Genomic DNA, 61,311 nt, shown 5'->3' on the forward strand with positions numbered 1-61,311 from the left:
TGGTGATGTGGCAGGACAGGTCAAGGTGAGACAGGTCAAGATAGGACGGATCGGGACAGTCCTGGTGGGCAGCTGTGCAGAGCAGGATGCTCAGCAGCCATCCCTGCCCAAGTATCTTGTGCCAGTCAAGACTGTAGGGCACATACGTTGAGCTGAAGCAGAATGCCAATTAGCAACTGGAGGGAACCTTTGTGTAGGCTTCGTTAATGTTTCAGACTGAAAGGTCACTGTGTGGTGTTCTGTGATAGTTGGCAGTAGGAGCTGTGGTCATCAATTTAACATGATGAAGGTTATTTACCTTCCTCATATGACTGCTGAGTTATCTACCCGGTGGTCTGCAAAAGGAGACCTGAGCCAAGCAGCAGCTCTGTGGCTTGTCGCCACCTGAGTTGTAAAGCAGCACAAGATGGATGGTGGAGGCGATGAGAAAGCTGTTGGGTTGGCGTGAGGGCATGATAGCTGTGCCCTGACAAATGGGGCTATGCTGTGACACAGAGCTGCTGTGACATCTGGTTCAGACTGTGCACTGCTGCCTATAGGGTAAAAATGTTGCTGTGATGTAGCAAACTCTTCTTTTTCAGCCCTAGGCTTCCTCAGTGAGGGAATTAGTTGGTTAGTCCAGGATGGAATATTGATGGCTGCAACTCTAGGAAAACCATAATGTCTTGAGGAAAACCAGAATAAAACAGCTTGACAGTGGGAATCCTTCTATGTTGATTAGGCAGTCCTTATCTACATCATCAGTGGCTCAAGAAAGCTCTTAACAGATTTTGGTCTGAGATCTCTATGGAATCCTCACCAGTTCTTACTCCATCGTCTCCTACACACTATATCCTGCAGTGCATCAGGCCCAGCACAGCCAGGCGAGCAAGGGAAGGGGGTGTCCCACTCTGCTCTGTGCTAATGCATTCTCACCTTGAGTTTGGGTGCCACAATGTAAGAAGGACATAGAACTATGAAAGAGTATACAACAGAGGGCCACAAAGATGGTGAAGGGTCTGAAAGTAAGACATATGAGGAGCAGTTGAGATCCGATGGTTTCCTCAGCTCAGAGCAGAGGAGCTGGGGGAAGGCCAAGTCAAACTGATCTGCTCTGGAATCTCCAACACTGTCCTTTTTATTTTTTGGAGCAGAACTAGTTGCTTCTCTAATGCAACAAAACATTGATTGACGTCTGGCAGATACGACACTTGCATATTTACCTGGAGTTGATTTCAAGCCCAGCCATTGTGCACTGATTAGTGAAACTAGGCAGCGTTCAAAGCTCACATCTAGCAGCAGCCTTCAGCCTCAGAGGGAGCACACTGGTGCTGCTGAAGGACATCTCAGGCTCTCTTAGGATGTTTACAAGAACAAAATGCACACTGTCTTAGGAGAATTAGAAGATCTGGTCTTATTTAGTATAGTCCGGAAAGGACTGAATGGGGGTGTGACACTGTGTAAATGTATTTGAGAAGTAAATGTCAGAGAGGGATATTGACTTCATCACATGATCAAATGGCTGCACCGTGACTAATCCTGAATACATTTGGACTGGAAATCTAAAGGCTTTCAGCTATCTGATGAATGAAGGACTAGAATACTCTCCCAAGTTTTGGAAGCAGTAGCCTTCACTCCTGTGGGATAGAGCCTGAGAAGCCTACAGACATCACTGTATAACAGAATAGAATAGGAGAATGCTCAGAGAGAGAAAACGAGGCTTATATTATGAGTCTCTTGGCGTCTGATGTGCCAGCATCTCCAAGTGGGTAAGAAAAGAGATTAGATCACTGTTGATTCACATTTCACTAACAATAAATTCCGTGCCTCAGGGTTTCCAATGGAGTTGGAAACTATATATATGGGTATATGTATATGTATATATATATCTATATATATATCCATTTTTTTGTCTTCTGCTGGTCTTTTCAAATTCTTCTGCAGATCTGCAGACAGATTGTTATAGGTGGCATTAAAATCCCAAGGCTTGCATACTCTGCTAATATCCTCAGGATTAAGTCAGCTTCTAGATCTGGAACTCTTTTAGAGTTATTTACCTAGATCAACTTGCAGGTGCCATTGATTTCCTTTACAGCATGGAACATGGTCTCCTTCTCAGAACCAACTGAAGTTTTATTTATCAAATTCTTTGCAAATCTGAAAACACTTTTTTTTTTTTCTTCCAGCAAGCAAACTGTTTATTCATCTTCTCTTCTATGATTCTGATTCTTTCTTTGCACAACTCAGCAATGTCAGCGAGCACCTTTGAGTATTTATCTGCCTTCTTTCATCCTCTAAAGTGACAATGTCTGATACTGATGATGCCTTTTCTTTGACTCCAGTCAATCCTCAGGATTTCTTTAAATCTAACCACTTTCACTTGTCTTCCTCTTTACAGCATACAGCTATAAGAAAGGTCAATAGAAAAGCATTTATGGGTAATGAACTATTCCTCTCATTTCCAAAGGGCTTAGAAAATGCTTCGATCAGCATTGTCATCATGCTTTAGCTTCATGTTTCACAAACTGCCAATTATAACTCCCAAACTACTCTGCAAAAAAGTTCATAGGGGGTGACAAAGGATTAGAAAGAAATAGTTACGTTGAAAGATTACTGGCAGTGACTCAATTCCTCAAAAGTGAGAAGCATGTATTTACATAGCCTGTCATTTACTGTCCTCAGGAACTGTGATCTTGCTGAACATGCTGATCCTGGAGAAGCTGCTGCTGCCACCAGCTGGTAGATCACCGGTCCTTGGTTGGAGAGATGTCCCAGGAAGACAGACAGGCCATGAAAAAACTAACATCTACAGAAAGGTAAAGAGATGTTGCTTTTGTCCCACTTAAGGTGTTGGTGCAGGTGAGTGGTTCTTTTCCTGCCCAGGCCATTTGCCTAAAGATGCACACAGAGATCTTGAATTATCAAAAGCATACTGGGATGTCATTAGCATGCCAACATGTGGAGACTTCTCTCTGTTAGATTTAGCAACAATACATATTTTGTCTCTCAACATCCTCTACAGGAGAACAGTAGAAGTAAATTTATGCTGGAGTCCTGGAAGCATTCTCATTTACTAGCTGGGAATAGGTCTGTCAAGAGCAGGATGTACTTCCCTTCTTGCCGTACAGCTGTAGCCACAGAGTTGGATGATGGGTTAAACTGAACCTTCATCTACACGCATCCATATTTCTACCAATCTTGACACAGGAATCATATTTTTTTGAATCTGAGCCAATGTGGCATTTGTATAGAAATCCAAAAGCATGAAAGCACGTGAAAACCAGATGCTTTATCCAGGTTTCTAGGTAAGAAATGTGGGTTTATTTAAGTCTTATTTAAGTCTTTATTTAAGTCTTGTGAGTTTGGGCCAAGGCCTTGTCCAAACCTGTGGCACCTGTCACAGGCAAGGAGACTGTTAAGTTTGCCACCGTGGTTCTGGTGACAGAGAGAAGACAGCAGAATGGCTGATGTCAAACCCATGGCAGCAGGGCCTTCAGCAGGCAGGGGACCAAACGGTTCCTTAATAACCTTATCTTATTTCCATTTGTATAACAGCTAGTCTCTTCCTCTTCTCTCCGCCCAATTCTGGTACCAGGGACCCTTTTCTCTGTACAGTCAGCCTTGCCTGTTATAGCCCTCAGGACTCTCTGTGTCTCCTGCATCTTCATGCTCCTGTAAACAGTATGTGCCTGCTAAGATGGGCTCAAGCAGAGCTCAGCTCCCTTTCAAAAGTATCCTTGGAGAGAAGAGGATTGAGGAAGACATGAATTCCACGGGGACCGTAGTGGACTATTACCCACACTGAACTTCCCAGCCAGCACCTCCATCTTTAGTCCATCTAAGAGCATGTGCTACTAAAGTTGCCATCCTAGAAAATGAAGGACTGAGTACTCCTAGTACTCCTGCAAATGATGTTTTTATAAGATGATACTGAAGATGCATGCAGTGTGGCCTGAGGCAGGGCTTGTGGAGACACGCAGGGACACGAAGCTTTTTGGAGTAAGGGTTGGACTAACAAGCTGAGCAAGGCAAGTCTGATACAACCTCATCCATACAGTTTGTAAGAAGAGGGCCCTGGGGCAATCCCTTATGCCAGACTTGACTTGGCTTTCATCTCACATAAAGTGAGCCAGATCACTCTGAAATCAATTCTGGGAGCAACACGGCAGAGTAGGTGATCTGCTCCCCGAGACACTCCCAAGAAGACTTTTATTTGGCAATAGTACTGGTAGGTTTCCCCAAAGAACCTGTTCTGGCATAACTTAATGGTTGTGTTGATGATCTGGAGGTAAATATAAATTGCATGTAAAGGAAAGAGCTCATAGGAAGGCTGGTGAAGTGACAAATAGTGTGAAGGTAGCCTAAATTGAATAGTCAGGTTTGTGAAATAAATGTGTTTTAACACACATAATTCAAAAGTCCTGTGAGCAAATTGTGCTAGTTTATTTAACTGAAGAATATATTTACTATAGTGGCAATCAGGAAAGGAAATTAGGATTCATAACATATCAGCAGATCAGCCCAAACTCCCAGTGGAATTTTACAGCAAAGGAGTTTTGCAGTCCTGCAGTATATTAACAGGAAAGGAGTGAGCAGCACAAGGCATGGGAGAACAGGGATCCATATCTCTGCAGAGACCCATACCAGATTTCAAGGTGCAGATCATTTTCCCTTTTCTGATGATATTGAAAAATTGGAAACGCTGCAGGAAAAGCTGAAAGTGATCCAAAAAAATTATGTAAAGAATTCCATTTGTTTAATTTATCATACAGAGAACAGAAAGATGATTAAATTATTTGATTAAAGCACAGAATACACAGAACAAAACTAACTGGATAATAAAGCATTTCTTCATTGGCTAGAAAAAGATGTGGAAAGAATAGATAGCTATAAATTACAGTCTCACTCAGACAACTTCTATGAGTAAAACCTATTTTAAGACTGAATGCTGGACATAACCTACCTAGAGATGTAGGCAGATTGTAGAAAGAGTGAAATAAGAACACACAAGAGTGTGGACAATGACTTTAAAATTGGAGAGTTATTGAATCCTCTGAAAAAAAAAAATAGCAAGAGTCTTTAGTTCAGTGCTTTTTGGGAAGGACCTTTGCAACTGCTGCGTGACCTTGCTGACAAAACATGGCAAGGTACACCAGAGAGTTGAGTGGCTATAACAGTGTCCAGGATATCCACACAACAGCATGGGGGGAAGAAGCTACATGTCAAACCTTTTGCCCCATTTTTTTGGAGTTCCCCGATGCCTACTGCTGCCCACTGCTCACAGCTAATATACTGTGATGAGTTTGAAGCTGAGTAGTTCTGAAAGAGCATGGGAGATCTGGCAGTCTGAGTCTGAACTGGAGGTAACTTCTGAGCTGTTCTGGTGTTCATGAGACCCTTCATTTTTATCCATCTGGATCCTGTCATGCTTGCTGATTCCAGCCTCCTGCAGGAAATACAGGCAGGCCCCATGATTACTTCCAGTGTGAACAGTGACTCTATACAATGTCGTGGACATATGATTTACACATTTTTCACCACAGGAAAAAATCTTAAATGCTAAATATTTTTTCTGATTTTATGATTTGTTTCATTTTGGACCCCATAGGAGCACTAGTTCATTTTTTTCTCCCTTTTTTCTCATGCATCATGAATTACAGTACTTAGAAAAACGAAGTGTTGGGGCACAAACACAGATACACATGCATTCCACTGTGTCTAACACTTATAATAGTCCCCACTTAAGTTTTTTTGGTCTGGACCAAGAAGTGCTTTCAGGCACATTTTAGGAGCTAGAATGTAGATAAGGTCATTGCATACCAGCTGGCCTCAGTGCTGGAGGATGGTCCCAGGTCCACTTCATTTGCTAGCATACATTTGGTCTGGAATCTTGGTATATCCTACTGCATGGAACACTCCTGTGCCTTCTTTCCTCCTTCTCAGGTAATGAAGGAGACAGTTTTAAATCACATTAGTTTGTGTTTCAGGGAAGAAAACAAGAAAGAAAGAAGAAAGAATGCAAAAAAGAAGAAAGAAAAAGCATAAAAAGGCAAATCAGTCCTACTTATTGCTATTATGTAATGAATATTCTTCTCGGAGGAGATAATATATGTATCTTTCTCAGACTTCTAGAAAAAAAGATCATGTAGAGGTACTTGATACATAATGAAAGTGACTCTGCATTTCAGAAGAATAGATCTTAACTTTGTTTTAAATGCCATGTGGTGGCAATCTGGATGCAATAGAAACCCAGTCTAATGAATAAGATTAATATTCCAGGGGAAGAATCAGATATGAAAATAAGTTTCCCGTTCTGAAGCATATAATTAAGTCTTTTGCTGTGTTTTGATGGCCTCCTTGGAGCTAGAGTTGTGAGGACACTCTCACCCAAAGTCCATTGGTATGTCCCACAGTGCTCAGTGATCTTTGGGTCAGGTCCACATTTACTAGATTTAGAAGAGCAAAATTACTGCATGATCAAACTCCTGATCCTGCCACTTCTTTAATAAATAAATATGGATTATTTCAGTAAGAATGGGATCAAGCCATGATGCATAACTGCACCATCCCACTAGTTCGTGGTAAGAAATGTATTATTACAAGCAATTAATGAGCACGTTGCTAAATACCTCATCTGCATGGAAACTATCATTACACCTCTTATTCAGCTGAATAACAAAAATATTCTGGGAAAATCACTTTATTCTTGGGAAAAATCACTTTATTTTTTACAATAAGATATGAAAATATTGCACACTTTGGAATGAGTCCAAAACCATCTTAGATATAAATAACATCAACAGGAAAACAGTATTCTTTATGTTGCACACATCCACCTTTACTGCTTCTCTTTTGTTTATCACCTGGTGCAGCCAAAACAAGGAAGGGTAGCTGGCTTATAAAAATGATTTTTAGGTAGGTGATGCCCCCGGTTAATTACATAAAATTTCAACATACATTTCTGGATCTGCAGAGACAGAATGAGAAAGGGATCCATGGATTAGATACATTCATGCAGAAGAAAACAGAAGCAAAGTGAGAAAGAAAGTGGAAAGACTGAAGGAGAAAAAAAAAGATCTATAATTGGAACAAGTATTCTGTATTTACTTTATTTACTAATTCCATTTTATTGGCCAGTGGCAGAAAATCAGAGCTAGGAGGAGAATCACTGCTCCAGAGATGGACAAAAAGATGAATAATTTGTGTCTTTTTATATTTCTGAGAAAAAAATGGTGACAATATCTCTAATTAAACACTCCATTGTGCCATATTACACTAGAAAGCTCATTTATATGGAGTATATCATCATACATGAAAATGGTGAATAGAGTGGTTTTTTTTTTCAGACCCTGCACCTGTAAGAACAGTTTCAAATCAACCTTGTTATGCTCTGCTTTGTAAAAAACCACCATGCAGTTTGCCTACATCCTACACAGCATGTCATTCTTGGAAAGTTCCAACATATGGGACAGCTAACAGTGACAACACAGATTCAGATAAAGGCTCAGCAGTAATCAGAAGCAAATGCTACAGAGTGAGGACATGACAAATATGGATGAGAACACTCCTGAATGCTGTCTTGGACTTGGAATGCCTTCAGTTTGGGGGATCTCCTAAGCCAGACATAATTTATCTACCACTCTTCCAACACACTACCAAGCATTTGTTCCATTTCCCTTTCAAATCAATTAAACTTTTGCTGTCTGTAGCATCAATTGGGAAGTTATTCTCCAAGGCTGCTAAACTTTTCACGACGAAAATCACCTGTTCCTTTGGTGTATGTGTGCTTTGAATTTGTGTTCTGTTGGCCTCACTGGGTCCTGGTTCTTGTGCTGGAAAAACAGTTTATCTTCCAGACACTCATGACAGTATAGATAGAGCAAAGCTTCTGTTAAAGACATCTTCATTGGGCTCTCACTCAAGTTGACAAGTCCCTGCCTATTCAGTTTTCTAGTACTGAAACCATGTCTTATTTACCATTCATACTGCCATTTCATCTTGGCAGCCCTTCTCTGGCTTTTTCCCAAGTCTACTCCTGGGAACCAGAACTGCACACAGTATTCAAGGTTGGGGTGAACTGTGAATTTATGCAGTGTCATAATGACATTTTCTACTTTGTCCTCAAATTCCTAACAATTCCTAACTCTCTGTACGACTTCTGATCACAGCTGAGCTGTAAGCTGATATTTTCACAGAACTTTCTTTTGCTGTCCCAGAGTGTTGATCTTGTGGAGCAAGAGGCCATCAGCCATGAGTCACCATCAGGTCATGAATTTACCTTTTTTTTTTGCTCTGTGTGTCATTTTACCTGAACTACTTGCATTTTTTTGGACATTTTTTTTGCTGTTACCAAGCCTCTCCAGGTTTTCTTCTACACTTTCCTACAACCTGTACTCAACTTTACTCCCCAGACTAACCTCATAAACCAATTCTCTCATTCCACTGTATGATTTATTTTCTGGGTCATGGACGAGCACGTCAAACGGCACACATTTCAGCACAGATCCCTCTAGAATTCTTTTGGGAATCACCCACCCATGAAAGAATTAAATATTTGTTCCTACTCCCTTTTTCCTATTTGGCAATTACTTCTTCATTCATGCCGGGATTTCTCCTCTTATGCCATTCTTTTAGTTCCTTAGAAGACTTTTGTTAAGGAATTTGCCAAAAGCCAATTGGGAAATTCAAATAGATTGTATCAATTAGAGCTCTCTTATCCACATGCTTGCCAACCCCTTGAAAAATTCATTAGAATTTTACAAAAACGAGATTTTCTGTTGCATAATTTGTGCTACTCATCCCAAATGGGTCACGCTGATCTTACATGGCCTCTCATTCTATGCTTTATTACAAATTCTACTTAACTGCCCAGTACAGATGTCTGGCTTACAAGCCAGTAATTTCCTGCTCTCTCCGTGGAGATAAAGGTAGGTGTGCAATATGATTACTTAAATGATGAACCATGCAATTTTCTTTCTAAATCTTTCTGTCTCTGTATACCTTCTGATTCATTGATTAAGTGTCAGACTATCTGTCCATCTATCTTCTGTCTCCTTGGAACACAAGATTCTGTTTTGCCTTTTTCCCCCTCAAATAGGAAAATACTCTCCAAGTTGTAGGGCAACAAGGAAGTTAGTAACTAGTTGTATATTTATAGCTCTTTTTAATCTTAAATCACTGTATGCACGTTTATCTAACAATATTCACTAATCTCAAATAACCAACCTAGTTAGTACTGCTTTAATATGAACTGGATATCCCTACATTTGATGGTTAAATTCTATTGTTTCTTCCATTCAGATATTTTAACTGAGTTATAGTGGGTAACGGTCACAGAGCAGACTTCCCTCATCACAAGAAACTAAGTCATGTTTCCTCAACTCCGCAAAGAGGGAGGAGAGGAAGCTTTAGCAGTATCTCAAAGACCATTCTTGTTACAGGATTTAAAGCAAGCTAGCCTGCTCCATACTTCTACTGAATGTGTTTAAAGCACCCTTTCCCTTAAGCAAAGATGGATATCATGTTTGAATTCCAGCTTCTTGTGCCTGCGGAGCCACATCTGACACAACTAAATATATTTAGATTTTACTTCCAAATTCTTTCTCCTTCTTCCTCATATTCAGATTTAATCTGAAATACACCATGTTGGAATTTCTTCCCTTCCAAATACTAGAAAAAAACTACTGTTTCTCAAGGCAAGATTTCTCATGCAATCATTGCAAAGTACTCATGTTATAATCTCATAATTCTGGAACTTTCATTCTCCGGAGAACATTCTGCCAGTTATTAGGCAGAACAGCCAGCAACTGGTGATCAATAGGCAATGGATTTATTTATATGGTGAAAATACTTGACAGGACAAGAACTGACTAATTGCTTCTTGCAGTCTTGGATTGCTTTTACAATTTAGCATTTGCACACTGCCATATTTCCCTTAATATTTAGTGCTGTTTGCAATCACTCACTTTTCAATTTTGCGTCAGCATACTTAAAATTATAAGCTCTGAAACAGTGCTTTGTATTCAGCAAGGACTCAGCTTTATGCTGCTTAACTGGCACAGTAACTGAGCAAAAACCTGACCATTTTTGTTGTTTTCACTGATAGGATATAAGGAAGAAAAATTTAGCTAATAATTAGTCAATAAATGAGGTACTGCTGATTTTGATGGTTCTCACTGTTGAACAGAAATGGCTGCAAGTTATAACTATGAATGTCTAAAATACATTCTATTTGTTGACTGAATATCATATCCGTATTAGTTTTTAATCCAAATATCCATTCAAATAACATGGTGAATCAAAGCATCAGGTTCTTATCTGCTGTAGCCTGACAGCAAACTCCACTTAACTCAGCGGTAGTGTCAGACACAAAGGGCTGACTTCTGATTCTAATTGACATTACTTCTCAGATTCAGGTGAAAACAGGCATACTGGAAATAAGCTATTGATAAAACACACTGTTATTGTGATGTGCCAGGGGAATTTAGACATGTCAAATAATCTTCCCACAAGGAAAATGATAGCTGGTACTTTTAACAGAGACCGATATTTTGCCATTCTCCAGTTAAACCCATCATGTTTTTTATTGACAGGTGGACTTCTCTGTTACTTCTATTTCTTACACAGTTTAAAGAAACACATAATTTGGAGATCTTATACAGATGGGGAAGATAACGAGCCCTTCTCAGATAATCAGTCAATGGCTCCTCCATTGCTTTTCATGTGTTACATCAAACCTTTTCTTTCCACTGCTCAAAGAATGCTTAATTTCCACACAGAGCAAGATAGCCAGAGGAACTGAAAGATCCCAGCACCAGGATGACTGAAAAACCACAGTGAGAGTGTATTTGAGATTTGGATTTTAGTTTTATAGCAATGGAGAGGGCTGTATTTTGGAAGCTGGGCAGAAAGACTCTTTGAGGTTCAGATGCAGCTGTCACTTCAAGAAGGCTGAACCAACAGTGACTGAGCAGGGAGCTTCCAGCCTGATCCCTTCTGAAGAGATGCTGGCAATTTTATCACATTGTTGCATCCCATCCCTCTGGGTCTACTGACAAATTCCTGGAAATGCTAAAAGAACAGTTCCAAAAGAACAGTTCTAAAAGAACAGCAAACAGAGCAGTGCTAAGGGCTGCGGAATGATCCATATTGCCAAACTCCAATTATCTGATGTTTATAAGAGGTGCTAAATATAATTTAGTATTGATTTACCTTTAGGGTAAAAAATACTCCTCATTATTTGCAGTTGTGTGTTTGATAAATCTGCAGAGCCCAAAGCAAACACTGACTCGTGCAAATTAGCGTTTATAGATCTTATTTTTGTTCAGAATTCATTTTCCATCGGTTTTGAAGCTGGGAAGCACAGCACTTTCAGCAAGGGGCAGCACCATTAAAGCGAGCCATCCGACAGGACACATCACCGTGCTGCAGGAGTGTCCCGTGGCTCTGATGAAATGATGGTAAATGCCATGGAGCTGTATTTGTGGAGCACACAAAATTTCATGCAGACCTGAGGAAGCACTTCTTTGCTGTGTGAGTGACAGAGCAGTGGAACAGGTTGCCTAGAGAGGGTGTGGAGTCTCCTTCCCTGCAGATAGTCAAAACCCGCCTGGATCTCTCGAGCAACCCAGTGTAGGGAACCTGCTTTCGCAAGGGGTGGCCTTGATGATCTCCAGAAGTCCCTATAAACCCCGACAAGTCTGTGATTCTGTGTATAGGGGCCAACGCAGCGTTGAAACAAGCACGGAGCTCCAGGGCAGGCAAGCACGGAGCTTAATTACATGGTTAATTAGAAATAGACCAGGAACCCCGTACCGATTTTGTATAATGTGAAAAACCAAGCGCGCATCGCACCCACCACAGCGAGATCAGGGCGGTGCGGGGGCTGCCGTACGGCGAGGGGGCGTGGCCTACGGGCTGGGGGGCGTGGCCTACACCAAAGGGCTCGGCATAGTCGCATTTCCTCCCGCTCCCCATCTGCGCATGCGCTGTGGCCCGGAAACGCTGTGACCCGCTATGGCGATGGCGGAGAAGTTCGACTCGCTTGAGGAGCACCTGGAGAAGTTCGTGGAGAACATCCGGCAGCTCGGCATCATCGTCAGCGACTTCCAGCCCAGCAGCCAGGCCGGCCTCAACCAGAAGCTGTGAGCCGCTCGCTGCTTTCGCGGCGTCTGTTGGCGGGGGTTGGGGCGGTGACGGGGAGCGAGGAGCGCCAGCTCTGTGCTAAGCGGCTCCGCTTTTCTCCCTGCAGGAATTTCATGGTGACGGGCCTACAGGACATCGACAAGTGCCGGCAACAGCTTCACGACATCAGCGTGCCTCTGGAAGTGTTCGAGTGAGTGGCTTCGCCCACACCGGAGCTCTGTGTCTCCCGAGTTACCGCCACGGTGCCAGCAGGCAGGGAGCGCTTCCTGCTTGCGGAGAGCTGGCAGGAAGGGGGAGGGAGGGCTCTGCACTGCAGCTTTCACGTGAAAGGCATGATCTAACTTAGCTGTTCCATTGCAAGTCCCGGCGTTGTTGTTTTGCTATGATCCAGCATTCATTTTTCTTGTCTCTTCCGTCTGTGATGAAGTTTCCCTTAACTGAATGCTTAATGCAGCAAAGGAAAAATAGGCTTATGCTGGCTGGTGCAAGTGCTGGTACTGCTTTTACTACCATATGTAAATTGCTCCAAAAGTAATGCTTCCTACTTATTTCTGTGGGAACTAGAATAGAGGAAAACAGTGCAGTAATGCTGATAAAGCAGATTCTCAGCTACAAAACACTACTTTACACCAGGGTCATTGCCGTTAGCTGTGTGTATTCACCAGTAGGCAGGAGCCTGTGTGCCACACTTGTAAACATCTGCACTGGTGGAGGTGACCCACTGTTGTCACTGCTGGAACACACCACCTCACTGTGCTTACATCCATTGTCTGGTGTCCATCAACGTTCAGCAAGTGTCAGTGGGTGCACTTATTCCTGCATGGAGGAGTTCCATGATACAACTTTTGTTTCATACATTCTTCTTTGTCAGGTTCAATGTTGTCAGACTGTGCCTCTGCTGCCATCTCTCACGTGTCAACAAAATGGTGGAGTATGTGGTGGGAAGATTCCACCTTTACTGTCACACCACAGGCATCCTCCTCTGAAGCCACTTGCCAACATGGTAAAATAAGAGACATTACTTTTGGAGCACCCCTCGCATGTGCACTCTCATCCTTGAATCACTGGGTGTCTTATTCCTATGTGCTGATTGCATGCTATGTATTAACAAAGCTGTTCTATGATTCATGCCCTTTTAGTTGCTTGAAGGGGAACCTTTCCCCTTGCTTTTACTTACTACTGTCTGTGAGGAGATGGATGGTTACTCTGTTTCAATACATTTTTCAGAACTCTAGGCTCTTTGTAAACAAACATTTACCTTTACTGTGACAGCTACTTCCTGGAGTTGTATTTTGGAAGTAACTCATTTAAACTTCAGAATAGCATCAAGAAAAAAAGCAGGATGAGTAATTTTGTTCCTTGGAGAACTTTCTAGTGCTAATATAATCGCTTAGGTGCTATCTTTTGTATTTTCAGATATATAGACCAAGGTCGCAACCCTCAGCTTTACACTAAGGAGTGCCTGGAGAGAGCTTTGGCTAAGAATGAACAAGTAAAAGGAAAAATTGACACAATGAAGGTAAAACCAAAAATAGAGAAAGTACTAATATAATAATGCATCTGGCCAGTTTTTTTCAGTAAACGTGCATGGTTTTGCTTGCACAGTTACCAAATTTCCCTATTAGGTGATTTGCGTTAGGGATTATTCTGCATCCCTGTATCTTAACAGGAATGCCTTTACAACCTGTTCTGAAAAGGAAACTTGTAGTTCACTCTATGGCTGGTGATACAGATGTTGCTATGTCTTATTCTAAAATTATGGAGGATGGGAGTTTGTGTTGCAGAATGTAGACACATCTGTGTATGTTTTAAGCATTTTTTTTCTTGATATAAAGCTCATTGCTCAAAGAAGTTGTAGGAAGAGTTATTCATTTCTAAACCAGGTGCCTGTACTTCTTGGAGGTGGAGCTATTTGTGTACCAAATCAAGTGGACATGTCCTTTATCAGCTTTGCATTTAAAAAAAAACATCTAAACAACTCTCCTTTACAATTAAGGATGTATGGACTGAAGCATCCAGTCCATAAACTTTTGAATGTTTATGGTTAGTTTTTAGGTGTCTTAGTTAAGCTGCATGGATTTAATTCTCATCTGTCGTCTTGTTCTTTTTGGGACATCTTGGATTGGTAATGGGGTGGAAAGAGGACGATATGCTTATCTTGAGTTTCAGTAATGTCACTTATTGTCTACTTCCTGCATCTCCTTGCATTGTAAAGGGAAATAAAGCACATTTTTTTTCGTGCTAGGAGATAAGAATGCAATAGGGAGGGTTTCTTGGTTTTAAATTGTCTCAGGAGTTTCATGGAAAGCATCAGAAAGGAAAGTGGTGGTAAAAGGAAGGAGGAAAAAAGTATTTTGAAACTTAAGTCTATGAGTCCAGAGTATTTTCATTTCAAATTGTGTTATTTTCTAAATTACAATATGTAGTAGAAGCTGCTTAGAGATGCAGAGGTCAGATCCTAGGCAGATATGAATATGCTAGAATTTATCAGAGGTATAATTATTCTAGTATTTTAGTTTGCCTGATACTTTGCTAGCAGACTTCATTTTAGTGTTTTCTTTTGAATTTTGTAAATGTCACTTGGTGGATTTTTTTAATACCATTGTCTTCGATCACTGAAATGTAGAACTGCTGTACAAAAGATTTCTATTAATTGGACAATATTACTTAAGAAAACCTAAGTCAGTGATGCAGTTGATGTGCATGCATACATATGTATATGTGTGTACATATATATATTTTTTTCTTTCCAGAAATTTAAAAGTCTATTAATTCAAGAACTAACCAAGGTGTTCCCAGAAGACATGGCAAAGTACAAAGCTATCCGAGGCGAGGATCCTCCTCCTTAGGTAGACCTCTGATAGCTCTAAAAATACGTCAATTCTATGAACTGGTGCCACTCTTAAGAAAAATGTCGACTGAAGTAACAGGGTGTCCAAAAACTTCATTAACAGCTCTACTAAAAATGGCAGTGATAGGATGTAAAGGAGCTTGATGATTGCTCATGGTTCTGGACTGAAGGTAATGCATCTTTCTGAAGACTTTCACTCATGGATTGCAGTTGAAACTTGTTGTGGTACTCTGTTCTTTCTTGAAAGATTTCAGAGATGTTTTGATAGTTTGCAGGCAATTATATGGCATTTCCTGCAGAGTGTGGTTTTGAAGCAGGAGATCATGGTGGTTGTTGCTGTTTTGTTTGGGATTTTTTTGCTTTCTAAAGAGCGTGCTCCAGGATTATGGGTTTCTGACAAATGCAGTTATTCTACTTGATTGTTTTTCATTTGTAAACTTTTTTTTTTAATTACAGTACAAACAATTGACTCTTATTATCTTGCCAAATTCTGTTGAACAGGAGCCTGTCATAGGCTCTAGTTTGCATGTGTCATAATGAATTGCAGCCAAGAAAACCTTGAGATATTTGTTTTGTTCTATAAGCTGCAGTGCAGATGGCTGATATCGAAAGGGAGCACATTCAGGATTAGCTCCTCAGCAATGTTGATATTTTGTATAATATTTCATGTAGACCTTTGTTAAATTCTAATTAGTTTCTGTAAGCAGGTTGAAGAATAAAAAAATTGTAAAAATGAAATTCTACTGTTTCTTTTGTGTGCTGCTCTTTAGAGAATGAATTGAAAGCTATAAAAAATGGCATTTTTGTTGGTATCAGTAATAGAAATGAAATCTGCATCAAAACTTGAAGATGATGTAAGCTTGGCATTTTGGCTTCCATGGTTGGTTGGTGGGGATCTTTGTTTTTTCCCTTGCATGCTCTTCCTGATTACCAGGGCTGGAGGAATTCTTGACGAAAAGCATATGGTTTGCACCTATCACCTCTGAAGATGGTAGACTGAATACAGGGCACAGGCAACGAAACTAAAACAAACAAAAAACAAAATAGGTAGGCTGTCCTTATGATTTGAATTCTGTGTCTACAAACTACAGGGTAAAGTGCAGGACCTGTTATTTGGTCTTGTCAAAGCTCATAGAGTTGGCTTTGTGAACCTGTGCTTGAGATGACAATGGATAGTCTAGATACAATGCTTGAGGAAACAACAACGAAGCATAATTTAGGAGGAAAACGTCTGCTTCTTTTTTCCTGCATAGCTGCATTTTTATGAGAAGATCCATAGGTCTTTGCTCTTTTCTGATGTTAGACACAAGAGGAGACCACAGTTTTGTAATTTGGTCAGCTAAATCACTTGCCAAACTTTACTTTATAGTCAAATGGTTATTTTTACACAGAAGATAGAAGCTCAACCAACCCCATCTGACCTCCCTGTCCTCTTGCCTCCCTAAAAAAAAAAAAAACCCAAACATGCACCTGGACAAAACCTCATCAACTTTCTAGAATCTCTTTCTTTTAGTAACAGGCATGACCTACCCTCCTGCTGTGCTCTGAACAGTGGTCCTGCTGGTGCACCATGCTCCTCTCTGAATGTTTTGCATATCTTGCCTCACACTGTAATCTGAATGGAGGCCTTGCTTTGACCCCTTGCAATTTTCTTGATGGTAGATGCAATTTGTTTCCAGGCTATTCTCTGAATGGTAGATATGACTTGATTTCTGGTTGTTCTCTGAATGTTGGCCCATGCTGCTGTCTCTTTGGTCGCCATCATGTGCCCCATGTCATTCTCTGAATGATGTTCACATCTGCGCTTCTCAGTGTTCTCTGAATGATAGCGGTGCCTGGGCCTCTTGTTCCCTAACCAATTGGCACACCTGGTCTCTACAGTTTCCTAGACACCTGGCATGCCTGGGCCTCTTGGCACTTTGTGGAGAATCCACCTCCGTGGTCTGAGATATCTTCATGTGGAAGACAAGGAGGTTTGAGGGGAACCTGGTGCCCCTTCCCTGGGGATGGCTACCCTATGTTATTTCACTATGTAGAAAGGCTGCTCTTGAGCGCAGGTACTGCCCCATGCCATTGCCTGACCAGTGGATACTAATGGGTGTCGTATGTGACCAGCCTCTCAGTGAAGAATCTGTTCTACCCTTACTCTTTCCCAATGTAGCTATATGCCATTCCCTCAGGCCCTGTCACTGTCATCAGGCAACAAATATCAGTGCTGCCCCTCCGCTCTCCTTGTGAAAAACTGCAGGCTGCCACGAGGCTGTGCCATGAGGCTGTCCCCTGATCTTCTCTCGCCCCACACAAAAATTCATTTGCTGCTCTATTTTGATCAAACAGAGAGAAAAGAACCAACATTATTACATGCTTGAACTCACTAAGGTTATGGTGAAAGGAGAAAAGAAGAAGTTAATAAAAATGCTTCTATTTCTCTCATTTATTTGGGCTCCGAATTTTGCAAACAAATGAGTTACAAAACTTACTAAAGAAATGCTGTTTCTGTTTGTCATTATGCTAGCAGCACAAATACTGCTGGATTTGCTTCATTGCCATGGCCTTGCCAGAGGATCTGGATGCCTGGCTGAAGTTGGGCCTGCCCTGCTTACCTTGTGGGGCCCTGTAGGACCCATCCCATGCTCTGCAGGCAGGTCACCACACATGGCTCCCTGTCCCTTACAGAGCAGTAGGTCCTTGTTCTCTGGCATTTATTCCCCCCCCACTGTAAATACATCCTACGTTACTGTCCAAATTATTTGGTAGAATGAAAAGGTATGGCTTCAAGTTGCAATTGAGGGAGGGTCAGGTTGGATGTTAGGATCACTTTTTCTCAGGAAGAGCAGTGAAGCGTTGGAACAGGCTGCTCAGGGAGGTGGTGGAGTCACCATCCCTGGAGGTGTGCAATAGAAGAGTAGATGTGGTATGCAGGGACATGGTTTAGTAGGCAACATTGGTGATAGGTGGATGGTTGGACTAGATGATCTTAGATGATCTTTCCAACCTTAACGTTCTATAGTTCTGTAATTATAGAGGTTTTGCATGGCGAATGCCGTTAGAGATTTGTTGGAGCTCTATTTCACACAGCGACATGTAGTAAAGAAAACGTCCCTTCATTTTCTGTGTAGACAGGAAAAAAGTGCTTAGAAAAACACTAATTTTCACGACAGTCCAGTGGTGTGTCTCAAGGTGCAGATTTATAAGGTGAATCAGAAACATAAACATAGGCCAAAGGAGGAGCAGCTGTAGGAGCGAAGCTGCACATCTCCACAGCCATTTCTCAGGGAGACTGGAGATGCTCCATGTGAGTGTTTGGAAAACATGCCAGCCTGAAACTGAAAGATCTCTGAACTGATTGAAATGACAAAATGTTTCAGAGCAGCATTAGCCTGCAAAGCTGCTCAAATCAATTTCATTCAGACTTCGTTAAAGTTAATTGTAATGCACTTTATCAGATGTGTTGAAGAGATTCTGAGGGTAGAAGCCCTCTGATCAAACCACTCATCAGAGAGGGTGTGAATGGCTTACAAGAAAACGACTTTTGTCTGCTAAGCAAGATGACCCAGCAACCAATTTTTCAGAGCCACTTCAATTGCTTACCATGAGAATTACAGGTTGCGATCAAGAAAGGGCAAACGCCAAAAAACCTCCGTGCATTTGTTCCACTTTCTGCCGAGCAGCGCTGGCTGCAGCTTTCTGAGCATCGTATCTCATTCACAAGGTGACCCCGCACACAAAACCTTTTAATTAGCCTGAACACTCAACCTGCTCCTCGTGCCCGGCTGTCAGGCCTCTGCCTTCTGCCGCCCCACGTTGCCATGGCAGCGGCCGGCCCACCAAGGTGCTGCGGGCAGCAGCAGGAGCTGCAGCCGGGGGTCGGGGCTGCTCCGTGGCAGCCGCGTGCTTCGGGGCTCCGTTCTGCTGCCGTTGCTCTCCCTCCACTAGCAGCCGCAATAAACCTTCCCCATTACTACATCAACAAATCCCCGGGTAGACGGCGCGTGTTTAATCACCTTCCTTTCTCACGGAGCGGTGCGCAGTGCCGCGTGAGGAGGCTGCCGCACAAAGGCAGGTGAATGGGGTGCGTGAGCGCTGTAAATCCATCTGCTGAGAGCTGCGGGAGAGCTGCAGGACCCCTCTGCTTTCCACCCGTCGACAGTCAGCATTTGGCCCCTTGTGCTGACGGTGCAACCGAAAGCAGAACCGTTTCATCTGATAAACTACATAATGGTCAGTTTATTACCGTGAAGCATATGGTGTGTATTCACAGTGTGCTAAAAACCGCAAAAGGTAAAAACAGACACTTAAACCTGAACGGGAATTCAGTTATTGGTGTATTCTTATATACTTCCCTCTCTTATCCTGTGTCTTTGGTTATGCTGCTCATTTTTTAACTTTATCTCCAGACTGTACAACAACCTTCACAATGCCCGAATACACTTTGTTGTATATTCCAGCACTACCAACTGGGAATGATTTTAATAAGTCACAATTCTGAATAAAATAATAATAACATTAATAGCATTCCAGGATGATTCCAGCAGCTTTTTTGGTGCTAGTTAACATCTATGTTGACCCACAATTCATTTTAGCTCATAAATCTCATAAGCATCAAACATGATGCTGTGCCTTCAGTAGAACATTGATTACTATAATAAATCTTTCTGTCATGTACTGACAACTACAGAGATACGGATCCAATAAAGAAAGGAGGATTGGAGTCATAGACATAAGCTTTAGGACTGGTGACATTAAGGCATCTCAAGACAAGGGGAAAAACTGAGGAAAGAAGGCACAAATTCGGTACATAAATTTGGATTAAAGAATTCTTATTTCTTAATTATGGTGTTGTCAGACTACTGTACAGCCAAAAAGAAGAAGCACTATATCAGTATAAAGTATATTTTGATTTCCTCTAAATAATACATAGTAGGCTGTAATTCATTCCTTAAATTACAAAATTTACTTAATCTTGAAAACAGTAACTATTATCTAGTTGCTTAGCAACTCAGACAATGCCAACATCCTTGGCCAGGTTGTATCTAGTTCCTTTTGTAAATTTCTGGAAGTATCTTTCATTTGTTTAAAGCTCCGTAACAGCTTCTCTTAAGCTTTAAATCCAAGACTGTTCCCTTGCTTTTCTCTGCACAAGAGATTAGCCTTGCTTCCTGGAACGTGGTTCCACAGAATTGAAAGCTGTAGTTTATTCAATATACTTCTTTGTCTCTTTAGTCTCAGAGAACCACTTATGGGAAGTGCAGTTGAATTCTGTTTTCAAGAATTTATCCACGAATGTTGATTTAAGGTTTACATTGTCTTTGTCCTGCATCAGACATTTTAGGAAATGCCAGACATGAGAAGAGAAATTGCTGAACATTGCCTGATCTAGCTGTGAATGTCCCTGTTAATTGCAAGCGAGTTGGACTAGATGACCTTTAAAGGTCCCTTCCAACTCTAAGAATTCTATGATTCTTTAACAAATAACAGAGTGAGCAGCTGACAAACTTTGCAGAATAACACCATGAGAAATGGCTGGATTTCAGATTGTTACGGGGAGCTACGTGAGAGGAGGGCAGGGTCCACAGGTACATGGAAGGGAATAGTAGGGAGCTGCTGGGGAGAACAGTCTTGAATGGAAAACAGTGCCTAAGTTACCATTTTCAGTAACACCATGTAAAGCCTAAATGACATAGGTTACAGTACCAGAAATACTGAATGTGGTTTGCCAAAATTAGGATCAGAAGGGAAAAAGTAGCTGGAGTCAGTTGTTTATTTAAGAGGAAAGAGAGAGGGATTCAGGTGGATGGGGAAATTATAAGCTTGGGAAAATTAAGGGAAATTTGGGAAAAAAGGGATAAATTAGGGCAATCAAGTATAAGAAAGCTGATAGATTATAAACATTTGATTGAGCCCTTGAGTCTTTCTTGTCTTCTTATTATATCCTGTTCTTGGCTATTTTTATTTTTGATGTAATCTCACTTTGTGTCCTATGTGAGGAGAGGTCTGTGTGTCAGCAGCTGCAGAAGGGGTCTCAGGTCATGGACCCACATGGCCAGCTGGGGAGTTTGGTGTGTGGACATTTCCATGTTTATGTGCATGAGTAAATCATTTCAACACAGACTAGCTGGCAAATAGCAGACCCGTGTCTGGAAAGTGTCACGGTTTGTGTAAATGCCTGGGTAAGGGCCTATAGCCAATGCTTGGGTCTAAGCAAAGTTTAGAGCCTGTGCTGCTATCAGAGAGACCTGTGTATGCACTGTGCTTGTGAATATGGGGAACGAAGGTGTGTGTCTGCATTAGTGAACTTTCATCATGATAAACAGGAGAGAAGGAACAGGACCTGGCTACCTGTGTTTAGTTTTATGTGAGTGATGTTACATTCAAGCAAGTGCCAGCAACTCCCTTCACAGTCTCGAATTTGGGTCATGCTGTAGCATTGTACCGGCAGCTTAAGGTAAACAAGAGGCTGGTGATCAGGGCTGTGGCCCTAGTGAGGTACGCACCTTCCATTTCTGATGAGGCCCGTCTCCCTGATGTAGCTGTTTTGTGGCTCAGTTGGCTGTCTCACATGAGGGAGTTCCAGTTTGGAGGGATGCTCAGTCCTTCACAAGTAACTCAGGTAACTAGTGGTGAGGGAAACATGATAAGGGCTTGGGGTTGCAATCTGCACGTGTGAAGTTGAGGACAAGGCAGACCTGGTGCTGTGAAGAGCTGTGTTAACCCATACCTGCGTTACAATGCTCCCCTCTCAGTTCCTCTTTGTACCAGATTGGACAGGATCAGACTAATGACTTTAGCAGGAACAGAACTTTCAAAGGCTGGAGATAAAGTGTTTTACACTGTTAGATTACGTGACTGTTTAACCTGGCATTTTCTGATCCAGACTCTGTAGTATATACTAACGGAGGGTTGGTGGAGAGAAGTATGCAGCAGTAAATTATTTGCTTATTCTTTTCTGAATTGCTTAGCTACCATGGAGATAAGCATAGCACAGATACCACGAGGAACTAATGTTATTCCCTCACATGGCATTCTACAGCACTGTGTACGATTATAAAGCTTTAAAAATAAAATATTTTAGGAGTGATTGAATTTAGGAATTCTAAACCTCAGACCAGTGAACAGTATTGACTTTCAAGAGAGAAAACTTAAAAAAGGCACACCAGGGACTCTGTCTCTGTATTTGAGCTTTTAAAGTGAAAACTGGAGAATAGGAATCTTGCCTTTGTGTTACTATTGTAATTCAGTTTATTATGTGGTATTTTGTTGTGGTTTTGCTCTATGTTTTATTTTGTTCTGCTTCAGTAGTGTTTAAACAACTGAGCAGGAAAAGGAGGTAGTGGAAAATTAATAACATTTTGATACTGAATTCTTGCTTTTTCCATGGGGGAACTTCGAGAAGGAGCATATCGACACCTGGAATCTCTGGTCTGGTTTCACAGCTGTAAAGAGGATATCTGCATGTGCAGGCTGCTGCTCCTGATTGTATTGGAGACTGGAGCTTGCATGACTTCACAAAATCATAGAGCTTATCCCCTTCGTGCCCTCTGTTCCTGTGGAAAGCTCAGCACCTCCATTTTGTAACAAACATTGAGCAGAGAAATGTGCTTTAAGTTCAGTCATGACTTTCCTTACAATCTAATGTGCAATCACTGCGAACACAAGAGGGTGGGGTGGAAGAACAGCATTCATTGGTAGCCAGTGACAAATGGCGATGGTAATAAAACTGGAAGCAACTAAGAAAGGTGCTGTTTGCAACAAGGCAGCAGCACAGCTGGCTCTTCAGCAGTCAAAGCTGCAGGGTGGCAGCATGCATACGGCATGTGGATTGTGCCTTTCTTCATCCTGGTGTTCCAGCAGGATGACAAACTGCAGTCACAAGGCACTGAAATGAATGGAGCAAAAGAAAATGGGCAACCACTTTGCATGATATTTTTGGAAGTTATAATAAGCTAGTTCCTGAGAGAAAAGATTATGCTTCTAAAACTGGTGACTCCTGAAGGGAATGAAATAACTGTCCTGAGGCAGCTGACTGTCACCAGCAAAGAAATTCAGAAGGCATGGTGAGGACTTGCTAACTGGCATCTCTCATTCTCTGTGTTATACACGAGTGTCCCATCCTCAGCTACTGATGCATGCACATGCTTATATAAGTGAAACTTAGGAAAGAAAAAAGCACTTTCCTTACCCACATGGTGATGTATTGGTTCTCATTACCTCCATTAGGTATGGATCTGGTTCTGGGAATATATTACAATCCTATTAGCTATTCACCAGGTTCTAGGCAAGTGCTCTCAAAAGTAAGCTATCATTGCTGTAAATGTCTCACTCAGTTATTCCATTCAGAATAGAACAGGTTGAAATGCCAAAGAGTTTCCAACCCAGAATGTCTTGTATTAAGACTGTTTCAACAATTTTTTATGGGATAAGATCTAGCAAACTAAAGGAGGGGGAACATGCATGAACAAAGAGTTGGACTGAGGAAGTAGGGCAAGGGGATTGGTACTCCCATTCTATTTTTATTATTCTTGCTGCAAAAAAAAAGCCTAAAATGATCTCTGTCCTCTCCTTTCACCTGCATTTATCATGTCCTGTCAAGTGCCTGAGAAAGTCGTCTGCTACCATCAGGGTACTTGGTTTTTTTCAGTCCAAATTAGCTGCAGCTAATTTGCAGCTTGAGAAACTGCCATACAATTTTATGATAATAATGTCTTAAAAGAGCTTTAAATTCAGATTTCCACAGGCAGAGGAACACCATTACTGCAGTGGAATTCCTGATGTCAACCTCAGGGTTCTTATTTAAGAGAGGTGGTGGCAGTGCCTTCTCTATTCACTGTGTTCTTCCTCTTGAGTTTCTGTCTACCTACCAGGTGGAATATTTCACAGATGTTTACAGAATATGAAGTGTTAGCATGTACATTTGGGCGCTTTTAGCCAAAGATTTCTGGGTTTAGGCATCAAGCCAACAAGATTTTAGAGAATCTAAAATTTCACTCTGGGCTTCTGGAGGGATTATTAGACAACACTTGAAAGCACAACTCTTGTAAATCTTGCCTCACTAATAAATCACCAGTACCACTTCTGCTGCACTTTGGCCTTCTCAGAAGGTAATCTAGCTATTCAAAGACCATGTCCCACTTAAGAAATACAGCAACAAGAGGAGTAGAGGTGGTACATTCATACAACCATGTAATTCAGAATACAGAAGGAAATTGCTTTTTAATTTCCTCCTTCTAATGAAATAACAGAACATTGGCTTCTGTGAATATGAATTGGTGTTTCTCCAGATTGGAAAACAGCTGAGCAGCTTGCAGTTTTCTACAGTTTTGTTAGTTGTGTTCACAAGAAGACAAACCAATGGCAAATTATTTAAAACATTTCATTTTGTTTCCTACTTTTTAAAAACTGCATTATTTTTAACATCTGAGAAACAAAAATTGTAAAAGTTTCCAGTTTTTAAGTGAAACTGTTTGTTTTAATTCCTGACATAAACAACAGTATCTGCCCTTTTCCTTTGACAGTCTTTGTGATTAGGAAGTGGCAACTTTGTTTTCAAATATCCCACACAAAGTTCCTGTAGAAAGTGAAGATTCCACGCATCAAAAGATCCTGGTCAAATTAAAGTGATTTTCATTCTCCTTTACAGTTCCTAAAAGCAGTGGTGAAAGAGGTCAAGAATAATAGTGAATATGTTGATGGCACCTGGCAGAGCAGGTTCTCAGCACATCTCCGTGCAGTTCCTGGAGACCTCCAGCTGTCCTCCAGGGACAGATTGCAGTCTTCAGTCAAATGCTTCAAACCTGTAGATGCAAAGTTGCTTGTGATTCTAAAGATGCGTCTGGCTATGTTCAGCTTTAACAGGGGCTCAGAAAGTTTCTTCTGTAGCTACTACTCTGATAGCTTCAGATTCTTATCTTGCTCTTTAATTGTGTCTTGCCTCTCTTCACTTGTGGCATCACTCCAGGTGCTGGGTGTGCCCTCATCCATGCAGCATCTGTTCCTGTATTGCAGAAAGCATTCAGTTCCCTGAGGGATTTGTGTGTGTACCACCTCTTCGCAGGAGAAGGACTTTGCAACATAATGAAATCTGTATTCTTTTTTATCTTTTTTTTTTTTTTTGGTGGAACTGAAGATGCGACTGTCTTCCTTGTAGCTCTGGGCAGCCTGGTCTGGTGGTTGGTGACCCTTCCCATGACAGGGGTGTTGAAACTAGCTGATCATTCCTGTCCTTTTCAACTCAGGCCATTCTGTGATTCTATGATTCTATGATTCCTTATACTAGCAACATGGTAGAGCCATAACTGACAGATATAATGATTTGTTCCATAATCATCACACATAACTATGTACATAAACTTTTTCATTTCAAGTCCTTGTGGTCAGAAACTGGTGAGAACCCATACACTAACTGGAAGAACTAATATAGAAACTTATCAGTTGTAATCGTTATTCTTCAAGTCAAGAAAAGGAAGAGTGTTTTGAAAAGAGTTCACAAGAGTTAAAGTCAAGGTCAATGTCATCCACTACTCTCCATTTGCCCACAAATGCAGTTACTTGATCAGAGAAGGCAGATAGATTTTTCAGGCATGGTTGACCCTTGGTAAAAGCATACTGACTCCTCTTTATCATTTCCTTCTCCTGTGTGTACTCAGAAATATGCTCTGGGGGCACTGAGGTTCATGGATTATGAAAGGGTAGAAGTGAGTCTGACCAATCTGTAGTTCCAGGTCTAGTCAGATCTTCATTGTAACTTTTAGTACACTTAAGATCTCTCCTGGCAGCATTGTTGATGTCCATGTGGATGAGCAGCAGGGGCTTATAGCCTGAGAGCCATGGCTGTTTCTCTGCTATATCTTGGACCTGAGCCCTTGATGAGCAATGAATCTTTCTAGACAGCAAGCCAAGTGGGCAGATGGGGACTTCTGTCCTCTACAAGCAGAAACCACCCACTACTGTCCCCTGCTACTTCCTTCTCTTGCTGATGTGTGGTTCAGTCTTGGCATCACGCTCTGATACTTCCCCAGATACGGCTTTCTGCCTCTCCTGCTACCAGGGCACCATATCTGTTCTGCAATTGTGGACTTGTGGGTGGAGAAGGAACTGCCGTCCTTGTGCCAGAAGTCATGTTAGGTGAGTCTATTTAATTCAGTTAAGATTTTTTTAAATTGTTTTCCTTTTGATGTTTTAAACTGGAAAAAATGAACAGATGCATTTGTACTACATTACTGCTTGTGACTAGACTTAATTCTTTAGTCAAATAATGACAGGAAAATTAGTTTACAATGTCCAAAAATGCATGCAACTCCTTGAATAACTGCTTCATTGTAACCAGCATCAGCATTGTGGAGGAGGAGGAAGATTATTCTAGACAATGCAGGGTCTAAGCCTTACCATTACTTTTATCCTACAGTAGGAAGGCTCTGTGTACTTGTCAGATGAAAGGAGTCATCTTACAGGCTAATAAACCCAAAGTGCTAAGGGCACTGCATAACAGGCTTCAAATCTGGTTGCTCTCACCATCGTACATTTATTTTACAATCAGTTAGGGAAATTAGGGAATTCTTTTTATTGCTTAATTGCTTATAGTTTAGTTGCTGTTGTGGTTGAACACAGCAGGGGGTTGAGCACCACACAGACATTCACTCATTCCCACCCTTTCCAGCAGGATGAGGGAGAGAATCAAGAAAAACAAAGCAGAACTTGTGGGTTGAGATAGAACTATTTACTACTAAGACAGAGAAAAGGAAAAAAAAGATAATAATTACAGCAAATACATCTATGTATGTGAATGTACATAACAACTGGTGCACAAGCAATTGCTCACCACCCCATGACTGATGCCCAGCTAGCTCCTGAGAAGTGTAAGAGAGCGAGATGAACTCGCACTCCTTCAGAACCCCTTCTGCATGGTGTCAAATGGCATAGAACATCCCATGCACAATATCCAGTTCTGCTACTAGCCATACAGTAGCAATGTACAGATGCAGTGGCTAGCGCTGCAATTACGACAAAAGGAAGGATCAAAGTGTTTTTTGGAGGAACAAGCGTGGGATAAATGTGCTGAGTGTGTGGAAGCAGGCTGCTGGTCAGTGCACTTTTCTGGCTGTGCCCTGTGCCTTATTACAGTCTGTTCTGCCCTCTCACTGAAGTCCGTATATAACCCTCTTCCCAAGTGAGGGACTGCCTGTGGTGGGCACACATATGTCTGTGTGGCAATCTGCATGCAGCAACAGCAGTGTGACTGTTGGTGGCAGGGGATCGGTGTCCGTGAAACAGCAGCCACAAAGAGTGAGGGTATGAGTCAGCAAGGCTGTGAGGAATTCAAGTATTACAGGAGTGTTATGAATAGCAGTCCTGAAAATCTGGGGTTCATTTTCTAGCTTTTAATATTAGAATAAATCTCATTTAGCAATTGAAAAAAAAATGTATCATGACATTGTAGTGATTTCTCCTTCTCCTCCTCCTCTCTCACTCTCCCTACCTTCCCCTCCCCCTCCAAATATAATTCAGCCTTTGTGTTTACTGTCTAGTCTGGAAGGAGCTTATGAATGAAACAAACTTACAAATCTGTGTTGAAAACATTTTTGTTGTTGTTGTTTTGTGGAATATATGGAACTACTGTCTTCCAGCAAAATCCTTGTCTTGAGAATTTATGAGTTTCTACATTCCAAGGCAGGAAAAAGCTCTATTTTGTTTCTTTTTCTTTTCTTTTTCTTTTTTTTTTTAAACTAAGTTTTCATAATTACGCTATATGATTGTCTGCAACAGAACCAGGAAACTGGGCTAAGAGACTCAGTATCTTCATCTTTGCGCTTCAAGCGAATGTCATGAATATTCACAAGTAAGGAGAAAATATGAATGCCATGAATATTAACAACTTCCAGTTTGTAATAACAGAAGTAGAATAGAGGCAGCAGCTGAGAAGATTACATCTAAGATCATACAGTAAAAATCATAAAGTATAAAATTGGCTTCTTCTTATTCAGTTCATTTTCTTGTTTTCCCGTATCTCCTTCTGTACTGTGATTGCAGGTTAGTATAGCTTCCACACTTAAGAAATTCTCTAAGCTCTTCCAAGAAGTCACCTCCAATTGCATGACCAGTAAAACTGCTTATTCTGTTCAACAATATCCTGCTGAAGAATATTTGCATTTCTAGAAAGAACTAGTTCTGTAGTGAATTGATTCTTTTTGAATTACTATTCAGAGGAAATGACCTTGCAGAGACATAACTGACTTGCAAATTTCTTGTCTATGGCTACTTATGGTCTCAGTGTTCTGTCCTTGCAGCTTGCCTATATTCATTTACTTAACTGATCATACACTAAGCAAACTTACTATGATTTTACCAAAATTGCGAAGCCTGATGAACACAATAATAAAATTCAGGTTGAAATTAAAACATAATCCCCATAATCAGAAGTCTAAGTTTATCAAACCACACAAATGCAGCAAACAGCTAACTCACCCAGTGAGCTACAGAAATTGCATTGTGCTGGTCTTGTCTTGGATGACTGTGGACAGATTTCTTTCAGTCCCCCTTTCAGTCCCCATAGTGCCTTGCTTGACTTATGCCAGGAAACAACTGTGCTGTTGTTAAAAGTGATCAGCTAACTTTCCTCTGCTCCTTAAATCATGGTAGGTATAGGATTGGAGCATTACATTTCCAGAAGTGATTCGTTTTTGCACACATAATGTAGTTATGATTGCCTCAACAGCTACAGAAACAACTTTTAGACATGACTGCTTTTGAATCAATGGCTACATTGACTTTGAAATATCAATTTTACCTTTAGCATATCAATAAATTCTATGCCATTCCTCTACTTCTATTTATTACCTTCAATAAATGGAAAACAGTTAGTCAGATCTTGTAAGAGAAGCAACAATGTCTGTCTTGAATTTCTGGTTGTTGTGATGAGTCTCTCCAGAACTCAGGTCTTTCACCTCATCTTTCTTTGCATAACTTTCACAAGTAAGGAAAGTCTTGTGGCTTTGAGGTCTTTAAGAAAGAGCTACTTTTCTTCTGCAAGTTCTTTGTTTGTTCTTTAAGTGCCATTTAGAAAAAAATATATATCATACAGTACTGATCAGTATGCAAGTGATGTTGGAAATGTAATTTTTTACTTTAGCACTGCTAGGTACTGCTATCTACCAGCACACATTCTTAGCCTCCTAAAAGAAGCTCAGAGTGTTTATACTTCTCAGCACTTCATTTCAGCTGGTCCTTTGTTGGTATTGGATTGCCTTGCCTCATTCTTAATTATTTTCTATACTCTTTTGATGCTTGGGCAAGCAATCTCTACAAACTACGAATTTCAGTTCTAAGACAGCCTTTTAACCTGTGTATTGCTTGTTTGGCATCAGACATCCTGTCTGCTTTTAGAACACTTAAAACTAGCTCACATGGGGTGGCTTGGATGGGAACGCTATCTTAAAACTGTGAAAATATTTGGAAGGTCCTCCTGAGGTGTCCATTTCAACCTCCTGCTTGAAACAGGACGGTTGCCACGCTGCATTAGGTCACCCACACTTTTGTGTAAGAATGTCTTGAAAACCTTCAAAATTGAAGACTCCAACTCCTTCCTGGATAACATGCTTCTGTGCTCTTACCCTTCTGGTGAATAAATCTTTTCCAAATGTTCAAATTGAGCCTCTCATGTTATAAATCAAGTCCATTGTGTCTTCTGTAATCACACACACACACAAAAAAAGCATCCTCTCAGCTTCGTAGCCACCAGTTAGATAGCTGCAGGCTAATATTAGATTATTTCTTCACTTCCTCTTCAAGAGACCAACAAGGTCAGATACTACAACATTCTCCCCCAGGGTGTACTCTGGCCATCTTCGGTGCCTGACTTTTTCCAGTTCCTCCATATCCCCTTTGAAATTAGAAGCCTGTATCTGCATACAAACGAGAGTCATTGGTAATAGCAAGTTCAGGAAGCTAATAACTTCCTTCAGTCTGCTTGATGTGATATTAAAGTGACTCTGCGCATGATTTGCTTTTTTGCAATGAGACCACACTGTTGGCTTATATTCTGCTTGCTATCCCCTGTTATCTCCAGCAGGACTGCTGTTCATGCAGTCATATTCTAGTCCGTACTGACACATTCCAACCCTGACTCAGTGTTTTTTGATTAGTTCAGTGTTGAGGTGCTAGACATTTGTCACAGTCAGCAAAAATCTCCTTTAGAAAAAAATATCTAACTTGCTGAATGTAGTCAGTTTATTATACCCTCTTTTATGACATGCATACAAACATTTTTCTGCTTCCTGGGTTTCTATCAACAAAGCTTGCAGGACGCTAATAAAAATTCATTACTTGTCCTTTGGGCTTGGAAATAAATAAAGTAGACAACCCCACTTCCATACTCTGTCAGAATAATTCCCATGTACAATTACATTACAATTTGCCTGGAGCTAACTCAAATCTGTGTTCTTCACAGAACTGACTTCCATTGTTGATTTTATTCACTTGGAACACAATGTTCCTGTTCACCCCAAATGCCAGTGGACTATACAGAAAAAGACACGCTGTACAGCACCTATACTCATGCTCTTTAGAGGAACCAACTTAGCAGCTTCTTATTGACTCTCGTGGACAGCAATAGTTTTCTGATGACTACTAAAGACCTTTTGTCCTTGGCTGGAAGTGTGTCTTCCTGACTCAGACATATTTCAAGCACCTTTAAGTTGCTTTGAGTCCCATCTGATACTTGGTAGATGGTTCAGTAGGCACCACAAAAGTGACCAGGTGTCAGGATCTTGGTAGCCAACCTCCACATCAGCGCAATGAAGCCTGAAACCTATTACTTTATCTATTAATAAAAGCAAAGGAGCTCTTTATATAAATCAATTGCTCACACTCCTTCCAGCCATCTTTAAGTTTTGAATGGAACAGCTTAGGAAAATTTCCAATAAATCTCACTTGCAGTACATTACCCGTTTGATAATTAAACATGAGTAGTTATTTTTGGAGTTTATTCTTCCAGCAACCATATATCATCCATGTGATAACCTACAAATATTCTGTTTATAAGATTGTTGCTTGACTGTTGAATGTGACACTGAAGGGAAGATGCCACATAAACGACTCAGTTCATCATAGTGAATCAGGAAAGTTTTCATAACAGGGAAAAACTAACCATGCTCTTTTAAAGTCCATCAGTGATACAAGATACTTGTTCATAGAAATAGTTATGAGTACAAACATATCATCAAATGCCAACTTTACCTGTCTCTTTATTTAATTCCTTGCAAATATTTAGTGCAAGCGTATAAGGAAAACACCTGTTCCCCACATCTTAGACATCATTTCCTACTTTACTGATTTCTGTTTTATTTGCTTTATGGTGATTTTAATTGCTGCCACCAACCACTCCCACTTCAGTGTGCTAACCATGACTCACATAAGTGCCTAATAAATTACATCAATGGGAAAGCAGATGAGCACATGAAGAGGTGGTGCAAAACTCATTAGTCACACAATTTCCTTTACTAGGGACTGAATTGCCTGACATAAAAGCATTGTGAATGGCTCGTGCATCTGTCAAGTCCACCAGATGTCAATCTTACTCTCGCAGTTTTTGTGGAGCTATTAATCAATATGCATTATTCAGTATTTTAAAACAGGACTTTAATTAAGCAGCCAGCTAAAGCAGAAAGCAAAAAGGTAACTACTCAATATACTGTGAGTTGTTTTCAAAGTGAATGACATGGGTTTTACCACTCAAAGCAACATTCAGATCACAATCCATTTATTTCTTTCTCATAACTTCTATCTTGCATAACGGTGCAGTTGAGAAGTATTCTGGAACAACAAAATGAACAGAAGAACTCTTTGTGTGCTAGATATTGATTTTGATCAATTTGCGTGAAATGAAGGGCATCACTGTGCTAGATCAAAATTAGAAAAGGCCACAGCATTGCCCAGCTGTCCATATTGCTGGAGATGAGCCAACATTCTCATTATAATCTCATTGATTTCAGGGGCTTATACCAAATCTAGAATAGTTCACCTAGTGCCTAAAATTGTACAAAGTCTCTATACAGCCTTCCAGAATCTTTTCTTGGTTTATTTTCACAGAAGAGACCCGGGCACATTTACAGAGTAGCACAGCACATCAGAATTATAAGAGCCCAATTTTTTCTAATACTAAGAGCTGCAGAAGGACTTTCTGTATGAAAGAGTCTCGCTAAACTTGAGAGCAGAAGGGATTCCATCCACCACAGCCTTCCTCATAAACTGATCTCTTGGTCAGATCAGACTACCCTGTGTCTCTTTACATTAAAAATCCTAACAAGCAACAGATTCCATTTTATACTGCAAAAAGTTGGTGATTAGGTGGTGACTTAAATTATTCTTTGCTTGTTAGTAAAATAAAGGAAAAATGAAACCTGAAAATTATACCAATGCAACCAAGTCACAAAGCAGTATTAAGCTCTCTCTTAACTAGGAAAAAGGAACACAGAAGATCACTGATGATAACTTGAACAAATAAAATGATCAACATGAAGGCTTTGAAGGAACATTAAGGAGAGGGAAAGGAAGAGGAGAATTCACACGAAGAGATGTAAAATACTGGAATTTGTTCTGAAGACTGAAATGTGATACTGATTCACAGCTCTCTGAACAGACAGCAGTGCAGGTTTTTGACCCAGGTTCAAGATTAAAAAATATTACTTTTTCTATATCAGGATATATTGAGTCAGAGCCATTGCTAATCTGCCCAATTGCTTGTTACTTGTATTACCTAATACCAACATGCCTCTTTGCTTCTCACTTGCCTTCTCCCAGACCAAATGTAGATGTAAACCAGCTGAATTGTGTGCCAGCAGCAGGCCCCTCACATAGTTGCAAGATTTTTCTGAACCAATTTATCCAGCTGTCTGGCATTACTTCACAGCTGAATTGGCTTGTTTACAGCTAACATGGCTATGTTAGCATTTCTTGGCAGTATTGCAGACATACCCAGAAGGAAAAAGGCATTTGAGTCTACTTTTAAGCGTGTGTTGTTTTCAGATTATTGCAGGAAGCTCTAAATAGCTTACAGGGTCTGCAACATCTAGGCACAACAAGAAAAAGGGAAATAATCAGTGAGTGTTTTTCTTAATTGATTTTTCTTAATCTTTTGATTCTCCACAGTTTTCACTTAACTTTTTTTTTTTTTTTTTTGCTAATGAACTCATAGCTTTGTTTCTCTAATTCGTGATCAGAATGTGCTTAGTAAGTTCTGCAGATGAACATGCTCCTGTTTAAACCAGTCCTTCCTCATGCTTGTTCTATGATTATTTTATTGAGAGTAATAGAGCAAATTATCTTTAAAAAAATGTCCTGTTATTCCTGATCGTAAGGCATAAAAAATTCAATGGCTGAATCTTATGTATTGATTGTATGATTAGGAGTACTTTTCTCTGCTTCTAGATCTTGTCCCCTTGCAAGAAGTCTCCAGGGTTCCCAGCACAGCACCTTTGCCCCCTGGGCTACACACCATGCAGTACTGAAGGGTGCTGCTGTGCCAGGCTTTGGAAAGTGGCTTTATCCAGCTGCCAGCTGTGTTGCCTTCTTCAGTAGCTACTGAATTGTTTCTTAAAGAAAAAGCTTGTTTGTTTGTTTAGTTGACTTTCCAATTCCTGAGATTGCTCTTTCAGTGACTAGTAACTGAAAACCAAGAAACTGGTTCTTCTAGGGGTGCTCTTCTGGGACATTGTCCTCATAGGCTCTCTTCTCTTGAGAGTTGAGGCTGTTCAGCCTGGAGAAAACTCCAGCGAGACCTGAGAGCAGCTTCCCAGTATCTGAAGGGGGGATGTATGAAAGAAGGGGACAGACTCTTTAGCAGGGTCTGTTGTAACAGGACACGGGGAAATGGTTTCAAACTAAAAGAGGGGAGGTTTATGTTAGATATGAGGCACTGGAACAGGTTGCTCAGAGAAGCCCCGTTCCTGGAGACACTCGAAGTCAGGCTGGCTGGGGCTCTGAGCAACCTGATCTAGCTGTGGGTGTCCCTGTTCATTGAAGGGGAGTTGGGTGAGATGACCTTTAAGGGACCCTTCCAACTCAAATGACTCTGTGATTCTATTCCCTGCACTGTTCACACCTAAAACTGTGACTCTGCGTTCCCACAACTTGTTTTCTTTAACTTGTAAGCGCATTGCATCCACACGTGTTTATGTGTTTTCTATAAGGAAAGAAAAAAAAATTATATACATATATATATATATATATATAAAACACTGTTAAAAAGAAGAATTTTATTACAGCAAGAGGTCTAAGCACTACTGTGGTGGAGCAAAATGTTTTTTCCATTTTGAAAATGAAGAATGAAAATGTAAGAAAAAAGTTCAGGTAAACACTATAGTTGAAGATGGTAAGTGGTATTTCATTGGTGAGTTTATAAAATATTTCCAGATACTTGTAGTGGTCCCAGCAAAGTTACGTGAAGGAGAAAAAAGGTTGATTTGTACTTAGTGCACCCAAGAATATGTGTCTGATACTAAGTCTAAGGTATGATATAACTTCAGTGATGTTTCTTTTATTTCCAGTTATTTTCATCTCATAATTTCTAACCACTATTGCAGTCAGCATCACATCAGCTTGGTGAATATGTTTTCTCAGTTCAGGCCTCATTTACTGCATGAAAAGCAAAAATTTCACTGTTTCTGCAATACTGAATTAAGGAAGTATAATTCCAAACAGATATGGGAGATAGAAACAAAATCTTGTTACTAGCTGTCCTGCTCTGATACACCTAAGTCCAGAATCCCTGACTCTTTATAACTCTTTGCAGAACTCGGAGATCTTTGTAGTGTTCTTGTTAGACAGGAGGCTCAGGCTTAGTTTGCGGAGATGAGAATGTAACTGCAACCCACGGAAATCCTGTCTCTACAGAGGCATAGGGTTCACCAAAATGCCAGCTGTTGTTTCTTATTGGTGTCCTACCATGGCTTCTAGCCACTGCTGTTCCTGCCTGAATTCAGGTGTCCTCAAGGTTCATTTCACTCTACCAGTAACTCAGGATGCAGAGCACTTCTCTTTCCTTTCTAGCCTGTGGGAGGCACTGAAGGAAGCCAACAAACACAGGTTTCATTTGCAGGGTAGATGCAGCCCATATTTCAGAATCTAACATTTGAACAATCATAGTTTATCTGTATCAAAATTGAGAAAAAAAATGATGGATAATTTCCAGAAAATATTTATTATGGAGGAAAAATGAAGTTCTGAGAGATTAATAGCTTGTGACACACTCAGATTATTGTGGTGATAAGACCCAAATAAACTAACAGCTCTCTGTTGTGATAAGCTCAAGCCAAACTGCTCATGTACATTTAACAGTGAACCCATCTCAAAATCATCATTTATTACACCTTCTTGGGATAATGCCAGCATTTACCTGTTCCCATTTGCTGTCAGGAAAAGCCTGGGGAACCTCATGGATGACACGCTGAGTCAGCAGTGCTCCCCGATGGAGAAGACAAAAGCATACTGAAGATGCATAAGCAAGAGTGTAGCCAGCAGGTGGAGAGAGATGGTTTCCCCTTCTCTTTTCAACACTGCTGAAATTGCATCTATCATGTTGTGTCCTGTTTTGTGATTCTGCTAGGAAAAAACATTGACATCAGCAGATGATGACTGAGATGTTTAGAAGATTGCAGCACATCACATGCAAGGAGCGTCTCAGCAAACTACTTTCTGCAGTCTTTAGAAGGGAAGGATAAAGGAAGGATCTTGTTACATTTCCATTTACTGAAAGGGAAGGTTTAGAAAAGATGGATCCAAGATGCTTCTAGAAGTACAGTGTGACTGGATGAGAAGCAGTGGACAGAAGTTGCAGTATATGAAATACTAAATGCATAATAAATTAACTATAAATGCATAGGTCCCTTCTAACACATACAATTTCATGTTCCTGCTAACCATTGCCTGCAGAATAAAGCGAAATCCTTCTTCACTTCACAAGAGGGCAGACTATTTAAGTGGTAGGTAGGACTCATCAGGATGTGTAAAAGAATGAAATTGCACCAAATGTTCCTGAATTCTGTGTAGGTCATGCACAAATATTCTAGGTAGATAAATATTGTTCTGGAAAGGTAACAGTGTGATATGGCACACATTCCCATTTTAAGATTGTGTTTAAGCCCTACGTGTACTTGCAGCTATTTCTGGACATCCAAGGTTTAAATATATGGGCATAGTTGTATTTAATCTGCTTTCAAATATAATTTTTAATGTAAGTTATTGCAATAATTCTGGATTGTGATAGCTCAGAAAATTCTTTCAGATTTCATAATGCACAGAAACCTAATCTTCAATTTAGCCTCAAGCTCAGAAACAATAACCTGTGCATTTCTATTGTAATTGTTCTTCCATAGTTTATAATGAATGTAATTGAACTGAGACTCTCATAATAATATGAACAGATGTCTTGACTTGTAATATGTTGTTCTATATTAGATGCTATTTTATAACCATTGAAATGTACCTTTGTTGTGTATCTTCTTCCCTTGAACTATGAAATGCTTTAGAAGTCCAGGAGCAGTCAGAATTCAGCAGTTCTATTCAAGATAGAATAGCCAAAACAACAAGCGTTAACATTGTCCATGGGTGTTTTTCATCAATGACTTTTGTCTTGACAAAGATCAATTGTTTGTCCTAGAAGCTTTAGTGGAAAGAATTAGATCAAATCATTTAGAATTTTTAGTAAGCATTGAACATATACAGTTAAGTGAATTCAATATTAGGAGTACCAAGGAGGGGAACACTTTGGTCTGTTTAGGTAACGCTGGCTGAAGAGACTGGAAAACAAATGCTAGTTGAACTTTTCCCATGACAGGTCCACTGAGATATTCTGTGTCCAGTAAAAAGAGGTCTCTGAATGGGGATTGTCCCAAGAGTAACACTGCATCTCTGCTCAATAGTTGTCAGTAGCACTCTCTAGACCAACTCACCATTCATGACTATGGGACATTGCTTCATGCTGTTCCAGTGCATTTGTCTAATGCTTCTGCCTTGAAATACATTAGGAGAGAATGGAATTACTGACACTTAGTGAGCTGCTGCCAGAAGGAAAGTAGTAAAACCATTATTAGGATTTTCACAGGGAAACCCTTGGGGTATTGTTTTCAGCGAGATAAGAAGTTCAATTTAATTACTGGAATAATTTGTCTGAAACATGTTATTATCTGTAGCACAGCAGGAATGGGTAAATACTTATCTCTTGCTGTGGCAGCTCAGTGAATTAGAATGGTCAAGCTCCTCTGCTCTCCATTGATGAGCACAATGTGTGTCCCCAAAGTTGTCACTGCAAATCAGCCTTGAAGAGAATGTGGCGATTGCCCCATTTGGTCAAGCCATTGGAAACACTGACAGAAAAGAAAGAAAAGGGTCTGGCCCAAGAGAGCACACTGCATGTTCGTGTGGAGTGCCTCTGGGAGAGCTCTGGACAGGCACAGCTCATGCCTTGAGTGACAGACTCTGCTTCACCTCGCTTCTTTAACTTTAACCTAACATAGTAAGAGCTCTTCCAGATGTAGAGTCCTCGGTACTGGAGAGACATAGACCTGTTGGAGCGTGTCCAGAAGAGGGCCACAGAAATGATCCAAGGAATGGAACACCTCTCCTATGAGGGCAGGCAGAGAGAGCTGGGGCTGTTCAGCCTGGGGAAGAGAAGGCTGCAAGGTGCCCTGATAGCGGCCTTTCGGTTTCTAAAGGGGAACTACAGGAAAGAAGGGAACAGAGTCTTTAGCAGGGTCTGCCATGCTAGAACAAGGGGAAATGGCTTCAAGCTCAAAGATGGTAGGTTTAGGCTGGACATAAGGAAAAATCTTTTACAGTGAGGGTGGTTTTGCCCTAGAACTGGCAAAAGTACTCAACAGTACGTGCTCAAATAATATTAATGCATTGCAAACTGAAGAGAATAACATAACTTCTAGGATAACTTAGCCCCTCTTTCCTTTCTCCCTTTTTGTTTTTATCTTTTCCTTTTGCTTTAATTTCCAATTCTTCGTGATAGTCTGCTAGTTGTACTTTTTAATGATAATTTTTCACCTCCACAGACTCTTTTTCCTTTTCACATTTTCCCTTTTGGCAAGTTGGTAGTTGGTGTTAGAAATAAGGGAAAGAGCCATTAAGAGCAGTGGCGGACAGCCACTGAAGAATACTTTGAGAGCCAAGCACCAAGTTAAAGCTGCCTATTCAAAATTGTTTCAAAAGGATGCTACCTAGCAGAGTAGAGCAAAAAAAATTATAATGAGTTACTGTGCTTCTCACAACTGCCATTCACACTTTCTAAGATACCACTAAACATTTTCTCCTAAGCTCCGCTAGAAGTGGTGCTGAGCGAGTGTCTGCCTGATGAAATACTGAAAACATATGAAAGAAAATGAGGTTGTTTTAGGTATTCTGCCTCTCATCTGCTACAGTGTGAGCTGTAATGTGCTCTCATGAACCACTGTACCCTATAAACTGCTCTTATCAATTTTATCACTATGTTCAATTTTTGTACCTGTACCTTTATATGTATTCTTAAGGAATGCTGCCATATAAGCATGAAATGTTCACATCAGTAAGTCTGGTCATGTAAGCTTTCATTTCTAAACTAATGCATAGCAACATTAGCTTCTGGTATGGACTGGCAAGACTGCAGCCAAGATTCTGTACTGTGAAAGATCTTTTGTAAGATCTTTGGCTCTCCTGGGAAGCCATAAACAGTGCCTGTTTCAAAGAACCCAGAAAACAGAGCACTATGAAGTTCAAAAGGTGAAGAAGAAATACTGCGAACTGCAGTAGCTCTGCTGAGGTCACACAGTTTTGGGCTGGAGCTGATGCTAGCTTTGTGTGGAAAAATTCAGTCTTTTCACAAAGCCTTTTACTGACCATCACTTTATTCATGGTGTAAAGACTAACCAAGCTATATTTTTTCAGGCGTATATTTAAATCCTCATGAGACAGGGGAGGGCTTGGGAGAGGGAAAGTGAGGAGAACTAATGGATGGGTTAGAAATCTTTCACAGCTTTACAGCAGCAGTGGTTTCCGATGCATGACAATACCACAAACATTTGGTGCTTAAGCAGTGGTCTTTTGGTTCCTAAAGTATACCTGCTGAATTGAATGGTGAATATATTCTAAAAAACTACAAGTGGCAGCTGCTTATATGCTTTACTTTCCAAATACATAAAAGTAAATAATTTGAAACATACATTTGATTTAATTTTGTTTCTTACTGCCTGCTTCTGTGTTGTCATTTACTAGAGTGCTCATCTAAGATTCTGAAAGGTAAAAACAGTTTTATTATATGCATTATGGCAAAGTTGTTCTTTGTCTGAGGAACTGGAGGAGGAAGCCTGCGTACAGTCTTCTCCTACATAGGGGTAAGTCATGGTGTGTGGATATGAACTCTTCTCAAAGTGCAAATAGAAAAACAATCAATCACAAACTGGATTAGAGGAGGTTTGAGTGGACACAGGAAGAAAGTCTTCACAGGGAGTCCAAATAAGCCTGGTATGAGATTGCCCAGAGAGGAGGTTCAGTCTTGATCCTTAGATGAACAACACACTGTGTGACAGCTGCTTAGAAATTAGTGTCTCCTATTTAATGATATTGGCCCATGATAACAGAAGCAAATGTTGGTGGAATGTTGGAATGGTGAAAGTTTTGCGAAACACCATGCAACACTCCTTAATACAAGAACAAGAATAGAGTTAAATTGATTTTGCAAAGATATCTTCCCCTCTCAGCACTGTAAAGCCTGAAACAGACTAGAGAATAGTATCAAACTGGAAAGCATGCAGTGTGATGTGCTGAGTTTCCTCTGGCAGATGAAGAAGTACTACGTTGTGCACCAGGAAAAGAATGGGCCCTCTTAAAATGATTCTTACACAGCACAACACTCTATGTGGTACTTAGCTTAGCTATTCTTGTTACCAGGTATTGACATACTGGAAAGATTTGAAGGTGGAGAAGTTAAAATAATTTAACAACTGATAAATGACAAAATAATAACAGCCCGTACATTTTATTTAAAAGCCATGCCTTTATTCTACGTCAAGCACATAAACACCACAAAAAGAGAAACAATAAAGATAACAAAGATATAATTTAAAAATAAGAAATTGAATTTTCACTGCAGTGTAGAAACCATTTCTAGTAGTGAGATATAGGAGAAGGAGAATAAGAATCTTACTGGTTAACATACTTAGTGGTATGCCTCACAGAGTAACTGCAACACCAGAGATGTCTCTTTTGTTGTTGTTGTTGTCCTTGGAAGGTGTATATGTGGGGAGTGATTTAACTCCTTTCCTGCACTGGATTTGATTAGCCAAACTATTTTCTAGTGCAATCCATCCAAGCAATGAACTGCTTCATTCTCAGTATCTCATATCCTTTTACAAAGTACTGTGCAGACTTTTCTGCATTTGCAAAAATGACAGAATTACTTTTTAGGAAGAAAAATGCCTGAGCTTAATAATCCTCAAAAAGTGAAATATATGCTTTATAATATAATATTAATAAGAAAGGGAAATATAATCTGGTATTTCTGTGTTCAGCAATGAATGATGAAAAGGGGAAGGATGATTGATGATAGAATCATGCATCATATTGACAGAAGTTACTATGTACCCTTTAAAATTGAACAACCATCACCATAAGCATCCGTCAGACATATTTAGGCATTCTGTGATTTTTGAAAAACTGATATATATTTTCTTTGGCAATGATATTATCTGGTTTATCAATTCCCAATAGTTTTGGAACATGTGGGTAACAGTCCACATATTTTCACTATTTGGAGTACAGGTGTATTAGATAAAGCTATACTGTGGTTATTTTGTTTCCTCTAATCAGCTTGAAAGTTGTTATCTCTTATCTAAAACAGTCCAAAATTTTTTAACCTCCAATCAACTACCCTAATTTTTACTGGAAGCCGGATGTCCAATTCTCAGCATCCAAACATATGGACAAGTTGTACATTTCTGATGGTATGCCTCATTAATAAACAGATGGAAAATACTGCACACTTTTAAGAATTATCAGTAAATCTAATCTATATTATATATTGCTAATGTCAGAATGCATGCTATCTTGACTAGCTGTTATCCTGTGGGAATAAAGAAAAATGTGTTTTTACCATGCACAGAGAATTTGCTTCCTATTTATTTCAAATGTTTTGGTCTTCCTGGCTCCCCAAGAGTCTATGCTTCCTTAACAGAGCTATTGCATTAATCTGTCCAACTTCACTGAAAATGTGAAGTAAACACTAACAAACTTTAAAGCAAAAAAAAAAAGCAAAACAACAAAACCACTGAGCGATTCCCTTTCTAACAGACAGACTATAATACAAACAAGCAAGGACACCATCGCTGAAGAAATATTTCCTGACAGAAATGATAAGTGATGCAGTCTTAGAGTATGAATGATGTTCCAATGCATGTGCACATTTTCGAGTGTGATATGAATCTCCACAGGTTTATCCTAGAAATCTGCTTTGGGGAGTTTCACAGAATGGAAAATCAAATGCTCACACGGGTAGAAATTCATATTAAGGCCATAATCTAATTCAGCCATTAGGATATTGCTTTAGCTGTAACAGCATTAATATCCTCTACCACTATTAAATTAACACAAAAAGCAAGCTAAATGAAAATATAATTAACATCAACACAGTCGAGGCCCAACCCCCATTGCTGAATTATCCAGATCAGCTGTACTCCATTGATTATAACCATTAATCACAGTCTGGCATGTTTTTATTTGGTTTTCTCAGAACGATGTCCTTTTAATCTCATGCATTTTTATTCTGGGTATGTTTCTGCTAGCTTGGTTATACAGTTCCTAACTTAAATGTTAGGAGCAGTTTTATATCCCTCAGTTGAGCTCGTGGTACAATTTCTCAGTGATACCCCCAATGGAAAGCTGAACACAGCACAGAAATTATAAAATGGTGATATGTAGTTTCTCTCCTGTTGTGTAATTTTTTCTATATCTTTTCTGTATCCTCTTCACTTATCATTTCTGTTGGTTCTTTGTCTGCCTTCCATCTCCTGAAGCATTCAAAAAGGAGTTAATATTAGTTTTGATATCTTCTAAAAATTAATGCTCATACCTGGTTTGGACAGTCTTAGGATGCTTTTTACACTTAGTCTGCTAGCATTCATTGTCTTTCTTATTTTCCTTGTTTCTGAAAGATGAAGGTGATCCTTGATTTTACTTTTTTGCCTTTGCACTGCTCTTTCAGCCACACTACCCTCTTTCTGACCTTTCTGAAGTTCTTTCCAGTAAGCATGAATTCTGAATTCCTAGTGTGATGCTCCCCATACTGCCTGCAATAATGGCTTATTTAACTGATAGCCTCTTTTGAAAGAATCATAGACTCAAAAAAAGGATTTAGGTTGGAAGTTCATCCATATAGTCACCAGCTCCAGGATCTAACTACAAAGTTAGATCAGATTGGCAAAGGTTTTGTGCTTTGGTTTTTAAAACCTCCAAGGACAGTTATCTTGCCACCTCTCTGGGCAGTTGTGAAGCCTTCTTTTAGCAAATATTTCTTTCCATATGTCCAATCAAAGTTTCTCCTACTACTGTTTTTTTTGATGCTGCAATCAGTAATATTCTTCAGAATATACACACAATATCCAGGTCCTCATGCACTGCCTAGAATTAGGCCAACAGATACTGATAGTGTCTAAGTATTAGTCATAATTCGTGGCTTTTAAGTAGACTATATATTCTGTCAAGTTGCTGATGATCCTTATTGGACCTAGGTAAAGAGTTTAGTTTGAACACAACCATCCCCCTTCTAACTAAGACAAGACATAGCACTTGTTGAAAAAATTGTCCTTTCATACACACAAAAGAAGGTAATTCCTTAAAAGCAACTATTATCCCTCTTCTTTTTACAAATGAAAGTATGCTGCTGTATTAGAGGTGGTAAAAGTGCCTCAAGACTCAAGGACAATGGACTGTATTTTAAATATCCAGAAATAAATAAGCTGGATCAATATACTGCAACAGATTGTTTTGCTCATTAGTAGGTAAAAATAAAAAGGAAACTTGTCAATCTACCAAAAATGTAGCCTTTCAGTAAGGATATAATTGGAATACACTGTCAAAAACAACTTTGAAATTAAATTCACAGCAGCTGGTACTCAATACACTTCATGACAGGTCATCAAAGATAAAAATTTATCTCTCCATGTTACTTCTTTCATCTTTGTCAGATATTTCAATATGTCTGGGCTTTTAAAAGTCATATTAACTCTTTCAGGTTAGAATAAAGCACCAATTGTGTCTTTATCTTAATTGGAATCCTTTCCTTTGCAGAAAAAAACACGAAAGGTCTTCTTTAAGAGGAATATCTCACTGTTGCATTTGCTACTGTGAATCACAAGCCTCTTCTAAACCAACCCATATAACTTTGACTGGTCCATAAATTTGTTATAGCTTTCTGCTAACAATTTCTTTCTTTAGTAATAGATGATTTGCTTCCTTCACTATAAATACTATGCAACATTTAGCAATATTTTCTAGCAATCAACAGATTGTGAACACCACTTTATGTGGGTATGTTTCTTAAAACCTCCTGAATATATAGGTCAAGAGACATTTAGAAAGACAGAGGGTAACGTTAACAAATAGATCTGATAAAGATTCCTGCAATTCTGCTCTGCAGCTCCCTGATAAAAAAATAGCACTTCTTTCATAATACCCTCAGTCTAAAAGAGAAACAAACAGTTGTTACTTTTCTTTGTGGAAAAGTCTCTTTGATGTTTCCTACCACTCCATAAATCCACAATAATCATGTAAAATGCCTCAGGTGACTAGTCTCCTCATTTGAGATAATACACAATTTCAGATAAAATCATGTCCGAAGGGTGGGTTTCTCTGCACTATACCGTAGCAGTATTGATCAAAAAGAACACAGTGACCTCTAAAAGTGGCTACACATCACCAAACCATCACTAGATTGCATAAGCTGCAGCTAGAGAGAAAATAAATTCTGCCATGCGTAGAAGGCCATCTGTTTGGGAGGCTTTCATATGACTTCTATCACTGAAGTTGTTGAATAATTAACATTTGCCTGATATGTATTTGATCTGCTTTTCCTATCAAGTCTGTAGTGTTTTGTATGCCCCTCTCTACTTTGTGCTGCATTGTCTTTATTCATCTGCTTTGGCACTGGAAAGAAAGCACAGAGAGGCAGGGCGGAAATACATTGCAAGACTGATTAAGCATGAGAGCTGGCAACCGAGCTGGCTTGGCACTTAGGTCTGCTTGGAGAAGCTGACTGTACAAGACCTCCAAAGGTCATTTCCAGCCTAACTCTTTGTGTGACCTTTAGAAAACGCAGAAAATGTTCTCAAAGAATGAGCTTGGGCCAAGATTCTGGCCTATGTGAAGGACTGACAAGTAACGGGTAGAGTAGGGTTGAGAAAAAAATTGCAACTGCATCCCTATTCTGTAGTCAGGTTTGACAGATTCAAACCTGCCACACCACATGCCTTCTTCCAGCAGGCCCAAGGAATGTAAAATGCATTATCTGATGGTGCTTGCTATGGGAAAAGCCAGTAAAATGAATCTTTAAGTAGGCTCAGAAGGGAGGGCCTAATCTCAAATTTTAAACATGTAGACTTTCTGAAAACTGAAGCCCGTATTAGTGAATCGAGGTCTTGCTTTTCTGCTTTCTTTTATGATCAATTCAGCCAAACCATAACACTTCAAGAGGTTTGAGGTCAATACAGTAAATGTCATGTTGTAAAATCACCACTTGGATTTGCTTATCGTGACTAATTTCACTAATAAAAGATCCTAAATTAACTTATTTTAATTAGGTTTTTAATAAAAAAACATATTTCATAATATAGAATACTCAAGAGCTAAGCAAGCCTTTTGTCCTTATCTTACTGTGTTTTAAGAATAAGAGGACAATATAATACAGTTCACCTATTAGTTGGGTAACATTATATATGCAAGTCTATTTCATGAGTTTTGCTACTGAGATACACTTTTAGGAGAACAAGTACATTTAATTTTTGTTAGTTTCAATTTATAAAATACGTTTGCTGAAGAATAAAACATCCTCTTCATTTTTCCTATAAATCCATTTCAGCTCTTTGTGGACTGACTTTGAATTACATGACTTACTTTAATGCAGAACTGTATTCTTTTGACCTAAAATCTCTGACCTGTGAGATAAAGTGACATTGTTTCTGCTTGAGGACGGGTTCAGCTAATTGCTAAGTGATGGCTGTGACACAGCTGGTACACGGTTTTGTTCCCAAGGTAACTCTCTCATAAGAAATGATTCAGAATCAGTCATTTGTTTTATAGAGATACAGCAGGTGTTATGTGCTGCACACGGGGAAAATAGACATTTTTACTGAGAGGGCCATCTTCTCATTAAAATATCCTTTCATTCCTCTTTGTGATGTGGAAAGAACATTGTAGAATTACAGCAGGAAAAAACATAACGGATTCAATATGAAGGAGACTTAGGAATTTCTCCTTTGCTTAACATGAATTCTCTGGCATTCACATGGACTTATAAAACCATAATAAAACTGCAAAGAAATACCATTTTTCTCTTTTGCCACCAATAAAATCATACAGCCTTTCCCTACACTCATGAGCATTGGCTTACCAAATAGACAGAGCTACATTATATTTACAACAGGCAGCTGAGACCACCTTATTGTATATGAATGAAGATTTAGTTACTCTTCAAATTATTTTCTAAATATTTTTGAGATATGCATTTTTGGTTACAATACTTTCAAGCAAAAAAAATCTTCCTTTATATTACATCAGGAATTTTTAGCTGTGAAGAAAGTCTGTGATTGAATTTTATGAAATTGACTTTTTTCATACAGCTAGTTACTGTTATATCCAACCACAAACAGCATTAGCACAAGATCATATGAGACAGAGATGATCCTGTCAGATTCATTTAAAGCTATGGGAAATCCCTTCCAGATTTATTGCCATTTGACTGTTCAAAAAGTAATGACAATTTCTATATGTTCCACTGCAGTCTAATATTTCTTATCATTTCAATTACTTTCTTGACATTACTCTTTTTCCTTCAGGGAATGCCTTGGTTCCGTAGAGGTTCATGTCAAGGAGTGTATGGTGGGTAAGCCTCATTTGGCAGCCCAACTCCCTCAGGCCTCTCACCACCCCTGACAGCGGGACTGCAGAGAAAATAGCAAGGAGAGGAATGAGAAAGCTCATGGGTGGAGATGTAAGGCAGGGTGGTTGCTTACTAATTGACTTTGTGGGCAAAACAGGCTTAACTTGGGGAAAATTAGCTTAGCACATGGCTGATTAAAATAAATATGCGATTACTGGTTTGGTAGTAAAAAATAAAAAGGCAAACATTAAAACAACTCCTTTCCTCCCCCCTTCTCTGACTCAGCTCCACTCCTTCGTCCCTGACTCCTCCACCCCTTCTCTTCACTGAGCAATGCAGGGGGTGAGGGTCCTCCCCTCCTTCTTCACCATTGGCATCTGCAGAGCTATTTCTCACACTTTTTTCCTCAGTCCTCTCTCTCACAAACCGCTGTCCAGCATTTCTGCCTTTTTTGGCTACATTTCTCCTGAGGTGCCCCACTTGTTGTTACTGGGCTCAGCTTTGGGCAATGATAGGTCCTTGCAGAAGCCTCCACTGCTGCCCCACACCACCAACACCTTGCCACCCACCCGCAACCCAGAATGTGGCCTATCTGCCATGCAGTCAGGTCCCATCAGGGCAGGAATCCTACAGCAGAGCAGAATAAGATGTGCTGTTACTCAAAGACTGGTGTGGAGGTGAGGCAAAGGCTGGGGCATTACTGGTGCAACTGCACAGACTGTAGAGGCTTCTGCCTCCCCTCTGCCTCTCTTACAAAATACAACTTGTGGTATGCTGAGCTTTATTGAAACCGCCTAAAACATATCATGTCAGATGAGCAAGATGACCCTCAGCCTGTTTTGTAGAATTTACTGGATCTTTTGGCTCACTAAGAGGCTAATATTAAAAGCTTTGATGTTACTGCCAGAACTTGAAGTCTGCAATTCAGAGATTTGATTCCTTTGATAACTATCTCAAGTTAGAGTCTCTATAGTTGTAATTCTACTCTTGCATTTCTTTTATTTCCTTATTTAGAATAATGGTTTATTAAATCTTTTAGTTTTGTTCATCAAAGTGAAGGTTCTGTATATAAAGGCAAACAAAATTTTGCATTTGATGGCATCAAAAGACTTCTTTAAAAAAAAATAATTCAAAATTAGGTTTAAAATGTATTTTCAGTGCGTTTACAAAACAACCCAAATACGTGAAGAAAGCCTCCTTGATGTAAGATGGGACTTGGTCGTGGTTGGAGTTAAGGACTTCTAACAATCAATAATCATTTAAGTCAGTAAAATTACTTGTATTGATATGAATTAGCACAATCTATTGATTGATAACAGAAAAATTTATCACTTTGAAACACCCAAGAAGTCACAACAGCTCACCCTGTCAGGGTCATGGACAAGTCAGGGAATGACAAGACACAGCCTCCAGCAAGCAGGAGGCCCAGTGTCTCAGGGAGAGCAATGAGATGCAATGTACTCCTACACAGCCTGCTTTTGGGCCTCTGGCCATAACTGCCCACAATATGTAAGGAGGCTCAATTCAAATGCAGCTGAGGGTTAAATCTCAAGCCATTACTTGTCAGAGAAAATTCAGAGCTTTTAAAATACTGATTCTCAGCAAAATGAAGAAGCTCACACATAGCCTTCACAGCAAATAAACTCAAGACAACAGTTCTCCTAAGAGTGAAGTTCTTGATACTTACTGCTGCTGTTTAGTTTAACTGTTTGAGCTCTAAATGTTAAACAATTATTGTGAAGTACTACTCATCAGTAATACTTAGTAGTAATAGTTATCCTACTACTGAAATGAATTAGTCTGTGCATATAAAAGTACATTGATTTTATAATTAAAATCTGTAGTTACTTACCTTTTTGTAAGACGCCTGCAATTCTGTTATTCTATTGACAAAGACATTATCACTTATTGCAAAAGTCTTGGGCTTTTGCAAATAGCCTACATTAAAACAAAAGATTAAAGATTTTCATCCATTCCAGATGAATTTGTGTATTTGATTCTTTTTTTTTTTAATCTCAGTCTTGCTTCAGTCACTTAAAGACTATCCTGTGTTAGAATTAAACCATTATTTTCTAAGCTTTACATTTTTGATGTACTGAAAAGATCTAAAGATGCACTGTATTTAACCTTTAAAATACAGTAGTAATTTAATGAAGTATGGCCAAATTAAAGAGAGAGGTGAAAAAAAATTCAGCACAGAAAGGGGCTTCTGATATATGTCAAAAGAAAAACGAAACACTTTTAATTGACAGAGGAAGAGCCGGCTGGGTTTTACCCTGCTTGTTCTTACAGGGTTTATAAAATTAAGATTACGCCTCTGATTCTGCAAAACACCTTTGCAATTTAAGTATATCTGTAATCAAATTAGAATTGCAAAGCCCATTCTACATTCTGATTATCAGCACTGTTTCTTTCTTTCAGGGCAATCCCATCAGTAGAGACAGTCTGAAATATGTAGGGCTACGCACATTACGAATGGCTTAAAAAACCCTGCAGAAATGTAATTACATTAATGAATCCTGGTTAAAATAGGACTCCTATTGACTCAGCTTTACAACAGTGGAAGTTAGATTCTGTAATGGCCACATTTTTTTCCCCAAATGCACAAAGAAAACAAAGCTTTACAAATAAATAATATACAACTTGCTGTGTATTTCTATAGTTCCTTCTTTCCTTCTTAAAAAAGTTGAACGTTTTAGTACCATTTACAAGTTCTAGGATGTATTGATTCCTAAACATTTGATTTTTGTATAGAGAAAAATAATTGTAGCTGTACTGAGCTGTCATAGCATTATAATCCTGTGAATATTACTGATACACAGGACAAATTTTCTGCCAGTGCCCCTCGTGAGGCATTGATGTTGTAACTCTCTTAATATTTTTAAATCACTAACCTTTATTTTGAGCTGCCTTTTGGGTCATCAAATATGTATTATTACATGTGGGCCCTATTATTCATTTCAACCTATTTCCACATTCATTTCTTTCACTTCATTTGCCATTTGCTATCTTTTCCATTTTAGCTCAGAGCCATTTTTTTTTATACTCATTGTTACCAATGATACTGTGTTCAGTGGAGTCTTAAAGCTCAACTTTACCTTAGAGCATTGCCCAGCTGATGTGATCCAGCCAAGAAAATCAATGCATTAATTTTCTGCAGAAGACTGAGAACTGTCTTGATATTTTTGATATTTTTTTCTTTTGCTTGTCATGTATGTAGACCATTGTGTTCTATGGTGGTTTAAACTGTAAATGAAAGTAAGCATATTTTTACCTTACAATGAATTGACCAGAATCATAACCAGTCTCGAAACAACCCTGTTGGGACAGCACACTCACACAGCTGAACAGTGGACTGGAAAACTGAGTCAGTTGGATTGGTAGACATGTGGAAGGGAGATGCTGCATAGCCAGAAGTCTGCAACTGAGAATACAGTCCAATTAATCTAGTACAGGAAATTAACTACAAAAAGTTAAACTGCCATCAGTTTGTAGTGCAGCAATGTAGTCCAGAGGTAAATCAACATTTCAGTATAAGAGAAGCACTTACATTTGGGTACTTAAGTAAGTTAAACAGGTGGATACAGACTAAGGAATTAAGAACTGATACAAATGGCCAGTATACAAGAAAAGACCTGACATGTTTTGAAATTACTGTAATAATGATGTTTTTCCTTCTTTTTCAGTCTCCAGGTGCCAGGACTTCTAGGACACACTAAGTTCATGGGTCACTCTGAAAGTAATGCCTCTTATTTATTTCCATAGGAACCTCAACAAATACAAAGAGCACAATAATTCTATTTGACAGAGAAAATTATCAGCTACAAAACACTAGTTTGAGACATAGTCACCACCACTAGCTATGCTGTAGCAACGAACAAGAGCCTGCATGTCCTACTCATAAAAATCTGCACCAGTGGAGGTGACGTCCCATTTCACAGCTGCTGTGATGATGTTGTTAGTAAGAAAATGTTGCCCACACAATCCATCTTGCATCAGCCTGAACAGCTGGAAGTCAGAAGGTGCCCAATCCAAACTATATGGTGGGTGTGGTAAGACAATTCAGCCAAGATGGGCAGTGTGCTCCACGATCTTCAAATTGGTGTGAGGCCTGGCGTTACCATGTTGTAAGAGACTTTATCCTGGCTCTGGAAGTTTAATCCATAAGCTTAGTCAGCATTGCAGTGTAGTGGTCAGAATTGATGCTTTGTCTGGGTTCCAGGAAATCCAGAAGGAACACCCTTTTCCTATCCTGAAAGACTGCACATCACTTTACTTTCTGATAGATGCATCTTGAATCTGTTCTCTAATGGGGAATTCACATGTTGCTGCACCATGGACTGCTGTATTGACTATGGGCTTGCAGTGATTCAGTAGAGTCTGGGAAACTTGCATATGGTGTTCATTCTGTTCCAGTGTGAGCACTCATGAGACCCGCTTGAAACAAAATGTGCAGTATTCCAATGTTGTCACCATCATTTCCAATGCACCAAAGCTGATATTCCATCCCATACACGATTCTCTGGTTATAATCCACTGATCTGCTCCTTGTTTTATGATGTGACGACTATGCGCGGCGATCTAGAACATGACTTCTCTTTCTCTGCTGTCACTGCTGAAATGCAGTACCCACCACCTTCCTGTTAAGCAAGTACTGATGAATGTCAATGAGAGCCATTTTTTTTTTTTCTCATGGAGGAATTCTGTGATACACCTTTTCTTCACCCACACTCCCAAATCAGACACCATTCTGTCAGACTGCCCCACTGCTGCCATCTGTCACACAGCAACAACATGTAACAGAATACTGGTGAGAAGGTTCAACCTCTACTGCCATACCACCAAAATCCACCTCTGGCATCATGGGCCAGCATCATAAAATAGCAGGCATTACTTTTATAGCTTCCCTCATAGATGGAATCTTTAAGAAGATTAACAAATGTATCTTTTTTTTTTGCAGATAAGTTTTCCAGATGCATTATTAAACCTGACAGTTAATTTTCACTTGTGTATGTGCTATAAGATGTCCTTACATTTTCATTGTGATGATAGAGTTAATAAAAGTTACAATGCTCATTCTCAAGTGTTTCTGCTTATTTGACCAGAGTTCAGAGTTTGGCTGTATTCTTAATGTTGTAAAAAAAAACATCATGCCCCCAAGATACAAAGCCAAGTTCTACTATAAAATCATTGTGCCAAATCCAATTAGCAAAGATTTTTTGATGAATTAACCTCATCATTGCAGAACATACATTGCACCTGCTCTTCTTCTTTAGTGCCAGACTTTGTCCCTCCTGCAGTTAAATCCTAGGTTGTTTTGCTGTTTCCTTTCAGCTTACTTTTTCCTCCTTGTGTGTAGAGGTCACTATCTCCAGATGCCTAAGAATGTACTTTCTTATTTATATGTATGATCAGTCTCTTCAGTCTTTTCTTTCATCATTTTCAGTCCTCCATTTTTGCAGAACTCTGCAACAGATGTTTGATTCTTCCCTTGGACCCTGCTTTACTTCCAAGGAGCCTTGAAAATATTGCTGCTCAAGGCAGCAGAGAAAGACTGATCCAAGGAGCCTGATATTGGCTGAAACAGAAGGTTATTTATCAATCTACCTAGGGGAAGAGCATTAACAACTTTTATTTTCTTGCTTAAGGGATCTTTCTAATCACAGGGTATCATAGATCCCCCAGGATAAATATAAGTGATGGGCTTCAGGCAAGATAGAGGTCTGGACTGTAGATATGGCATAACTTGGCATGGTTGATCCTAGCCTGCTAATCTCACTAATTGATATTGTTCTCCATCTTTGGGTACCAAGGGGCTACAATATCCCCTACCCTCATCAGTCACTGTTGTTCTAGGCCAAATCCTGGCCTAGAGCATCAAAGGCTGTCTCTTTTGGTGCCATTCCTGAGTAAGTTGCTGTTGATGCCAGAGGAATCGCAGCCTTCCTGCTTTACCACCAGCACTAGTGGCCTCTACCTTGAGAACAGAGGCAAGTATAAGAAGTATCCTTTTCCCTCTTACTGATAGAGGAGAAAAGGAAAAAAACTTGGAACTCTGTTCTGGAATCAGATGCTTCATGATACTGGGCAGCAGACACAGAGGTTTGAAGTGTGAACCATCTGTCATCTCTTCAGCTGACAGCTTGCCACAAAAAGAAAACATCAGTGGCTGGAGAATTAGGTCTGCATGGCTAGCAGCCATGTCAGATGGACTGCTGTCTTCCAAGTAGAAGGAACATGACACAGCAGGGTCCATTTGTCTCCTGACCAAGATCAGTTCTGGGGAAGCATTCCTCTAGTTTTCTCAGCTCCTTCCTTGCTCTACAACACAGGCTCAGCCCTCAAAACCAGCGCTGTGCATCTAAGCTGCAGGAGGTTTGTCCTTACAAAACGAAGACACTAAACTTTCTTTGAGTTAGAAAGCTCCACTCTGGTGAAGGAGAGGGTAGGAAAACTTCAAAATTTCCCCTATGCAAACACCCAAATTTACTCTCTCCTCCATAGCAATATCAAAGACTTTACTCCTGTTCCCAATATATCAATTTCCACATCTGTAGCCACTCATTCTGGCTGTAGTAGACTGACCTGAGCAGAGTCCTTTGGGCCACAGATGTGCAAAGCACGTATGTGTGAAGGTTTTATGCCTAACTTTTAGGACACCTAGGAAAGGAGAAAGAAATAGGGCTCCATGGGACAGGGAGGATGTCTCGCTCCAATTTATAGGAGGGAGATGAGGTTCTTTTAATATCTGTATACCTGGCCTGAGATTAAGAAATAACGGTTCAAATGTTCGTCCAACCAGTTTATTACAAATCCTAATCAGGAAGAAGGGGAAGGAAAGGGGGGCGATAGAAAAGATAAGAAAGAAGCAAGAATTGCATAAAGTGAGGATACTCACCACCAGGATCCAGCAGCGACCCGTTGCACGACGTTTGAAGGTCCGAAGCAAAAGCAGCGGGGAGGGGTTGGGCAGCAAGCAGGTAGCAGGAAGAAGTCGCAGAGCCAAACCAGGAGGAAGCAGCAGCGGTCAGGTAGCAGGCCCAGGAGAGTCCGTCAGAGTGCAGGCATCACTTCGTGAGGAATCTGTTGTCAGAAATCCTTGTTCTTCTTCGTGAGGAATCTGTTGCCAGAAAACCTATCCTCATGGTTTTCGATTTCCCTTTTATCCTACTTGTTCTCCAGCCTAAGACAAGGAAGGGTCTTTAGCAAGAGTCATTGAGTACCCTGAGACGGCCATCATCTTGAGATAAGTCCACACAAAAGAGCACTTCACAGCTATTTAGATGCAGCTCATCTCTCTCTCCTTGCCCCGGACTTGTTCATCTATGTCCTTCAGACAAAGCATTTCACAATTCTTGCCCAGTACTTGCCTGGACTTGAACAAGTCATTTGTGTCCCCAGCAAGCTTTGAAACACTGATGTTAACAGAATATCTTACAGAGGATAATTCTCTTTCAGCAACAACTAGGAACAAAAAAATTGTTCTCCGTGGTTCTGGGCTTCTTTTGGTGCATGGCATAGTGTCCAGATTGTCCACAGGGGACAAATGTTCTCCTGCAGAAGGAACTCTGCTATTGGTGCCCTAGGAAGAGCAGCCTGTGGTGAACACAGCAACCTTTGCTGACCCAATCTGGGTGGACAGCAGCATTACATGAGCATGCACACAGCATGAACATAGGTTTAAAACATATCCCTTATTGTCCAAGAAGCTACACCTGAGTTATAAGCATACATTTCTTTCACACAAAGTAATCTGTCTGGCACAGAGCCCTGAACAAGATCCATCAGGTATCTCCCAGAATGATGGGGCATCATAGCCTCCAGAGTATGCTCACTGTCATGGAGAAGCAGCTGAAAAAGCAGCCTGCAGAAATGAGGAGGCAGATGCAGGCAAGAGGAGGATGACTAAGACAAACAAGGTACCATGTAGAACAAGATGATAAGTACCCTATGCAGTGATCCCATAGAGCAGTGTGGCTGGCACAAGACTACCAGAGCTCTTTCTGTCACAGCAGATTAATGGACCCACTCTGGGCCCATATGCTACAGGGCAGTGAGTGAACACCAATGTGGCCATGAAACCTGACTTACCCTAGGAGGAAAAGACTTGGAGTGATCTTGATGAGGGTTCCACTCTCCTGAGTTTGTCTCAGAATTGGGAATGAGGGGCAAACCCTTTGTTCCTGTCACAGCTGGCATGCCTGTACTACACCACTGAGTCACAGACAGACTTGATCAAGAATGAAGGTGGATGCCATGTGGTGAAGTGGAAGGAGACCCATTCCTAAAGTTAAGGGAGGCAGAAAAGACTGCAGAACTTGCACTGGAGTTGTAGCTATCATTAGGGGTAGGCAAGGAGCTAGTGTCATGAACACTGCTTCATCCAAGTGGCACCATGCAAAATTGGTAATGTTTGCTTCTTTCCTGAGCACATCACTGAGGTCACAGTGAGAGATGGCTTATTCTCTTCCAGGGCAGGCAAGTAGAATGATAGGGGTACTGTGTCTGCCAAGCCTGATCATATTGGAGAGATGTATGCACCTAACCAAATCGTTCCTTAATAGTACCATGCATGCACTAGGAGGAGGTGAGGCTCTTTTGTATGACATAGCAGGTTGCTATGCAGCTGTATGCCTCTGACTGCTTGTACTACTGCAGTTGCTATAGGAGACTATCAGATGAAGTGATGAAAGATTTCTCCCCTCACTCACTATGGCATATTGCCTGGCTTTGTGTATATGCATACCAAACATTTGATCTTAGTAAAAATCTGTGTCTGCTTTCTTCCTTCTCTGCTGCTGGAAACCATGGAAACCAAGATGACTCGTTTTTGCTATGGACAAAGAATAAAGGGATGGCCCACGGATGAGGCCTTTGCCAGCTACACTGAGCTAGTCATGCTCCTTGCAAGGAATACTCTCACAGCGCAGCATGTAGGAAAGAGTTAAGGCTTTATTTGCAATTTGATTATACTGTTATCTAAGTTACAACTCAAGAATATTGTTTGATAAATTGCTTGTTTCTACATACTAACTGTCAGGTCACCTAGATCTGTTGCACTTCTTTAAGTTTTCAAGGAATGCTTGCTCTTTAAACACACAGTAGGAATTGCATATACACCCCCTAGTCAGTTCATTTGTTGTCCAAAGGTTGCAAGGCTAGTACTTTTCTAGTCAAGGAACAATTGTTGTGATAAAACATTTTCAGGGCTGTAAACATACAAACAAAATCTGGTTTTATCTGGTAGAAATACTGACCAGCCACTGGGAACCAGGGTTACTAGAATAAACCAGCTTTGTGGCTGTATGGGAACTGCTGAATCATAGCCTGAACCTCTGATTGATCACCTGAGGTGAGCAATGAGTCAGCCATGGGAGCACAGGTGAAGGCAATTCACCTGTGCTGCTTGAAGGAGTGGAGCCTGGCTCCACCTCTCCTAGACCCATTTAAGAACTGACTACCAGAGGGAAAGGATCTCTTCTGGAGATCCCTTCTACTGGAGTTTCATAAGTGAGCTGAGGATACAGGTAAGTGTCCTATCTTTTCTGCTTTGGTGTAATAATTATGTAGCCAAGCTCTCTGATATACCTTGTAACTATAACATCTGTACATTCATTGACTGTACAGTGGTCTTGTTGATGTTCTAGTGAATTACAGAATCATAGAATGGCCTGGGTTGAAAAGGACTTCGAAGATCATCTGCTTTCAAAAGCCTTGTAGTGGGCAGGGTCATCAACCACTAGAACAGGCTGCCCAGAGCCATATCTAGCCTGGCCTTGATTGTCCCTAGGGATGGGGCATCAAGAGCACAACTCTCTCTCTTTCTTTTCTTTCCACTCACTGTGGGGAAGATCATTAAATGGTCACAGCTCTTTCTAGCATCCTCAGACTTCTCTTTTTCATTCCAACATTTTGTACCATGAAGAAAGCTAGCTGAGAAATGGAAAGAGAAACCACTGGACTCCAGCCTAGGCCTCTGATGACCAGGGACTTTGTGTTATTATCCAGTCTAAGAATCTGTTGTAACTCATCACAGAATTTTGAATCCATGCTGGGTTATACCAGAATATAGGCTGCGATCTTTATCCTATGTATACCCCATCTTAGAGATTTGTAACCTATGATGGTTGTCTATCCATGTGCAGCTGCATCCTTCCTGCTGTTGAACTAACTCTAAGAGGAGAGCAACAGGTACTGTTGCAAGAGTTATAACAGGTGGAATCCAAATTGTTCTCTAAACCTCTTTTCCTATGGGAGATCTTTACGAAGAGTAAATGGTTACCACATTCGTGGTGCACATAGTTCTCTCTTGTCATTTAACTATAATGGATACAAAGGAGTTGTTCTCTCCTGAGTTGAAAATTCAGGAAGGAAGAGAAAGAGCTGTTTTTCTAATAAAGTGTTAGAAGCATGTTTGGTGTGCACTGGATGAGGTGTAAACATGGAAGAAAGAATGTAGTGTCAAAGTCAGCTGGAATAGGGCAGAAAGAATGCCAGAGTGAACATGGCAGAGTGGCATGGCAGACTGCCATGCCCAGACTGCCTACTGTGATTGTTCTTACATTCAGACCATCCCCAGATGCAGATGAGTGTTCCAGCTGGAGAAGTTAAACACCTGCCACAGGGGCTTATTAAATGCTAATCAGCCAGGAGAATCCTGTATCTCTCTTAGATGAGGTACTTGGCACTGTTTCATTTTATTCCGGTAGACATAACCTTAGTGTCCACAGAATACATTGACACTGACCAGATGATTAGAAAAGAGACAGTAGTGCAACTAAATAAGCAGATTTTTCATGCAGAGACAAAATAGAAATGCTTTGCAATTAGCCTACAAAATTTCACTGGTATAAAAATGTTTGCATAGTGGAAGTAAAATCACACAGCAGCATATCCTGTTCTTAGTCATATTAATCCTAATTGCCAGAAGCTATGTATATATACATACATATTGTAGAAAGGAGGCAGATAAAGGCATGTCAGAGAAGAGTGAGGGCTGTTTGCTTCTTCAAGTACAGATATCCAGGAGTTAAGAGCAGTAGTACTGCCAAGAGGCTAGGGGTCTCACCAGCAAGAGATTGGCTTCTGCTTCCCAGACAGTGTAAGCAAGCAGTGATGGTGGCTGGGTTTCACAAGAAGACCAGATCCTAAGGCAAGTTCATGGTCATGAAGTAGGTGCTAGGTCAAGCCAGGAAGTTTATCTGCAAGACAGGATCTAGATCAGTGTGCACTAGAGACCAGCTTCTCTGGGATATAGCTCATGCAGAGACAGGACATCCAGGACTGATATTAAACATAACCCCTGGGCAAGGTGAGTAATAGGGGCCTAACGCAGGGCTGGATCAGAGCCATTTAGACTTACTAGTGCCCTCAGGACTGAGACAGAGCAGACTGTGCCTGGACAGAGTAGGCAGAAAGTGTAGTTATGTCAGTTTGCACAGAGTCTTCCCCAGTTCAAAAAAAAAAAAAAAAATCTCAAAAAGAGGAGAAAAATACAGAAGAAATAGCCATAAGATTTCCCTATGGAAAGCTGTCAGTAACTCCTTGGGAAAGGAACATTATGTTGAATCCCAAGTTCTGTTGAATCAGAGAATTAAATGCACATCACAACATTTCCAAGAATTGAGGCCAACTGACATGGGATGGGCTTTGTTTGTGCTTGTAAGAAGTCTTGGCTTTTAAAGGTCAAATCATACCCAGCTTAGGAAATCCTTCAAGCAGAGTATAGAAGGTGGGATAATGCATTGGGCATTTTGGCTATCTGGTAGGAGCAGAGCACTATTTCCTGTCCCAAAAGTGTCAAGATGGCTGGTAGGACACTATCCAGTAAATGGGTATGACATGAAGATATCTTAACCTCCTGACCTGGAGAATATCTGCCCACCAGAGTAATTCCCCATTCTGCATTTCAGAAGATACTGGACAGATCATGGATTGTGGGTACAGTTAGAGTTTTCTCTCCCTATGTATGCACTCTTCTTTCATGACCCTCCACAGCATATACACTCACAAGTCATGAGCTATCTGGGCTCCAGCTGAGTACCTTCTGGGACATCCAGAGCCTCAATTTTCCTACTCTCCATGCTTGCTCTTTGAACTGTGGAGTGCTACACAGCAAAGCTGGGATTGCACTCTTGCCAGTGAAAGACCTTCAAGCACAAAAACAGTTTACAGGAAACACTGGATATTTTTTCACTTTGTCAAGGCTATTTACTATCTCCCATACCTACATCATTTCCTTCTCTCTTTTCTCAGGCTGAACAGTTCCAAATAATTCATGTTCATTTTGTAAACCTAATAACTCTTCTTACCTGTTAATTATGTCTCATATTTATAAGACTGCAATCAAAACAATATACAGTATTTTGGGGTGCAATATGGAGTTATTCAGTAGAAGAATGTAATTGATTTTTGTTCTCAATTTCCTAATTTAGTTATGTTTGGTCTTCCTTTGAGCATTAGTTCTCACCAAGAAAAACTGTCAATAATTACTTGAATTCTTTCAGGGGTATCAATAGTTCATTGTTATATGTAGTTTGCTCTAAAAGTAATGCCTCCTATTTATTTCCATGGAAACCACAGATATGTTTTTCAGCAGTCACCACCATTAGCTATTCATTTTCAACAGTGATGACCAAGAGTCAGCAAGCTCTGCTCGTTAAAATCTTTATAACTGTCCTGAACTTGACTTGTCTGTCACATCACTTTCGCCACTGCTGAAACGCACCACCCATCACTGCACTGTGCTCACATCCACTGTTTTGGACTCCATAAATGTTCAGCAAGCATCGATGAATGTCAGCAGGTGCCATTTTTTTTTAATCACATGGAGGAATTCAGTTTCACTTTTCTGCTTCACCTGTACCTTTTTGTCAGGTGCCATTTTGTCCGACTGCCCCTCTGCTGCCATTTGTCACACAGCAACAACATGTACTGGAATATTTGTGGGAACGTTCAACCTCTACTGCCATGCCATCAACATTCACTTCTGGCACTGTGGGTCAACATCATAAAATAGGAGGCATTACTTTTGGAGCAGCCCTTGTACATAAGCAATCAGGTTAGTTTCCTGCAGCTTTGTGATTAATAACATCGAAATTTCTTTGCCACTTTGTAACGTGCTCATTTTGCATACTAAGATTTTTTTTTTTTAAATCAGCTTTAGTTTTGACTACTGTGAATAATTCCGGCTTATTATTCAACAACTTTCCTAGATCATTTATGAACATGTTGAAGAGCAGACATCCCATGGTACATTCCTGTATTGTACAGATGATCATCTTTTTTGAGCACCAACTATTTAGTCCCACCTTTACTTTTAATGAGCAATTTTTATTTATTTTTAAATCAGAGCAGTTTTGATGAAGCACCTTGTCTGTAGTCTTAAGATAAAGGTCTGCTCATCTACTTGTTGAGTATATCAGAGAAAGCTCTTCAGTATGTGCAGAACTACTCTGTACAAAAACTGTGTTGCCTTTTGCTTGTTTAGTCATCGTTAATCATAGATCTATTAATTCCTTCTTAAATTATACTTTCATCCAATTTTATTTTCTTGAAAGCCAGACTTTTTGGCTTGCAACACCCAGGCACATTTTTCAACATTCAGCATGACGTTTACCCTTTTCTATTTCTCTGGCAGCAACACAGATTTAAGCAGTAGATTGCACACTGCAGTTAGCAATTTGGCAATCTGTTTTACAGTCTTATCACAACCCACTGATCCTGAATTTTCTTTACTATTTTCCATTCTTCCTTGTGTTTCTTTCTTCATCTTTTCAAAGGAAAAAGTATTTGGGTTCTCAGTTCCTAAAATCCCTTTGTACAAGGTGAAAGTGGTGAAACATTAAGAATGATTGTGACATCTCAGAGTTCATAAAAACTTACTTGTGTGAAGAGCTTTCCAGGAAAAACTTGACTCACCTCTTCCATTTAAATTTGTTTTGATCCATGTTGTATGTAACCTTTCTATCAGCTATCAAAAGCAACCAAAATGGACACAATGTGCACGACAGAAAAGTGACTTACTCCTTGGTTTTACAGCCACTCTTTGGGAAGTTTGAAATTGGTTGTATTGTCATATTGATGACTTTGGATTTGGTTTGTCTTTCAGGTGAACATAAGGGTACACGATGCTACAAAATACTCTTAAAAAAAAAAAAAATTGAAAAAAAATTGAAAATTCAGTAGGTTTTGTAGGACAACTGTACAGACTTTTTTTTTTCCCCCTAGTAGAGAATCATAATATGATTGGATACAAGGGACATGCAGAAGTTGATTAGTTCAATACCTCACTCAAATAAGGCCCAACTTGTTATCTAGGATCTGAGACATACATGAGCTTTTTTAAATTGCCTTTCACATCATTCTGAGGGATTTTTAATGTTTCCAGTCTGTGACTGAAGTTTTAAAATGCCTCTGAAATAACAGGTTGAGACAGACAGGAAAGGTGACCTTCAGTTCCAAAAGGAGTGTAGGAATATGACAGAAAGAGTATGTGAAGGGTAGATGGGAGCAGGGAGAGAAAGAGGGTTGGGAGTAGTGTGGACAGTAATGATTGATTGAATGAAAAGGATGTTATTACATGGTAGGGTTTAATGACCTCGAGGTGATTTCAGATAAGAACGGTTGAGGGCATGAGGAGTCCATGCATGCTTAGAACCAAGAAGGTTGAAGGATTTTGAGCCCTGATAGACAAAGGGAGAAAAGAAAATTCCCAAGTAGTTTCATGAACATCCTTGCACCTATAGCAGATTCCTTGTAATTCTTTTTGCTTTTGTTTAATGGAGCAATTTTTTTAATGGTAAATCTTACTGGTATATTCTTTTCTGATTCTGTGCAAATATTCTTCATTTCTCATCTTCCTAATCTGTAGAAGGAAAGTGATCACTCATTTCAGACTGGCCATTTCTTACATGCTGTTCAGATACTCTAAAACAAACTTTCAGAGGGAAATTAATAAAATAAGCTAGCTTGCAAATTTGTCAGTATACTCTATTCTTCAAAAGAACATAGCACTTCATCATATTCACATGGATAGATTTTTATTCAGAAGGGGATATTATGAGAATTGATAGTTTCCATCAAATCCAGAATGTGTTAGTAGAATTTTGTCTGTATAATTGTGCTAGCATAATTTCAGGAATGTTTTCCTTTCTTTTTAATTTGCCTCTCAGGTATCCTATGAGGTACAGCAAGTATATTTGCTCTTTTCAGTGCCCTGAAA

General features: G+C 40.1%; 1 protein-coding gene across 6 annotated transcripts; it reads left to right on the plus strand.

Moving 5' to 3' along the window:
- The first annotated feature begins 11,948 nt into the window (after nt 1-11,948).
- MED10 (mediator complex subunit 10) lies at nt 11,949-51,129 on the plus strand. Of its 6 annotated transcripts, none has more exons than XM_052703558.1 (5): nt 11,949-12,122; nt 12,230-12,313; nt 13,540-13,642; nt 26,019-26,095; nt 49,775-51,129. In XM_052703558.1, exons 1-5 carry the CDS (start codon nt 11,995-11,997, stop codon nt 49,851-49,853), a joined length of 471 nt encoding a protein of 156 aa, XP_052559518.1. In that variant the 5' UTR covers nt 11,949-11,994; the 3' UTR covers nt 49,854-51,129. The 6 variants fall into 6 exon arrangements, with proteins under 6 accessions (XP_052559518.1, XP_052559517.1, XP_052559520.1 ...); XM_052703557.1 differs by lacking the exon at nt 49,775-51,129 and adding an exon at nt 39,215-39,316 and having other exon boundaries at nt 25,990-26,095; XM_052703560.1 differs by having other exon boundaries at nt 11,950-12,122; nt 25,990-26,095.
- The last annotated feature ends 10,182 nt before the right edge of the window (nt 51,130-61,311 follow it).

The sequence above is a fragment of the Tympanuchus pallidicinctus genome, unplaced genomic scaffold (genome assembly GCF_026119805.1).
Source record: "Tympanuchus pallidicinctus isolate F22 unplaced genomic scaffold, pur_lepc_1.0 scaffold5, whole genome shotgun sequence".
Lineage (NCBI taxonomy): Eukaryota > Metazoa > Chordata > Aves > Galliformes > Phasianidae > Tympanuchus > Tympanuchus pallidicinctus.

Coding starts and splice junctions, on each gene's coding strand:
- MED10 (XM_052703557.1), top strand. CDS start 11,995: ATGGCGATGGCGGAGAAGTTCGACTCGCTTGAGGAGCACCTGGAGAAG. Junction 12,314..13,539: donor GTGCCTCTGGAAGTGTTCGA/GTGAGTGGCTTC, acceptor TTGTATTTTCAG/ATATATAGACCAAGGTCGCA. Junction 26,096..39,214: donor TGTGCCAGAAGTCATGTTAG/GTGAGTCTATTT, acceptor GTCATTTACTAG/AGTGCTCATCTAAGATTCTG.